The sequence below is a fragment of the Rhinolophus sinicus genome, linkage group LG01 (assembly GCF_036562045.2).
Source record: "Rhinolophus sinicus isolate RSC01 linkage group LG01, ASM3656204v1, whole genome shotgun sequence".
NCBI lineage: Eukaryota > Metazoa > Chordata > Mammalia > Chiroptera > Rhinolophidae > Rhinolophus > Rhinolophus sinicus.
In genome coordinates this window covers 86,263,925-86,336,013 of record NC_133751.1, presented here as the reverse complement: position 1 = coordinate 86,336,013, position 72,089 = coordinate 86,263,925, and the positions used below count along the sequence as shown (strand labels likewise).

The following is a 72,089-nucleotide window of genomic DNA, read 5'->3' as shown; positions in this document are numbered from 1 at the left end:
TTTGACTTTGAAATAGAAAAATAGAGGATAAAAGTATATTATTTAATTTTCATAATCTAAATGTTTATGCTCGCTAAGAAATGTGCTTAAGAAATGTGAATTTAACCATCAGTGCAACAAATAATTCTTCTAGTTTTTATCTGTAGAATAATTAAATCCAAAAGATACTTTGAATTTATATTTTGATAAAGCAAAATTTTATTACTAAAATTATATCAGCCTCCAAGTGAAACAAACAGCAAAATGAAATTAGAAATAGAAGGACTTTTAGTTATACAGATGGTGAAAGTATTTACAAACACCGTTTAAAGTTCTTATCTATTCTTGAAATGTTCAAGTAAATTATTTAGATAATCTGTGTTCCTCCCCTGGATATCTTTTTATTATCCCTATTTCAGACATTTGAGATGGTTTTACATTGATCAAATTGTGATAATAATCCCCAAAAGACAATTACAGAAATAAGTTCTTCTTAGTATCTTCCTTAGATACAAGAAGGATCAGAGATAATTCAAGGCAATCCTATTAAAGTTTAGTTTGAGTCTCCCTTATTTCAAATACTTGATTTTTTTTTTTCTTTTAGAGTTTGTAAGTTTACCTTTTCTAATTGAGAAAAAAAATATGGTCTTCACAACACTGTTTGAAAATTGCACAGGATTTTTTTGGCTTTTACAGAGATCGAGATAGAGATACTCTAGTCTATAACGTACATGAAAACTAGAATTTAGCCTCATCCAACTAACTGACAGCCAAATGTTGAAAAATTATATAAATAGATGATTGGAGTTTGAGTTTTCTCTTAATGGCTTAAGTATTTGTACTAAAGCAAATGATAAATAAATATGAACATATTAATTTCTCATAGATTTTAAAATTATTTCCAAGATTTCCATTGCAGAAAATGTTGACACCGACATACAATAAAATTAACCTCTGATTTAATAATGACTTCAAAAGCTCAAGAATTTAATAGGAATACATCACACATATAATTTTATGGTTCTTAAAAAAAAAACCAAAAAAACACCTTGTGTTAAAACATGATACAGAGTCAGTTTCCATTTCATTAGAAACTCTCACTTTCCAAAGACATTTTATTAAAACATAAGTTTGATAATGTTGAGTATAAACATAAGTTTGATTACGTCAAGTATAGTTTCACAGCATCAAAGGAAAGTTCTGTAAAGATATTTTTAACGGAAATAGGAGATGACAAATGTCTGTGATTTGCATTCTATAGTAATTTGGATTACTTCAAAAATGCTTCATGGGATTGAAATTTAGATGTTCAGGGTCAGAGACGTTGATGGAATTCCCCCACTGTCATTCACCAATCAAGAAACTTTAAGTAGTTTTCTCAAGGTCACACAGAAAAAGCCTGGAAATGCTGAGAACAGAGCCTGAATTTTCTGGCTTACAATCAGCTGTCCTTTTTTTAACACATACATTATCTTAATTAACCTACACAGTTTACTGGCGAGACAACTCATAGTGATGTGGTAAATGTAATACAAATCATAGCATTAGAACTAAAATTAACCAGCACTCTGTGGTCAGAGGTCTTAAGAGGTAGAGAAAATCCAAGTGTTCTCTGGGATCCAGAAGGCAAGAGAGATTAAACTTTGAGACAGTGGATCTAGAGGAGACTCATTGTCAAGTTTTTCTTTCTGAAAAGGGAAAAAAAGTAGAGCTGGCATTAAGAAATGTTTTAAAGTAAGTATAAGTCATCTCGTAAGATCATTCCTTACCTCACATAATTTGTTCTCATATTCTGTGATCTCTTACCAATGACACTTTTGCTACCTTCTCTAAATGTCTGCCTGCCCCTCTTTATTAAACCTCGCATTTTTCCATTGTTTTTTTTGTTGTTTTTTTTCCCACAAGAAAATCAACATAGCTTATCCTAACCATAAAGATATCAGCTTCTCTTAAAATATTTGGGACTTTTTTGTCCCAATGAATCGCTACATGATGGTGTCTAAAGCAGTTCTGGGGACAAAGAATAAGACAGCGTACCTTTACTCAAATCATAATACATGGTATGTAAAATGTATTTTTAAAAATATATGTATGTATGTGTGTTATAATTGAAAAATATGGTGAATGTTTAAATTTAAAAAACTTTATTACAGTAAAAGACACATTGCCATTAATCCCCCTCAAAATATTCCCCCTTGCTTCGAATACATTCATTCCATCATTCTTGTCATTTTCTGAAGCAGTTCTGGAAGTACTCTTTTGTGAGTATCTTTAGTTGTGCCTCCACATCCTGAATCGATTCAAAGTGTTTTCCTTTCATAGTCATTTTGACGTTAGGAAAGAGCCAAAGGTCACATGGTGCCAGATCCAGTGAATAAGGTGGATGGGGACACACTGTAATTTGACAGAAATTACCGTATACTAGAAGTGATGTGTGCCACGAAGCATTGTCATGATGGAGGATGAAGTAAACACACTCATGAAAGAGGACTTCCAGAACTTCTTCAGAAAGTGGCAAGAAGATGGAATAAGTGTGTTCGAAGTGAGGAGTATTTTGAGGGGGATTAATGACAATGTGTCTTTTACTGTAATAAATTTTTTAAATATGAATATTCACTGTATTTTTATTATACCTCGTGTGTGTATAATTTACAGATGTTTTTAAGAATTATTTATCATACATAATTGCCATGAACCATAAAACTTCTAAGCATATTCCTTACTTTCTCATTTATTTATTTAGAAAATATTTATTGAATGCCAACAAACGGCAGGAATTCTGCTACATACTCAAATTAATGTCTGAAGAGAAGACTGACAAGACTTGACTTAAATAATTAACACTAAATCAAAATAATTATGTTTTTTAAATACAAAATTAAATTTTATTCATATATATACTGGTGTCTCCATGATTTTTGTTCTCTGATATCCCATGGTCACATTTATAAAATTAAAATTAAAATGCTATCTTGCACGTATTGCCTCTCTCCCAACTTAAGGACTTTACATTTTTTAAATGTTCTCCAAAAATAATTGATTAAAATGTCTAGCTATGTAGAAACTCATTAGGAAAGTATTTGATACGAGGGGGAATCTTTTGTCACCTAAGGCCCTGCTCCTTAAAGTGCGGTTTGTGAACCAGCAACAATAGCATCATTTGGCAGCTTGTTAGAAATTCAGAATTTCATCCCAGACTTAGTCAGAATCAGGATTTTATCTAGATTCTACAGGTGATTGGTGGCATATTCAAGTTTAAGAAGCACTCACTGATCTAAGACAAGAACTGGAGTGGCCACACCTGGTGTCATTCCATGGAGCAAATGTTTCCATCCATGGTGCAAAACACAGGAAATCAGAATTCTACTTTATTTTACCACAATGTTAATTTAAAAAAAAAAAATGTGCCCTTAATTTTTACTAACTGGGTAGACCATGTCCAAGAAGGAATTTCAGGGAACATGCAGATTATTCTGGGAATTTGGAATCTATGACAGCCATCTAGGGACTTGCACAGGATTTCATATCCATTCTTGACGCAATTTAATGTACCACTTATGTGTTTCAGTTTCAGAAGTAAACCCTGATCTAGCCTAGATCTCTCAGGGCTACATCCCTAAGAATTTCCTTACAATATTCCTTACCATTTTTTCTTTTTTAAAAAATTCAATACAGATTAGTTTAGCATTTCTTTAGTTACTCCTATGTTTGGGGGATATTTTTGTGTTTTAATCACCATGACCTCAAAGAGAATAAAAGAGAACTTTGGCAACGTTCTTCCCAGTTGCTTGCTCATAAGGCCTGCCTGAGTTTAAATATACAGATTCCTACACACACTTCCCCAGACCACTCTTTGCCCCCCCGCCCCATACTAGAATATGACTCTCCAGGGACAGACCTTTCTTTCCTTCCTCTGCCTTTTATCCTCTTTCCATTTTTATCTTTTCTTTATTGTTGGCCAGGAAAAAACAACAAAAAAGGAATGATGTTGCTCATCTAGTCTGGCCATGTTTAGGCCAGCAGTCACTTACCTTTGGAGTAGGATGATGTAGTCACAGCATTAACACAATAAATTATCTTAATAGAGAACATTCAAACCAGAACGTGTTCTGTCATGTCTGCTTTTCCTAGACAGCATCCTTTTCCATCTGCTCTGAGTTTAGAGCCAATATGTGCTCTAGATAAATTTAATATCTGTGGGAATGGATGTGTAGAAGTTCAAAGACCGGCCTCCTGGATGGGTTGTCAAAAACTAGGACATATAAAAAAAGCTCTTTCTTTTACATACTAGAAGGGAAGACAAAAACAGAACCAAAAAAACCTATCTGTGGAAACCCCATATGTGGTATTATAGAATATTATACCACTTCAAGAGCCCCTCTTCTTATCTTCTTTATATCCTAGAGTAAGCACCACCCCTAACCCCCAACTAAGCCTCTTTTTATTTATTCTCAACAGGTGAGATTATCCATTTCCCCCAAACCCTGCTTGGGAAAAATGACTATACTTTCCAAAGCACTGTCATCATCACAATCCAACTCCTTTTGTTGCTGTTCCTATAGAAAAAGACACAGACTTTTTTGTTTGTTTGTTTTGTTTTGTTTTGTTTTGTTTTATGATTCCGCTACAAATCTGTATAGGGAAATAGGTTCCAAATAAAAAATACATATATAAGAATGCTGCACATTTTGTATGGCTTTTGGTCTGGAACTTCTTTCTGTCCCCAAAACAGAAAATGGAAGCCCTGGAGTCTTTCACACCACTGTTATCCTCCTGAAGTAAATTCTTATTAAATGTTCTTTTTCCCTGTGTCTTTACTCCATGGCACTCTCTTCCCATTCTAAGAATGCTATTAAAACAGGAGATTTTTCTTTGTATTATTCCCAATAAGTAATTAATTTTGTTCTATATAAACTAATTGGATTAATGTTAATTAATTCTTCAAATCTTCCCTATCCCTGCTAGTCTTTTTTTTGTCTGCCTATCTATCAAATACTGAGAGACTTACATTGAAATATGCACAACTATGCTAAACAAGACACTCATATAACAGTTCAATGTGAGTTATTGGAGATAGATTTTTATGATAAGTCCTACTTGGATAAAGTCAAAAACATTAAGAAAAATGCTAACTCACTGGAGAAAAAATACATATATAACCAACCTTTTACATCAAGTCTATAACCTGTCAACAAAATATATTTGAAATCCACTGTATACAAGGCATTGTACTGTGTAATGTAGGGATTTGGAAATAAATAAGCCAAGACTTCTATAAAATATAGTATGAAAGAGGAAATAAGGCACACATCAATTTTGATAGAAGATGGCATTTGATAAAAGTTCTAATAGAGGTCAACAAACAAAATATTAATGGAACCTAAGGGAAGGGATCACTTCTAGCTAGATTGATTTAAACGCCCCTAGGAGATGCAGTGGAGTCTTGAAGGATGAGAAAAATTATGACAGAGAAAAATAGAGAATATATTTTACAAAAATGAGAAGGCAATAAAATATTGGCTTGATCAGGAAAAGAGAGATTTTCTAATTTGGTTAGAGTATAGGGATCATAATATGTCTCGGTGATGATTATATTTCAAGTAAGGGGATTGTTATGGGATGAACTGTGTCCCCCTAAGATTCTTATGTTGAAGTCTAAACCCTAGTACCTCAGAATATGACAATTTTGGGTGATATAGCCTTGAAGCGGTGAGTTAAAATCAAACCTTTAAGCCTGATCCTAAAATCGAATCCATTTTACTAGTGTTTTTTGTAAAAAGAGGAATTTAAGACACTCAAAAGAGACAAGAGGGGGACTGGAGCACAGAGAAGAGACTATGCGAGGCCACTGGGAGACACCTGTAAACCAATGAGAGGAGCCTCAGGAGAAAATAAACTGCCCACATCTTATCTTGGACTTGCAGCCTCCAAACTGTCAAAAAATACATTTCTCTTGTGTAAGCCACCCAGTCAGTGGTGTTTTGTTACGGAATCCCCAGAGGACAAATATGGGGATGTAATATAAAAATAAAGAACGACACCTGTTTGCTTTTGACTAGCTTTTGAAAGCCATCACACTTGTATACACTTTCTTTTAAAGCATTTACTTCTCCTCTTAATCTCAGTTGACTATTAATATGAAGATTATTAATAATACTCGCTCCTTGTTATAGCTGTTATCCTGCCTCTCCATTTTCACCCATAACAGTACTCCAAATGTGAAAGCCGTCTGTAGCTAATGTCACTCCACCAGATTGGATCTTCCACAAAAATCTTCTAGCTCAAGGAAAGCTAACAAATATCTATACATAACAAAGATGAGTTAATGGGACATCTATGAAAATATGAATATAAACAATGTATTTATAGAACTATTGCAAAATGCTTAATTCTAAAAGGTAAAGTATGAGGTTATTAGAATTCTTTGTAATGTATTTGTTTGAAGGGGATTCAGTCTTGTTCTTGTTCAGGCTCCCCTACCTGCTACACCAGTTAGGGTCTCTAGAGTGATCCATGCCACTTAATCATACCTGGGGATAAGTGAGCAGCATGGTGTTCATTCCGCCTTCAGCTGCTGGTTTGGGTTTATGTGCCATCTTAAAAAAGACATCATGCTTAAATACAGATAGTAGAGCAGGCATGACTTACACAAGTTGATGTAGCCTTGGTTTCAAATTATTCATCCGCTAATTAAATATTCTTCTACGCTTTTAGCAGTTCTAATTTGTGAAAACAATAACTACCAGAAATTCTATACTAACATTTTTTATTACACATTTCTGTTTAATGATATGTCCTTTCTCTATAAAGACACTGAGTCGTTTACTGAAAGACTAAAGCTAGACCTCCTGCTTCTGCTTCGTCTCCCACAGTAGCTTGATATTCTTCCAAGAGTGCTGATTTTATAAATATGGAACACACAAACTACAGCCAGAAATTGTCAGAGATGTCTGTTATATTATCATAGAAACAAAGGTATAAGGAATAATTAAATGAAGGCTGAATATGAACCAATGATGAGAACACATCATAACTAAGGGTTTTGATCAATTCAATTATGTGCACTTGTGGTGTAAAGTGGAAAAAAAATGTCAGGAAGATGTTTCAAGCTTTCTCATACACCAATAAAACTTAAACTTCTTATGATTCTAATAAAACAGGAAAGAATACAATTTAAGCAGTTTGATTTACGAGGACATCAAGATGACTAATGTTATATTAAAATATTGATTTTGTTAGATGATCTTGGACGTTATATGAAAAAAAGGAAAGGTTTAAACAGTAAATATGTTTTTCTTTTGTTTTGTTTTTAATGTAGATAATACAAAATTGAAGACAAAGAATACTGGAGCACTGAATTGATTAAAAAAAACATTTTTATACTTCATGTTACTTTATTGTCCTCCATTTTACTGTGCAATGATTTGTGGAAATCCATAAATTTTGCTTTCCAAAGTGAAAAAACTGACATGTATTTGGCTGCAGAAATGTTTATGAACTGGTTCCAAGAGAGATATAGAAAAGAAAATGTTTGGCTTATACATATATTCATTCTTACAGAGGTTTCAGAAAACACATTTCTTGGCATAGCAAAGTTAGGTTTTTAAATCAGAAATTAAAAAAGAAAGAAAGAAAGAAAGAAATCCTTATAATGCATGCATCTTCTTTCATAACAAGAAGGAGATCTATTTAAATACACAGTATGTACATTATTGATAAAAATAAAAAACACAAGTTTTAAACAAAATAAAGCCTATTAAATTATATTTTGGCGAGTGCTTATTATCTTTATCATCAACAAATGTTTTTCAAGGATTCACCATGAGTGAAGCTAAAACAGATTTCTGAGTATATGAAGGCATCAGATATATTTCTAAATAAGACATAGTTTCTTATTTGCATAGTTTCTAAATAAGACATAGTTTCTATTCTATCTAGTTTATGCACCAATAGATTTATTAAAGGATGTTTGATACCTCACAGTATTGCAGGAAGACTATAGGATATGCTTCCAGGAATAAATCCCCAAACATCATTGTACAGTGGGTCTGCTAAGCCACACTGCTGCTGCTGCAGAGAACAGCCTTTGCTTCCACCCACGCCAGCAGCAATAAACGAGGTCCCTCTCATTCTCCATGAAGCTCATCTCCAATTCAAACTGTTGCATGGCTATGTCTATTTTGTGAGACATTAGTTACATATCCGCACACTGGCAGAGGGGAAATTTTTATTTTATTTTTATTTCATTTTATTTTATTTTGAGAAAGGTAATTAATAATGTGAGAATGTAATGAATTATCAAACTATGAAAAAAATTGTATTTAAAAAGTTTGGGGTAACCACAAATGGCCAATGTCAATTTCTATACAAAACCAATTTATATGAGTATTTCATTAGCACTGCCAGATATTCTTTTTCTAAGTACTTTCACTATTTATAGGATATAAATAGCTACCAAAATTCTATAATAATTACCCAGTCTGGTTTTAAGAAAGTATGATATATGCTGGTGATGGGGAATGACTGACAGGGGTCCCTCCTCTAGGGAAGGTCATAAAACACCTTTTCCGTTGTTAACTCTTGAGTAGTGTTATCATTAAGTTTAGCTACAATGTATTTTACACTTTCTACCACCAACTAAAGTGTTAATGATGCTTCTAAATATTTAAACCAAATAAGAAAATAAGTTAGTGAGTACTTTTAAAATAACCACTTTTATAATTTCCAGTCCAGTAAGAAAATATCCATATAAATATTGCCAGGGGTTGCTTTTCTTGTGAAAGAAATAAAGGGACCATTATCTTTCCTTGATAAACTCCAAAATGCCTGTATCACCCTTCTTCTCCTGTTAACTTGTAACAATATTTGTTTCAAGTGAGTCAGCTGCGATACAAATATTAATTTATTTTGGCAGAGAAATAATTCGGAACGACACTACAAAACAACATGCACTTGGTAATGAAAAACCATGTCCAATCGTTCTCTCTCTGAATCATCCTGGATGGTGCTCTCTTAACAGAATTGTTAGAGAATCATGAGAGTGTTTAAAAGACAAACACGTGTGGAAACAGAGGACAGGGACTCCGGTAATGTTCCGTAGCTGCTTCTCCCTTCAGCTCTTCCCCTACTCAGTCCAATTCAGAGAACAGTTATTGTGTGCTCTCTACCTGCTGGGTGTTTGCTGAGCACCATGGTGAGTAACCTCTAGTCACGGCCTTACAGTCTTTTATGGACAGTACAGTATAGTAAACATTTGTTTCTAAAACAAACTGTATGAGCCATGAGAGGACATATACGTACAGAAGTCCACATACCAAAGAAGGAAGTAATCAGTGCTTTGCCTTCATGGAGGAGATGGTGCATCAGTGATGTCTTGAAAGATAAGTAGGAGTTCAACAATCCAGGAACCTATGCCGTATGGATAAAATAACGTCTGCTAATGTGTTCTCCTTTCTAGGTAACAAAATGGAGGAGACTTGGTAAAACAGACAGCTTGTCAACTATTGGTGTAAATATAGATTTGGACACCTCCAGCTCCTTTCAATCATATCACTTTGAGGAGCAGAAACATAATAAGTTAAGTACTCTTAAACTTCCTCAATGGCAGTGAAAAATCCTGATTTTATTGTTTAATGTGGAAGAGAATAAAACTCATATTGAAGAGATAACCACACAGGGAGAAGTGGCGTTCCTACCACTCCTAGTGGTAAGTAAACAATAAGCGCACGTTGAAAGTATATATCTCTTTATGCACTTTTTGTGATAATAGATCTTCTATGTTTAATGTGATTAAACTATGGGATTGAGCACAAGGATAGCTTGAAGGAGGTTCAGCCATTAGGGTGTAAGAAGGGAAAGGTAAAAATTATTTCAAGGAAACTGCAAAAGGAATATGGCACAGAAACCTAGAGACGGCAGGAAAAATATGTATGAAAGAAATAGTTTTGTTTTGTTTTTTCATTAAGAGAATGGGAACTAGAGATCAATTCTGATGGCAAAATCACAGTATAAACATACAGTGGAAAAAGCTTAGTTGATAGGACAAAGAGCACAGCAAACTTTGGAAGCTGGTAGCAGAAATTTCTTTAAACTCAAAGTGTCTCACCACTCCGAAATTTCCAGTATTCTTTGTTCACCCTTCCTGTTATTATCCAAACTGAATACTTTGGGTCCTCATCTCTAATGACATTATGTAATCTCATAATCTCATAAATATTTTGAGGAATTTCTAGAAGTGCTTTTTGTCACTTGTCATGCCTAGTATCACCATCTGTGGTTAAGAGGTTTGTACACTGCACAACTCCAAGGGTACTACATGCAAAACTCCACCCTGGGCAGCGTTCACGGTGCATGACTATACACAGTGGCCCTGCAATTCCCATCTGAAACCTCCTCTGCCAGCCGTAGTGTGGTCCCCTCTATTCATATTGCCATGCAGAACTCATGCAGCTTCAAGTTTGCCTGGCTCACTTTGCACCCAAATGTGTACATGTCACCTGCTTTCAGTCCTCTAGGTGCCACTAACCATTGATTGGTGCCTTTAAGAATCTTGAACTTGATAATATAAAAAAGGATCTCTCTCTCTCTCTCTCTCTCTCTCTCTCTCTCTCTCTCTCTCTCTAACACATATGTACAAATAAACCTTAAAACTCCCTATCAACAGCATGTCCAACGTTTCTAAACAATGGTTACTATTTTTGTTTCCTTTCCAAATTAGACTATAAGTCTACCTTTTAAATTCATAGATGAGAAAAAACAAAGAAACAAATAAAATTGTAATAACAAATATTATCCATAATATAATCATTTATGGTGGGCATTGTTTCCAGAAGGTACTTGGGAAACTAAAAAGTTATAAATTCAAAGGTTAAAATCCATCATGATTCCAAAAGTTGTTAATAATATTTATTATCCATTATTCTAAGCTTCTTGTCAAGTCTAAATTGAGGCATCAGACCTGGAAGTGATGAGATTGAGTTTCTTATAAGAAACCCAGCCATCTTGGCTAATCTCAATTTACCTTGTATAAACTTCTGACATATGGAACAAGACAGGGCAGCAGCTTCACTAGTCCCACTAGGCTTAACAGAAACTTAGAATTCTGACTAAATAAATATTATTAGGTAATTGTTGCCGACTCTACTTCTTGCAACTGGACAAAACAGAGAAAACAAACACATAGCCACAGACAAGCTGGAGGGGCAAGCTGTGAAGGTCTCAATATTGTTTGTACCTCCAATGTGTCTGTGGTTATGTCCAGATTTTGGGGATGGCAGCCAAGTAGTCTGTGGTTCCAGGGTCCAGACTCAGTAGGGTGTCTGGAGGATCGATCTAGTTGAGGTTACATTATGGACTAGACTAGAGTAATATATTTATCAATGTATAAAAAATATAAAATACTTCATGTAACTCCATGTACTGCCCCTAAAATATTTACTGCCTCCATCAGATTTAACTAAGGAAACGCAGGTTGAAGGAATAAATGTCTACAGAAGAGGGAAGATTACAAAGATGGGTTAGCACAGTCATGTTTTGATAATGACAACTCTGGGATGCTAGGAAACCAACTCCCTAGTAATTGCTAGCTGCAAATGGGATGCCTTTGAAATCAGCCACCCCAACTACGAAGGGGTCTGCTTCCCCCTGCTGGAAAAATCCAATAGCTGCACTTACTTCAGGGATTCTTTCGAATCACATCATCACCAATGGTAGGAAAGCTACCATTCATTATGTGCTTGCTCCATAAATGGATTTGGTATATGAAAGGGACAATACAATGCCATTTTCCTCCTGTGAATGACTAAATCTTGCCCATGACTCCTGCAGATGTGGCTGTGATTGTGTCTGGGCTCCTCCTTGACGGGAGCACATGTATTATGAACACACTCAAGCCCGTGGAACAACATGGTTGGATACGCTCCTATTTGAAAGGTATTATTCTGCAGGCCTCTGGCCAGTCTCAAATATGTGCCTATATGTTCCACTTACTATTAAAATCCATACCACTTGCACAGTCTTTGATTACTCAAAAAGGACAAATCTTTATATTCTTTCTCTAAATATCATATACTTTCCTTCTTTTCACACCATTTCTTTAATATTTCTTTTTTTCAAGACATTCAGGGTCCTATGGAAGCCTTTCTTCTTTAACCAATTATATGCTTATTTCCCTAGAATACATTCGATAATTGAAATGCAATAGCTTGACTCCTTCTGTATCTCTGTGTATATACAGCTTATGTATACATTAGTTATTCACACAGATTGAAGGTCAATTGAAAGACAAATTTTCCAAAACAGCTTCATATGAATAACCAAATAAATGTATCCATTTTAACATATGTACTATATACTCTGATATTTTATGGACAAGGCTAAAAAAATGTAACAATTTGAAACTGACGTTAATAAACTCTCATTGAATATGAATAGCTAGTGAAGCTTCTGAATAAGTAACATATCATAATTATGGCTCATAGGCATTTGGATGTTTTCCAGTTGTCATCAGGAAATGAGGTGTAGCCTCAGGAAGATAATTAAAAGAAAATTGTAATATAATTTTCTAGGACAGTAATAAACACTCACAGATAATGAATATCAAAGATAAATTGATACTTTACATTAAGTTTGTTTTCCAAACAGAGTTTGTGTATCATAGAAGAGGGTTCATTTTGGAAAGTGAAATTTCTAAGATGGAACTGATTTCTGATTATTTATGGTAGATAGCAAAAACAAGACCATTCTCAGTTTTGAGATTTTGAGAGACGAATGGAAAATAGTTGATTAAAACTACAAGTTTCAAATTTGGGCGGCCTAAGATGAATATATATATATATATATATATATATATATATATATATATATATATATTCTTTATAAACTCTGCTCAAATTTACAGAAAAGTGGTGAGAACAACGTTTTGTCTCATTTGACTATTCCTTGGTCAGAACAAGCTAAATTACTATTTTCTGTAACAATGCCTAGTATTGACCTTAAATTGACTTGATAAATTTCATTTCACAGTACGGACACCAGGATTCAAAATAGGCAAAGATCTAATACTGGGAGGTCAGAATACAAAGTTAAAAAAATGTCTGAAATTACTCTGACAGTCTCATGCAAAAGATTTGTGTTCTCCCTGTGAGATTTTCATTTTTGCTATTTTTATAAGTTATAATCCTATTATAACTGAAGTCCAAGCCTGATGTAAATGAGCAGAACTTATTTGCAGGTTTTATTTTGAAATAACCTGGCAATCAAAATTAGTCAGTGGATATTGATACAAGTAATTCTTAATGTCTAGGGTTTACTAAATTCTCTGAGCCCGTTTTGCTTGTTTGTTTGTTTTAATTCTGGTACCATTTTATTGTTTTCTCTTTTTACTATACTCAAAGACTATAATTCCCATATTAGGAAAACATTCAGAATTGCTTTTTTCATTTTTGGCTTTTTAACTTTCAATAAACTGGATTAATGACAATTGGGAATGGTTTCAAAACAGCCAATAAATAACGAAGAGCTAAGATATGTAATATACATAATTAAGGAAATAGTTATTTGGTATCGCTATTATCTGGAAAGGTGTGTGACTTTTTTCTTTGGCTGTTTAAAGTAAAATTAGGTATACTAAGGGATTTTATATTTTCCTACCAAGTCAAAATTTCTTTCTTTCTTTTTGTTTTTAAACTCAGGCTTTATATGAATATTCCATCAACTTAAACTATCAAAACTTTTTATAAAAGAATGATAGATGTAACAAATTATACACATTGTTAATGCTGAAGAAATACCTGTGTCCATAATTATCAGTGTTAAAGAAAAATACTAAGCAGATTTAAATTAATATACAGTGCCTTATTTTCCAATTTAAGGTATTTTGAAAAGGCTGTGATTAATTATGACTAGAACTATATATGTCAGCTTGTTTGGTAAAGAGTAATACATATGACTGAAAGAAAATTGTACACTTTTATTCTTATATTTGAGAATAAGTATTAATTAAATATTTGGCTGATATGTTTCTTAAAACAATTGCAATTATTTGCTGCTCCTATTGCACTACCCCTCACACGCAATTAAATATGGGTTTCTTAAATATTTAGAAAATTTGATCCTAGTAAAATTTGACCATGTTTTCTATCTACCCATCTTGGGCAAATCCAGTACAAGTGAAATTATGTTAGAAAATTATGAAATATTGCAAACTTACAAAGTGTTCAGAGACTCCTTACCACCAAGATTTAATGTATGTTTCTGTTTTGTCATTCTTTGCTCTAAATAAAAAAAAATATATTATAGTAAAAGACACATTGTCATTAATCCCCCTCACTTCGAACACACTTATCCCATCATTCTTGCCACTTTCTGAAGCAGTTCTGGAAGTCCTCTTTCATGAGTGTCTTTAGTTGCACTCTCATGGCTGCTTCAATGTCCTGAATCGATTCAAGACATTTACTTTTCATGGTCATTTTGACTTTGGGAAAGAGCCAGAAATCTCATGTGCCAGATCTGGTGAATAAGGTGGATGAGGACACACCGTAATGTTTTTATTTGACAGAAATTGCCATATACTAGAAGCAATGTGTGACACAGAGCATTGTCATGATGGAGGATGATTTACGGCACACTTTAATACACACCTTTGCACACCATAGCTCACACCCAACTGACTGCACTGAACAAGTTGAAACTTGTCACACACTGTTACTAAGTTTCGTCGTGCCACTTCCTGTATTGAAGATCCCTGCCATTTCCTTGGATGAAACTCGGCAGCAGCATTCACCATATATTTTGATCACATGTCATATTTTGGTAAAAATAAGTTAAATTTTACCAGTGCAGTAAAATCCACACCTAAACCACCCACTATTGTCAATATCGTTATAGAAGAAATTAATATCTTAAACTTGATATGTAAACTTCCAATCTTTTTTTTTAACTTCTTGTATATATTTGTATGTATATATACCGGGGCACCAAAAAAGTGTATACAAGTGGACACTTTGGTCAACATTGTTCGAGCAGTAGTTTGCCATAATCAAAAGTGTCTGCATCAACAAGACAAATAGTAACAAGTGTTGGAGAGGCTGTGGAGAAGAAAAAACCCTCATACACTGTTGGTGGGAATGCAGACTGGTGCAGCCTCTATGGAAGGCAGTGTGGAGGTTTCTCAAAAAATTACGAATAGAATTACCATATGACCCAGCAATCCCTCTCCTGGGTATCTACCCCAAAAATCTGAAAACATCTATCCGTAAAGGTATATGTGCTCCGATGTTCATTGCAGCTTTGTTTACGGTGGCCAGGACATGGAAACAACCAAAATGTCCTTCGATAGATGAATGGATAAAGAAGTTGTGGTATATATACACAATGGAATACTATTCGGTGGTAAGAAAAGATGATATAGGAACATTTGTGACAACATGGATGGATCTTGAGAGTGTAATGCTGAGCGAAATAAGTCAGACAGAAAAAGCAGAGAACCATATGATTTCACTGATATGTGGTATATAAACCAAAAACAGGAAAAGAACAAGACAAACAAAAGAGAAACAAAAACTCATAGACACAGACAATAGTTTAGTGGTTACCAGAGGGTAAGGGGGTTGGGGGGTGGGAGATGAGGGTAAGGGGGACCGAATATATGGTGATGGAAGGAGAACTGACTCTGGGTGGTGAACACACAATGGGATTTATAGATGATGTAATACAGAATTGTACACCTGAAATCTATGTAATTTTACTAACAATTGTCACCCCAATAAATTTAAAAAATAAATTAAAAAAAAAAAGTGTCTGGCTGCTGATGGTAATCACTTTGAGCACCTCTTGTAATTGCAGAAGTCAAATGTGACTTGTAGTCATCTTTTGTTATTGGTATATATTGAGTATTGCAATTTTAATAGTTTTCCTTTCTTAAAATGCGTATACATTTCTTTGGCACCCTTTGTGTGTGTGTGTGTATGTGTGTGCATGTGTGTGTGCACATGCATCTTTGTGTCTGTGCGTAAAACAGCATGCAATATTAATTATATTTTCTGTATTTTAAAATTCTGTATGAACAGCATCTTACTGTACCAGTCACTTTTTACCTTTAATATTATGTTTCCTACTTAATACATGCAGGTCATACATTTTAAAAGTTTCATTATAATCTATTTCCTGTATATGACGTAAATTATTCATGTTTTTCCTTAAAATGCTCTCACAACATGATGTTGTTACTATATCTTTTCACATTCCTCGATCTTAACTGCTTTACTCTCATCATCTTAAGAAAGTGTCAACCACTTCCTCTTTCTTGAAACACTCTTCTCTCTTCACTTTCTTGATACCACTATCTACGTGATTTTCTCCTGAACTTCACACCTGTAACTTGACATCTCCATTCAGATATCCCACTGGCAGCCCATATATATCTTGCTTAAAATTGGATGTTTCTTGTCCAAACTGACCATTACTTGTGCTACTTGTGTCAGCATCAACATGTTCCTTGACTCCCTTCATCACCCCCATACCTGATCTATCATAAAGTCCTAGGTAATTACTTCCTGTGTAAAACTTTAACCAAACCACTTTCCCTGTGTCTAGTCATCACCCATTTTTCACAATGAATCCTATATGATCTTTCCAAAACCAAATAAGATCATGCAATGTCCTTGCCTACCAAACTTAAGTGGGTCAATATGATTCCTTGAACTAAGTAACCAAATCTTAATGTAACTCATCACGCCTAGCATTTCAATTTCTTTACACATCTATCATATTCATATTAATACAACCATTCTCTTTTCTTCAAAGCATTGAAAGAGGTAGTAATTTGAAAATTGAAATTAAATATGTTTCCTTAGATCTCTTAAATGTCTTTAGCTAGGTCTGGACACATACCACACACACAACAGAAAATCTTGAAATTAAATAACCAAATTGAATCCAACAATCATTTAGAATGATGATGAAAAGAAATGCTGAGTCAAGATGAGTAAACACAGTTCTTATTTTAAAAACACATTTTGTAAATTACCAGGTAAATAGTTTCCTTAGAAACCCAAGATAGACAAGAAACACAGCAGTGTCTTAAAACTTGCAAAAACAGTTTGCAATTAAAAGAAGTTAACATGTTCCACTGAACCAAATGAAAATGAGTCTATTTGATTTATTTTGGTCAGTTTAATTGCATATCAGAGATGCAAATAATATAGGATATCTGAATTAAAAACATTTGACATCATTTCTTCATCAATTATACCATTTCTTATGGTTAGTTTGGTTGACAGACAAATATGGACTGATAAATGGCACACTTATGTAGATAAAGAACAGGTCAAATGACCACACAGAAAAAGCAAAATATAAGTAAGTCATGCTAAACCAAGGGAAATTTCAAGGAGTATAAAATAAAAATGGGATTTGTTGTGGGCCTCCATATGATTAATGTCTTTATCAATAATTTGGATAAATTCATTAACAGCCTACTCATTAAATAGGTTTGTGAATATCTGCGAGGAACAGTGATTTTATATTATTAGAGAGAAAATTAGTGAACTGGGAGATAAAGCAGTAGAAAGCATACAGAATGCAAGAAAAAAAAAAAGAAAAAAGAAAAACAGAGAAAGAATATATGAAAGAGTGAAAGCTGTTCAGAGACCTGAAGGATATGAGAATTCCAGAGCACACGTAACTGAAGTTCTAGAATGAGAATTAAAACAAACAAACAAACAAAAAACAGGTGTAGAAAAAAATATTGAGTATTTTATGGAATTGAAAAAGATAAAAGTTAAGCTTGGAAAAACAATTTCAAGGAGGAAAATAAAAACAAATCCATATTAGACGAATTGTAGTTGTAGAAGACCACAGACAAAGAAAAAAAACCTTAAAATCTATTGGGGATTACCAAATCAAAGCAAACTAATAACATTTATAACTAGTGGTAGACAATGGAATAATACCTTTAAAGTGTAGAGGAAAAATAGATCAGTAAACTAGTCTATATTCAGCTTATATGTGATTAGAGAATAATGGAATAGAAGGAAATTTCTGACAAAGTTTAAATGCATTGATCTTTACGCAAAGAACTACTAAGGGATATACTCATATGTCAGCATGGAATAAATTCCCAGAAGGGAAGAGTCATACTTCAGAAACAATGATGAATATATATATATATATATTTATATTTATATATATATATATATATATTTATATTTATATATATATTTATATACATATATATGTGTGTGTATGTGTATATATATATAAAATTAAATAAGCATTGACAATGAAAGTAATAATAATAATATTAAAATGAGGATGATCATAATACAATACTAATGACTAATTCAGGAGTCGATTAAAAATTAAGGTGAAAGAAAAATAGTAAAACAATAAGGAAGATGGCACAATCATAAAATATGAAAGCATTATAAAAGAGGGTTATAAAGCTTTTTCAGAGGAATATAAAGACTGACAAATTTGACCACATTTAAATTTAAAATTGCTCAAAACTCAGTTCTTCAATAAATAATTATATATAAGATACTAAATAAAATGAATATAGTAGCAATTTAGCGTCATTTAAATGTCATCACTCAATAGAAGTTAAGCAGCTTGAAATTTTACTTAGATGAATTTCAAAATAAATGATATTGCATATAGATGATAGGAAATTTTCAATTTTCTTAAATATTATTAGAACACTGCCCAGCACATAGCAGATACTCAGTTTGTTTGTTTTTTTAAATGAACAAATGAATTATTTGAGAGTGGCTGAAACAATTCAAGTTAAATAGCAAAAAATAAAAAAGTCATAGCTCAAAATGCAACTAATAGTACCATTTTGGTTTTTTCTTCTTTTTTTCTTAATCTTTCTAACACTAATTCTGTTATATTACTTTTGGGAGCGTATATTACCCAAAATTTGCAAATTTTTTATTTTATTTTTGATTGAAAGCTGAGATCTCTAAGTTTTATATCAATGTATTCTAATTATTTTAAATTCCAGTGATAATTTCTCGTACTGGTTAAAACCAATAAATATTGATAAAAGAGATTTTGGTGAAATTAAAGTAACAAATTATATTATGATTTTTAAAAGCAGTGAAATAAATCTGAAGATACAATTCAAAAAATCTTAAGACATAAAGCACATAAAATGAAAAATGCATGAATAAAATAATGACAGTATTATTACTCAGAACTGTTCTGTTTTCTAAAAATGTCAAGCTAGTTACCAAGTAATTAAACTTTAACATTTTTTTTTAGAATCTAATAACTCTTACTCATCTAAAGCACAGAATTCTTACCTATAAGTTCATTATTTTTATTGGCTCAATGAATTATGAAATAACTTTTATGCAATAATAGTTATTCTATCTCATCAGCATTTCTATCTTGAACATAAAATTAAACAGCTGGTTCTAGTATAGGGATGTGGCTTTATAGATATTTTGGTTTTTAATTTAGTAAAATTTCTTTTATTTTAAATTTATTGCTATATTTTAATATGCTTTCTTATTTTTTTTTTATTTTTAAAGAGAAAATAGGAATAAAATACTGTTAAATTTTTTGTGGATTTCTCAGGTCTATAAAAATAAGATAGGCAATGATCTGATTAGAATGTATTCTTTTCTTGTTTATGTTTTATATTCCTTCACCTTTTTGTTCTATTAAGACGCTCAATGGGCTGGATGATGCCCACCTGCAAGAGGGTGGTCTTATTTACTCAGTCCCCTGATTCAAGTGTTAATCTCTTCTGGAGACACTCTCAGAGACACACCCAGAAATGATGTTTACCAGCTATCTGGTCATGCCTTAGCCCCATCAAGTTGACACATATAATTAACCATCACATTGGGAAAATTAATATAAAATTGTGTATTACAGAGACAGACATGACTTCATAACAAAACATAGCTCGTTCTTTGTCCATATACGATGTTTCTGGAGAGTTGTAATAGAGCCACAGCCTGTCTTAGAACTTCAGGAATACATTTATCTAGTCAAGATGGCAGAATAAGTAAGCACTGTGCTCACCTCCTCTCACAACCACATAGTAATTACAACTAAACTACAGAACAACCATCATTGAGAATCGCCTAAAGTCTCACTGAACTAAAGTCCTGCAACTAAAGAAATACAGAAGACGCCGTCTCAAGACTGGTAGGACGGGCAGAGACGTGGAGCAGGCTGGTCTCACACCTGTGTGTGACCATTAAAAATCAGGGGATATATCTTGACTGCGAAGGTCCCCTTTGAGAAGTGAGGGGTCCCAGCCCCACACCAACTTCCCCAGCCCAGGGTTCCACTTCCGGGGAAAGAAGTCTCCATATTTTCTGACTGTGAAAACCAGTAGTGATTGTGGCTGAGTGAGCCAGAGGGAGACTGCACTCCCAGATGCTCCTCTTAAAGGGAACTTGCACAGATTTACTTACCAACAGAATCACTCACTCTGAGCTCCAGCACTGTGGGAGCATTGTGGAAGCCATTGTTTCTTTGTTGAGTACTTTGTTGAGTCCTTCCCAGTCCTAGCATGCAGACACAGGTAGCCACCATATTTGAATCTCCATCAATCACCCTGCCCCGGTGATTCCCTGAGGCCCCACCCAACCTAACTTTCCAGCACACCCAAGCCACTTCCAGTGGCTTTTTTATACAAACTGCTTGTCTTGGTTCATGCTTCAGACTTTCCTAAAATCTCTCAAATTCCACAAAACCCAAGTAAACAGCATTTAGCTTCAACATGTCCCGTACCTCTGGCTGAGCAGCCCTAAGCCCAGCACTAGCAACAGCTAGTTTGAGGCTCTGCCTCTGAAGGCACCTCCAAACCCAGTGCAGGTGGAGGCCATGTGAGGATTGCCTTGTGGCTCACTCCAGGTGGCCCCTGATAGGGCACTGGCTATGGCTGAACTTGGCCTGTTTTGGGGTCCCTCCCAGGAGTTTCCAGAACTGGTAGTGGCTAGCTTCAGACCGAATGGAGCATCACCGAGGTGCCTCCACAAATGACACACCCAAAGGGCAGATTGGGCAGGCACCAGAGTCCCGCTAAAGCAAATCCTGCTTTGTAAGGTCAGACACTGCACAGCAACTCCTCCACTGTAGTCATTGCCAGTCCTCACAACAAATCAGACTGAGGGTCAATCCCCCTCATTGAAGTGCAGACAGCAAATAAGGCTTAACTACAACACGAGGGTATATACAATACACACACAGGAATACACCTGGAGCATTCAACTCTGGTGATCAAGGAGACTGTGCCACTCAGTCCCACAGGACACATAGAAGGTCACTGTGGGGACAGAGCCCCAGAGAGTAGTTTACAGGCTCTCGGCCTCACGTGGAGGAGTGCTGACTCGGGTAGTAGATTGCCATTGGTTGTGGTTAGTTGGCTGTCAGCTGTAGCCAGTTAGCCATTGGCCACTAATATAACTGCCGCGGCTGCATTGGGGAGTGGAGTTGGGAAGAGTCGAGGGAAGTCAGAGAGTTGGTCGGTTGGCAGAAAAGCAGACAGCAGATCACATGTCATGTGAATCCAGCCTCCAGTGAGACTACAGTGGTATGACACCCCTACCTATGGCTCCGTGGGTGTTCCTTTTTGGCCTAGCCACATCCTGCATTCTTATGTGGGGAGTGGGAGCAGAGACCCCGCAGGCCGCCCCGCACGACAAGCTCCTTAGACCAGGCACACATAAGCTGTGAGCATGTTCTCTTTCTAGATCACCCAGGCCCTTGTACTGAGTCCATGTGCTTGGAATTTCCCTTCTCATGGAGCTGGTGGAGCAGGTGGATGGGTTGTGATGAATCAGTTAGGGCTACACCAAAGCATCAGAAGCGTTCCAGTTTTAGAATATGTCAAAGGAAAATGAATAAAGCCTTACTATTTGTGCCTCCTCCTTCCTAGATGTCCTCACACACGTGTAAGTTTGCATTTTTTTCTTCCCATCAACAACTAAAACACAAAATGGAGTGAAAATGGGGCGAAGCTCTTACTGAGCCAAAACTTGTTCTGTTGTAGGTAACTTTTCCACATTACAATGAGTGCATATGTGGGGACAGAGCCCCAGAGAGCAGTTTCCAGGCTCTTGGCCTCATGTGGAGGGGTGCTGGCTCGGGTAGTGGATGGCCATCAGCTGTGGCTGGTTGACCGTCAGCTGTAGTTGGTTAGCCAATTGGTCACTGATATAACTGCCGCGGCTGCGCTGGGGAGAGGATTAGGTCGGTTGGCAGAAAAGCAGACAGCAGGTCGCACATCATGTGAATCCAGCCTCCAGTGAGACCTTAGTGGTACGACTCCCCTACCTACCTATGGCTCCGTGAGTTTTCCTTTTTGGCCTAGCCACATCCTGCACTCTTATGTGGGGAGCGGGAGCTGAGAGCACACTTGCTAGAAGCCAACAATTTTAACCTTGCCTACAACTTGGCTAACAAACTTCTGTCCTATGAATGCCCTGAGCTCCTTGCTAAAAGAAATACACACTTTGAACTTTTTATAGCAATTAATGTAATATTATGACTAGAAAAATAAACAGAAACTCAAGTCAGAGCCGCTAAAACATCACAATGGAACATTTATTACATATTCTTAAAGCAGCCTGACTGAAGAATCAGGTTCTATTGATAGCATTTGGAAATGTGACAATGGATCATAGCATAGCTTTATAACATTTTGGAATAATTTTCTTCTTTTGTCTTTTTTTCTTCTTTTTTTTGTCACAAGCAAGTAGCCTATCCATTATTTTAGTGTCTTGGGGAACTTGTAGCAACATAGACTATAGGAGTAGCCTTATGTTTTTGTTTTTACACATCGTAAGCCCTTAGAAGAATTTAGAGGGGAAAAAAAATAGGAAAGAAAGTGATCTCTCAGTAAAGATTGTGTTGTGGCAAAGTAGGAGAGAAAATAAGATCTCTGTCCCAATGATTAAAAGGGAACACTTCAAGGCTAGGAGCTGAGAGATGTCCTTAGGCCATAAGGACAAAAGAGCTGTGTCCTGCTAGCAGAGGAATGTTTGCATTGCGTAGTAATAGGTGAAAACAAAGGTTAGGGGCCTCACTGGTGATTTCTGCTGCTGAAAGAGATCAAAAGAAATGTGTTGGTTGAAGAGGCATGCATACCTGAATCAGACATCTGTGTCAACTTGCGTGGACCTGATAATTACTAAAGAACAAGATAAACTTTGGTACATCAGCATTGAGTTATATTGTGGAGATACCATTTTACAGAGGACGTCTGATTTCAGGAAGAACTGAGGGGAATTTTTCCACTGGCCAAGTAATGGCAATTAGAGTTAGAAATTAATTTGATTTATGGAAAATAAAGTAATGTTTACTGTTTATGCAGTCTGTTAATGGAGATTTTTACAACTTGTATTTCATAGAAACAATCAACAAAATGTGAAGTTGACAACATCTTAAATTGCTCATGGCAAAATTGTAACTGCCAAAAAACTGAGTAAAAATCTAACATTTTGACATATATCAATTTTACCAGATGGACCCAAGATTATTAGACTTGGTGATTTTGTGTACTTTTCTATTTCATTTAAGTTTATAGCATTTAGTTAAAGTAGGTTAGAATTTCAAAAATGCTAATTCTCAGAAAGAACAAAAGATAAATCAAGCGTTTACTTTTTAGCATAATTCTGGAAAATTGTGTGATACTGTGATTCAACAGCTTTCACTTTATATTTTATTTTATAGCATGAATTTAAGGAGAAACTTTTTGGACATTTTTTCAATCCCTTCATCTATTTTCTCTTCTTTGAATCATTTGATCTTCAAATAAGCCGTAATTTATGTCATAATTCTTGCCAATTTTCTCTTCTTCAATTTGTGGAATTATTTATTATAGACTTTAATGTGGTTGAGCTCTGTTATATAATGCAAATTTTATTTGTTTTTATTAAAAATCCTGGTGGACATAAGTACATGGAGAATTTAAATGTTATATGAAATCACCATTCTTATTATAGTCATGTGTCACTTAATGACTGAGATATTTTCTAAGAAATGTACCATTAGACAATTTTGTCACAGTGCAAACATCACAGTGTATACCTACATACACCTAGTGGTATAGCCTACTACACTCTGAGGCTATGTGGTAGAGCCTACTCAAACATGTGCAGCATGTTACTGTATTGAGTACTGTAGGCAATTGTAACACAGTGGTATTTGTGTATCTAACACAGAAAAGTAGAGTAAAAATACAGTATAAAAGATAAAAAATGGTACATCTGTATAAGGCATTTACCACACATGCAGCTTGCAGGACTGGACATTGCTCTGGGTGAGTCAGGAGTGAGTGGTGAGTGAATGTGAAGGCCTAGGACCTATATTATACAGCAGTGCAGACTACAGCACTGCACACTTAGGCTATACTAAATGTGTAAAAAAAAAATTTCCTTTCTTTATATCCTTATTATATAAGCTTTTCTTCCATTTAAATTTTTTAAACAGTTTTTAAGCTTTTTTATTAAAAACTAAGACACAAACACACACATTACCCTAGGCTTGCACAGGAGCAAGGTCTTCCACCTCCACATGTTGTCCCACTGAAAGGTCTTCAGGGGCAATAACATACATTGAGCTGTTATCTCCTATGATAACAATGCCTTCTTCTGGAATACCTCCTGAAGGATCTTCCTGAGACTTCTTGAAGAGGTCTCACCATTTTCAGAAATGTGTCCATAGTGCTCTACTGGTTTCCTTTTTCAGCGTAGATTTGCTTGCAAGCAGATAATGTGCCATGAACATTCCTCTCTATTAATGAAGACATTTTGGTGTTGGGGGTCCATGTTTTCAAACTTTTGAGGAGCTTGTTGAGGTCTGTAAAATCTTTTGCTAAACACTTCACTTTGAAGTTTCTTGAGGGTTCTAACAACTCTTCATTAGTCAATTGCTTGGAAACCATCTCTAGGAACTCCTATATGTCACCCTTATTCACACCCAGGTTAAAGCTGTTTGCCATCTCAACCACAGCCTTGTTGAGTTTTGCAAACTCCTTATCCTTGGCAAATTGTTTGAAATCATCATGAACCTCTTGAGTTTCTTCTTTCAGATGCCATTAATACATTCTTTGGCGATATCACCCTCAACCTGAGACAGGTTTTTGATGCAGTTACAGATGTTGCAATTCATCCAGAATTACATCAGAGTCTTCTCAGTATCTTCCTCAGTTATAGCAATAGCCAGAGCAAAGGTCCTCCTCAGACAGTAGGCCTTCAAAGCTGCTGTAACTCCTTGATCCATTGGTTGTCTCAAAGACATGGTGCTCAGATGGAGAAACACCACTTTGATGTTGGGATGAAGATCGATGACAAAAGAAGGCTACCTGGAAGCATTATCAACCATAAACAAAATCTTGAAAACTACATGATTCTCTAAACAATACTACTCCACTTCGCTGGCACACAAATTCAGGAGGGCATCTTGAAAGAGGAGCTGGGTAATTCATGACTTCTTATTGTTCCTGTAATATCCTACTGTGTGTGCTTATTGATATGCATGAAGGCCCTTGGATTCTCACAGTGAGAGATCACAAAGGGTTTTAATCTGTAGCCCTGCAACATTGCCCCCAAGTAAGACTGTTATTCTGCCCTTAAAAGACATGAAACCTGGCACTGACTTGGCCTCCTTATGGATGAATATCCTTTTAGGCATCTGTTTCCAGAATAGAGAACTTTCTTCCATATTGAATATTTGCTCTGGCAAGTAATTTTCCTTCACATTCGCCTTATCTAGAGTTTCCAAAAATTCTTCAGCTGCCTTCACATCAGCACTTCCAGACTCACAACTCACTCTCACATCATGCAGTGAATAATAATTCTTGAATCATTTAAACCACCCAGAGTTAGCAGTAAATTAAATATTATGGTTGGGTTCAGCCTTTTCTTTCAACATAGCAAACACATTTTTGCCTTGGCCATGGTCATCATAGTGCTGAGAAAAATACTTTTGTGTCTGGTCTTCAATCCAGGTCATTAAAATTTTCTCCACGTCTGGTGTAGACACTTCTTGAATTTTTGTTAGTTTCATTGCCTTCAATAAAGCAGATCTTTAACAGCTTCCCTTGCTTTGTTCTTGTTCTTCAAAATCATAGCTATTGTGGAATGGGACATGCCTGACAGATGAGCAATAACCATCACTGATTTTCCACCTTCATAGTCCTTAATCACTTTTAATTTTGTTTCCAGGTCAATCACTCCACATGGCTCTTACTGGCAACATTAGCAGTGGTCACGATAAACAAAACAACACAAGATTAAATCAAGACCAGACAAAATGATGCGATGAAGAAACAGGATAAATACAAGATCTATGAGTCTGCTGCCAGTGTAATGGCATACAGTTTTACAGCAAACAATTTTTTTATAAGGCAGGAAAAATACACTTTAAAATAACTATAAAAAGTATAGTATAGTAAATATATATATCAGTAATATTCATTTATTTTCAAGTATTATGGATTGTACATAATTGTATGTGCTATAGTTTATACAACCGGCAGCACAGTAAGTTTACCCCAGCGTCACCACAAACAGGTGAGTAATGTGTTGCACTACAATATTACCATGGCTACAACATCACTAGGAGATAGGAATTTTTCAGCTCCTTATAATTATAATCTTATGGAACTACTGTCCTATATGTGGTTCATTGTTGACCAAAATGTCATTATGCATTGTGTTATGTTTTTTAACCACAAACTTCTGATAACTTAACCACATGGGTTGTAAAATATATGTGTTATAGAAAATTTTATTTTATTTTAAGTTATAAGGAGCAGAAATTTGCCAGCTTATTTAATGTTCTCAACTGACCGATAATGCTTAATGTTTTTTTGAGAGAATTTTAGCAGGCTCTTTCGTTTAGCTGTAGAGATTGGTGTTACGTCCAACATGTGACTCAAACACAATGTGAAGATTAATTTCTAGGACAAAACATTTATTTCTTCCAGTCATTTATCCATGACATTAAATGTGATTTAAAGAGTTCTAAAACATCTTGTACATGACTTTGTGAAATTCTTTATCCTTTACAAGATTTCAGTTTCATTTTATAATCGTTTTGAATTATATTTGCACAATGTGATTATACCTGAATAAACCCATATTTTTAAAATAGCCAATGATCTGAGAGTTTATGTTATGATCAGGAATAGACATTATTGTTAAGTGAAGAGAAGGGCTTAGAAGTGATTAATGATAAATTTCAGACCCTTAAGCAGATGCATAACTTTGGGATCTCAGATTATGAATACTCAAATAATAAAGTTTCTCCTGGGTTTTTTCTCTTTGCAATAATCAAGTTCATTGGTTTCAAGTATTTATGTATCAGTGCATATAATGTATTCTTTCTTTTTTTTTTTTTTTATGGGGAACAAGACTTTATTGGGGAACAGTGTGTACTTCCGGGAGTTTTTCCAAGTCAAGTTGTTGTCCTTTCAATCTTAGTTGTGGAAGGTGCAGCTCAGCTTCAGGTCCAGTAGCCCTTATTAGTTTCAGGGGGCAAAGCCCACCATCCCATACAGGAGTTGAACCAGCAACCTTGTGGTTGAGAGGATGCGCTCCAACCAACTGAGCCATCCGGGAGCTCAGCTGCAGCTCAGCTCAAGGTGCCGTGCTCAATCTTAGTTGCAGGGGGCGGAGCCCACCATCCCTTGCTGGAGTCGAGGAATCGAACTGGCAACCTTGTGGTTGAGAGCCCACTGGTCCATGTGGGAATCAAACCGGCAGCCTTTGGCGTTAGGAGCACAGAGCTCCAACTGCCTGAGCCACCGGGCCGGCCCTAATGTATTCTTTCTGTTGGCCTATGATACAATTTTAATCCAAAACTGCAAGTCCCACCTTATTTTTTTAAATTGTCTTGTTTTCTTCTAAATAATCTTTAACTAAAGGTCCCAAGTCATGAATAAAATTTCCTTTGAGAGGTCTCCTAATTTCTAATGTAATTTGAGAAGAACTGCCATGTTTACAAATTTGAGCCTACTCATCAAGAACAGTTCAATTGCCAACAAAAGATATGAAGGCAATCAGAACCGGGCATAATTTGTCTTTGGATTTTATTTTGTTTCTGTAAAAATAAATAGTATAATATGATGGAGTCAATATAATGTAATGAAGTCAATATAATGTAATGGTTAAGAGCAGACTTTGGACTCTGGAGCCAGACTTAGTTCAAACCTGTGCCCGATAATAAATATATGCATGATTTTGGACAAACTACTTAATATCTTTCAGCCTCAGTTTCCCAATCTACAAAATGAGGATAATAACAGTACCAGCTTGATATGTTTGTGAGAACTAAATGAGTTTATAACGTAAAATACTTTGATTGGTGTTGTTATATAATATACCTTATATAAATTTTTAATATTTTTCTTCTTAGGGTGAATTGTTGTACTTTGGGGAGAGCAAGAAGAAGCACCACGTTTTGTTGGGGTTCTTTTGTTTTGTTGTATCATACACGCGTATATACGCGTATGCCATTGAATGCGACCCTTACTACTTTCTGCAAGTTTGTGCTCTTCCCCAAAAGACTGAAAGCAATATACAATGTGACAAAGACCTAAATGCCCTAAAATCTAGGACATACTAGAGATTGTGAAGCCAGTTCTGCCAGCCCATGAGTCATCTCTAAGTTACATAAGTGAAGAAAACAAATTCACTGGAAGTTTGGGACTGAAGAAGCTAATAAAGAAAATTTTATTTGGATAAAGCTGTTAGAGTAGAATTTTGGCTTCTCTTCACTCCAGGTCAAGTGAGAGGAACCAGCCTAGGATGGGATAAAACTGTTGCCAGTATAAGTCTAAAAGGAAAAACTGACTGAGGTCTGGACATAAAAAGAGTGCTGATTTAAGAATTTCCTACATGTTTATTGATATCAAAAATGTTTGTTGCCATGAGAGGAGGCATGAACTCATCAAGTGAGCCAGCGTTGGGTCATCTTAAACAATAGTCTATCTAAGATAATTACGTACAGGTGTAAAGGGCCCCCAGTAGACTGGGGTTGACTGGAAGAATCCCAGAGGCTGAGGTTGAAGTTAAAAGCAACTAAGTAACAAAAGCCTGGCCTCCATCAAGGAAGCTGCACTCAAATGTTCCCAGTAGGAAGATCCCCAGGGAAACCCAGGAAAATATCCTACAAGTGAGAATCAGCAATTGGCCTTGTCATATCTACAGACCTCAAGAATAGATTCATGTGGCACAATTAAAGTAAGATTTTCCTGGTCTTTGCTTCTCCTGCGTCTCTATTCCAATCCCAGAACAGCCACATGCAATTCAGAGTGAGGGAAAGGAATGAAAAACAAAGTAAGAAGCTCTTCAATCTCCAGCAGATCCTGGAGGATAAAATAGGAAGGATAGGATAGGAAGAATAAAATTTTAAATTGAATTATATTTGGAGTTGTGGTTGTATATTTGCATGTAGTTTAGGGAAAAGAAGTACAAATGACCCTTAAATATAGGAAAAGAAGCTCAATCTCACTCAGAGTAACACACATGCAAATTAAAACCAAGTAAGATTTTATTTTTTTACTCATTAAGTTCATGAAGAGGGGATATGTAATAAGAGATATAGTAACATATTAATGGTGGGTGGGTAATTGGAACTGTTGCATGTGTAAACTAGTGCAAAAATATTTTCATTGCAATGTGTTTTGTTGCAGAAAATATTGGAAATTGCCTTAATGTCCAACTGTAAAGAACTGAGTAAAAATACTTAACATGCCTCTTACAAAGGTATAGTATCATACCATCATCAGAAATATTGAAGAAACTCTATAGAAATAAGTATGGGAAATAACCCAAGATACATCATTAAATGAAGTAAGATAAGGTACGAATATGCTATGCAACTACCGGTGGAAAAAATACATCTATATCCATCTTGTATGCATCAATTTATTTATGTACAAATGTTTATAATATCTTTAGAAACTACGGAAAATAATGGCTATGTGCTGGAATTTGAGTGGCTAGGCACATGGGAAAGAGAGACTGTTATATTCAGCATGTATACTATAAAATTCTCTAAGGTATTTACTACCTGTTTATACATAGTAAATTATCACTAATAAAATTAATAACAAAAATTGTTTTAAAAAAACAAGATGTCCTCAAATGGAAAAAGTGAAAATTGGAACATTCTTAAAATATTAGGTAAATTATCAACTGCAATAACAAATTGGATTTGTGTGGTACTTTTAATGACTCACGAGATTTAAATAATGACAGACAATATATTTTTATTTGAAAGAAGAATACATCCACAATAATAACTGTCAGAGACTTTAAAAAGTATATGTTATTTGGATAGGAAAGACATATGGATGTTTCAAAGCAGCAAAAAAAAAACACCACAAGATTGTAGGTAATCAATTCAAAAGGCTATCTGGGGACAACATCTGGGGTTGTCAAGTAGATACCTTTCGAACCTCTAAAATTAATCAGCTATGACCATAGCTGATATATTTTGTCCAAAAAAAGTGACATTATAACAGAAATAAAACTGTGGCATTCTTTTACTTTGTGCTTTTTATAGATTTTTCAGTTTATTGACAGCCTGGTAGACCAGCTCATTATGATAATCTCAGAGTAGATAAAGAATAAATTAACTCTTTTCTTTATGAGAGAAACATCTGATTACAGGGAGGAAACCATTGCTTTTACATCTTTGAAGCAGCCTCGTGATAATCTAATCTGGAGTCAGTCATGGGCTGATTAAAAAATCATCAAACTGAGAGCTTTAAATGAAGCAGAAATGCAGGCCAGATACAAGGGGGATAATAAAGATCAACAAATAAAGTGGAACAAAATAGGGAAAAATACATTAAATCAATTCCAAATTCAGAGTTGGGGACTTGAAATAATAGTTGATGCAAAACTCTTCAGCATCTTCAAATTTGAAATAATTTGTGCATTTTGTATTTGATAGAAGTTGCACCAACAATTTCTTTTGTTTATAATAGACAGCGGTCAGATATGGAATTTCTTCAGGCTATTTCTCATCATTCAGGAATCACTTAAACATTATTTAAACATTTCAGAGTCTTTTTTTTTTTAATCTTTTCAAAAAGTCCTATCTCATTCAAGATTGATAAAAACGTGTTTGTCTAAATATGTTGTCTTCCATATGAAGCCTATGTTATGGAGAGGTTTGGTATGGATTCCTTTGAAAATGTTTATGTATTAACCTTTTAAAAAAAATACTAATTGCAAAATATTGAAAACAATTATCTGAAAATTGAATGGTGGGAGACAAGATGAAAATCCTCTATCACCAAGAAGCACCACGAAAAAAAAAAAAAAAAAAAGAAAAAAAGGTCTCAAACTTGTTAACCTGATAATAGTTTACAGTGAGACATCTCCCCAGCTCGCTCTCTCGCAAATGGACAATGGCTACACTCTACTCTAGAAAACATGCACCTCGCTACTCTCCACCCACCTGAGCGACTTCTCTCAGGCACCACTGGAACTACAACTACCCTGCTCAGGAGCACTGAGATATTTTATTTTCGCTGAAACGATTTTCTCTCTTTTTGTTCCATATATTGTTGCTGATATTTCATTATTACCATTTGCATGTCAGGGAAGTTGGCATATTTACTACTGTTTTCAAATGACTAAAGAACATAAAAGTCTTTTCTTACTCATATTTTTAAAGGATGCTGTTTAGATTCAAATAATTGGAATATTTCACATTGATGTTTTAAAATCATTTGTCACACCAAATAGTGGACTTTTCAACCTGTGTAATTTAGAGAGTAAATAAGTCAGATACAGTATGAAAATAAATATTAAAATATATAAGTAAAACAATTTGATTTCGCAATTTACATAGAAATTCAAAGGGCTAGGAATATCCAAGACAATCTGAAGAATAAAATTGGAGGATTTATACTACGAGATGCCAAGACTTTGTATAAAACTGTAGTAATTTTTAAAAAGTTACACAGAAAACTGAAACAGAATTGAGAGTCCAGAATGACCCACAGAAATATGTTTAGCTGATTCAGGGTACAAATATGTTAGCTCACTCACATGAGAAAAGAATGATCTGAATAATAAAGTCTGTTTGCTCTAGTGGACTCCTATATATGGTTAAAAAAAAAAATGAATCTTGATGCCTAAATGACAGAGAAAGCAATTCTAGATGGATTGTAGACAAAATGTGAAAGTAAAACAATAAAACTTTTGGAAAAATAACATAGAAGGACATCTTAATCTTGGGTTAGGCAGAAATTTCTTAAACAGATCACAAAAAGCACTAAACACAAAGGAGACAAGTGATAAATTAGACTTCATTAAAATTAAGAACGATACAATTAAGGCAGTGAAAAATCAAACTACAAAGTGAGGAAAAATATTTAAAGTTTACATATCCAATGAAGGATTTACATCCATAATACAAAAAGAATTTCTACAAAGCAGTCAGAGAGAGACAACACAAACACAAAATGGAATAGGCACTTCAAAAAAGTAGATATCCCTACATATATGGTGAATAGACTTTCGCCAAAAGTGCCTAGATAAATGAATAGGGAAAGGATAATCATTTCAATAACAGTGCTAAAACAAATGAACATTTATATGCAAAAAAAGAACCTCAATTTTTACCTCGTGTTATATATTAAAAGAAAATTAACCCCAAATGGATAACAGACTTAATTAAAATCTAAACCAAAAATCCTCTAGAATAAAACGGGGTGGGGGTGGGGATCCTTTGTAATCTTGTACTAGGCAAAAATGCCTTAGATAGATCTCAAAAAGCATTTCAAAAATCATAAAAGATAAACTTCATGAAATGGACTTCCTAAAAATGTAAAACTTTTGCTCTTCAAAAAACACTGTTACAAACATGAAGACAAAGCACAAAATGGCAGAAAGTATTTACAAAATACATACCCTTATCCAGTATATTTAAAGAACTCTTATATGAGGTCTGAAAATTAAATTGGTGAACTTGTTGCAACAATGTTGCTAACTTTTTTGATATCAAGGGGATTATTCATTATGAATTTGTACCAACTGGACAAACAGTTAACCAAGTTTACTATTTGGAAGTGCTAAAAAGGCTGCGTGAAAAAGTTCAACGAACTGAACTTTACACCAACAATTCATGGCTTTTGCATTGTGACAATGCAGCAGATCAAACAGCACTGTCTGTGAGGGAGTTTTTAGCCAGTAAACAAATAACTGGATTGGAACACCCTCCCTACGCACATGATCTGGCCCCCAATGACTTCTTTCTTTACCCGAAGATAAAGAAAATATTGAAAGGAAGACATTTTGATGACATTCAGGACATCAATTGTAATTCAACGACAGCTCTGATGGCCGTTCCAGAAAGAGTTCCAAAATTGCTTTGAAAGGTGGACTAAGTGCTGGTGTTGGTGCATAGCTTCCCAAGGGGAGTACTTTGAAGGTGACCGTAGTGATATTCAGCAATGAGGTATGTAGTACTTTTTCTAGGATGAGTTCGCAAACTTAATTGTCCTCACTTCAGTGTCACTCAATCCCTGTTGTAGACAACATCATGTTACTTTCTTTATACAAATCAGACAGAATTCCCACTGCAATGAATATCTAACAGAAAATAATAGAAATACATCGCACTGCTTTATTTTTTTCTTCAGGAAATTAATCAAGCATTTATTGAAATACTGCAATCAAGAAACAAGATCAACAAATATTTATTGAGCCTAGTATCCTTTAAGAAGGATCTTACCATTTCGTGCCCACTTAATACTAAAATCAATGCATTGGGAAGTTCAGAAGACATGTGAAATGTAATCCTGTTTTTTAAATGCAAATTATCGAGTTAAAAGTATCAAAAGGATCGAACCAACACACATGGAACTATTATCAAGAAAAATAAGCTGGGCACTATGTTGCTTTGGTACATTCTGAAGTGGACTATTACTGTTGCTGAGTTGTAAAAAAAAAACTAGAAACAGGATGTGGTGCTGGATTACAGATTATCTTGAAAGTTACAAAGAGATGTTTATTAGCAGTAGGGAGCCACTGTGGGCTCCTGAATAGGGATTGACACAGTGAAATAGCAGGTCAGGAAGATTTTTCGTTGTCATCTGAGATAACTAATGGACTGTGAAATGTAAAACACAGTTTCTGCTCCCTGTCATCAAGTAGTGCAGGATTCTAAACCATAGATTCATTTACAGATGATGAAGTCAATAGCTCACGGGTTTAAAGTCCTCCTAAAAAGGCCTGAGATGATTTTAGACCTCAGCCAGATGAGCTTTCATCTACAGAATGCCTGCAATTAGTAACAGTAGGAAAAAAAAAAAAGAAAAAAAAAAAAAATCCTGCGTGTTTCTGTAATCAATTCGTCCTTTAAAAAAGGTTGATAAATATATAAATGTGTGCCAGTCCTCCTCACTCTCCTGCCTTGGCAGCATCACTAATTGATCACAGTTTTCTTTTTAACAAGCTTTTATTCTGATCACAAAAGCAACACATACACTTAAAATAATTCAAACAATACATAAATATAAGTAAAGGTAAGTTTCCTCCCCAGGAGCACACTCCTCATGCTATTAATAATATGGCTAATAAAAAGAAAATGAAGGAAAAAGAACACAAAAAAGTGACTTATACTCATCTGTCTTTTCTTTCTCATTATTTGCATACAGAATATGACTTTACTTCTATAATCAGACTTTACTTCTACTAAAATTCTTTTTTCTTTTTTTAATTGAAAAAATTTTAATTACAGTTGACATACATTATTGTTAGTTTCAGATGTACAACACACTGATTAGATATTTACATAATGTACAAAGTGATTACCTTGATAACTCTAGTACCCAGCTGACACCATACATCGTTTTTACAATATCACTGACTATATTCCTATTCTACACTTTGCATCCCCATGACTATTTTGTAACTACCAATTGTATTTCTTAGTCCCTTCACTTTTTTCACCCATTCCTTCCCATCTGGCAATCATCAAAATGTTCTCTGTATCTGTGAGTTTGTTTCTGGTTTGTTTGTTCATTTATATTGTTTTTCAGATTCACATACAAGTGAAATCATATGGTATTTCTCTTTCCCTGTCTGACTTATTTCATTTAGCATAATACCCTCTAGGTCTATCCATAACGTTGCAGATGCAAAAAAGTATTAAAAAAATACTTTTTTATAGCTGAGTAGTATTCCATTGTATATATGCACCACATCTTCTTTATCCATTTGTCATTCAGGGTGTCATGCAGGGTCTCAGCTCCCACTCCCCACATAAGAACGCAGGATATCGTGAGGCCAAAAAGGAACACCCATAGAGCCATAGATAGGGGTGTCATACCACTATAGTCTCACTGGCACCTGGGTTGGAGACACAGGAAGCAGGAGACACACTATTCGCAACCTGCTGTCCACTTCTCACTGCCAACCAACCTCACTTTCTAACTGCAATCTGCTCTTGCTAGCTCAGCCACCATCTTCTTGCTGGCCCCCATCTGCTGCTAGCATAGCCACGGCAGTTATATTAGTGGCCAATGGCTCACTGGTTACAGTTGACAGCCAACTAGCCACAGTTGATGGCCATCTAATCACAGTTGATGGTCATTTATTACCTGAGCCAGCACCTTTCCACGTGAGGCTGAGAGCCTGGAAACTTTGGTTGCTTCCATATCTGGGCTATTGTAAATAATGCTGCAATAAACATATGGATGCCCATGTCCCTTCAAATTAGTGTTTTGGGTTTCTTCAGATAAATACCCAGAAGTGGAATTACTGGGTATCACTGGAATTAATTTTGTCTCCTGTTATATATATAGCCTTTGTTTTAAATCTATTTTGTCTGGTGTAAGTTTTGCCACCTCAGCTTTTGAAGTGTTTTGTTGTTTCCATTTTCATGAAACATCTTTTTCTATCCAGCATTTCTGTCTGGAGAAAGCTGCCACTACACTCACCCTGCAGCCAGACAATTCAGTTCCTCCCCGTATGTCCCTGGTGCTTTTAGAGCTGCTGCCCCAGTGCTGGAGCTCAGAGCAAGTGAGTCCATAAGCAACTAAGTGCACACACGGGCCCTTTAAGAGGGACACCTGGGACCACAGCCATCCTCCGTCTCACTCAGCCACAATCTCTGCTAGTTTCCACAGCCAGAAGTTGTGGGGACTTCTCTTCCTGGCACTGGAATCCCAGACCAGGGAGCCTAGTGTGGGGCTGTTACCACTTGCTCCTCAAAGGGACCCTCCACAGCCAAGACACCTGTCATGCAAGGTGTCAGGCGGGGTCTCTGGTCCCGCTCCCCACATAAGAATGCAGGACATGGTGAGGCCAAAAAGGAACACCCACGGAGCCATAGGTAGGGGAGTCATACCACTATAGCCTTGTTGGCAGCTGGGTTGGAGACACAGGAAGCAGGAGCCACATTGTCCGCAACCCGCCGTCCTAACTGCAATCCGTGCTTGCCAGCCACCATCTTCTTGCTAGCCCCCATTTTCTGCTAGCGTAGCCACAGCAGTTATATGAGTGGCCAATGGCTCACTGGTTACAGCTGATGGCCAACTAGCCATAGCTGATGGCCATTTGCTACCCGAGTGAGCACCTTTCCACGTGAGGCCGAGAGCCTGGAAACTGCACTCCTGGCTCTGTCCCCACAATACCTCTCCCAATTTTTAACTGCCACATGTGGGTGAGGGACCAGTCTGTTATGCATCTCTGCCCGTCCTACCAATCTCGAGGTGGCTTCTTCTTTACGCCCTTATTTATAGGACTTCTGTTCAGCTAAACTTTAGGTAATTCTCAATGATGGTGGCTCTTTAGTTTAGTTGTATTTTTTGTGTGGTTATGAGAGGAAGCAAGCACAGCATTTACCTACTCCATCATCGTGACTAGAACCTGTAAAGAGTATTTATTGCTAAAAAATTTAAAAAGTGAAGTAGAGAATCATTGTTTAGTAAATAATGTCCTAGTTTTCCATTGAAAGTGTCATGTGATTTATAAATTGAGATTTTTTTAATATGCAAATTACTAGCTCTCATATTTTGCAGAGCTGACACAACATCACTGATGTGGCAGAAATCAGAGGAAATTGAGCCAGATTAGCAAGGCAGTTTATAAAACCACCTGGGTTGCAATCCCAGCTCTCCCACTGCCTGTTCAGAACCTTAGGCAAGTCATCTGACCTTTTTAAACTTCATACTCACAGCTTGTAACATGTCAGTTCCTCTCTTGTAAGATAGTTGTGAAGATTTAATGAAGGTAATCCATGGAAAACCCTAAACCCAGTACTTTTTTTCAGCACTACTATTAATATAATCAGTGTGATTTTTCAACAACCCTTGGTTAACTTGTTTCCTCTAAGGATTCATCAATCAGTATTATCAATTCACCCACTACTTGGATAATGATTAAAATTTCCACTCTAAACAGGCGACAGTGTTAATCTGAGTTTATGTGATTGTTTCATGGCATCATAGAGTGTCTCTTGTTCTTTAGATTTTAGCAGAATATCACTATTCCAGAAAAGGACCTTCTGTGTTTTTTGCTTGTTTATTTGTTTGTTTGCTTTTCTATTAAGGACCCCTGACTTAATTTGTTCTGTGGTTTAGTTGTAATTTTGATGTGGTCATGGGAGGAGGGGAGCACAACATTTACCTACTCTATCATTCTAACCAGATGCCACCAACACCCTTTAAATAACCATTTTTTGAGAAATGTAGCAATATGCTACTAATCAGAGACAATATAGGACATAAACTACATAGAACAGTCAGTGTGGGGACAGAGCAAGAAGTGCAGTTTCCAGGCTCTCGGCCTCACGTGGAAAGGTGCGGGCTCAGGTAGTAAATGGCCATCAACTATGTTTGGATGGCCATCAGCTGTGGCTAGTTGGCCATCAGCTGCAACCAGTGAGCCATTGGCCACTAATATAACTGCTGTGGCTATGCTAACAGTGGATGGTAGCTGAGCTAGCAAGCGCGGTTTGCAGTTAGCACTGCGGATTGCAGTTAGCAAGTGGGGTTGGTTGGTTGGCAGAGAAGTGGACAGCAGGTTGCAGATCGTGTGGTTCCTGTTTCCTGTGTCTCCAACCAGCCTCCAGTGAGACTATAGTGGTATGACTCCCCTATCTATGGCTCTGTGAGTGTTCCTTTTTGGCCTCACCATATCCTGCGTTCTTATGTGAGGAGCGGGACTAGCGATCCCACCAGACGCCCTGTGTGACAGTCAGGAACCAACATATGAAGACCTCTGAAGCAAATACAATTGGTTTTAGAGATTTTGTGGAACACAAAGCACAGGTTTACATGGTCAAAAACCAACTTTCTTAACATATTATCCTACTATGTTTACCTACTTAGCCATCCGAGCTATTGAAAAGTCAAGGGATCAAATACGCAAAAATGGACACAATAAAAAACTGTGGAATTATAAAATGTAGAATCATCTAGTAAGATTTAATAGAATATGTCATTAGGAAGACATTGTGAACAGGGAAATACTTTGTCATCAAAATGATGACACTCCGTTCTCAGGGGTGCGAGGCGGGGTGGGGAATGGGGCAGTCAACTCAATTCAATATAGTCTTTGAGAATTCAGAAACATAGGATTATATATCAGAAGGCATTGTATTATTTGTATAATATTGAAACATTTTAAAGTTTGAAAAACGTGATTAGGTTCCATTTGAAGCATTGTATTTTTTGGTAATCCAACTGAGGTCAATTAAACTTAAAAAAAAAAAGTTGAACTCTTACTACCGTGTTTCCCAAAAAATAAGACCTAATCGGAAAATAAAACCTAGCATGATTTTTCAGGATGACATCCCCTCAACATAAACCCTAAACGTCTTTTGGAGCAAAAATTAATATAAGACCCAGTCTTATTTTTGGAGATACATGGAACATGCCAGGAATTGCTTATGAAGTACAACTATAACGGGAAAGTTTAATAAATCCTAAAATACATTAAATGGAAAAGCACCTTCAATAAAGCCTATTTTGTGAAGTTATCTCAACAAGTGCACTACTCAAATATACAAGTCAATTGAGATATAAAATAAAAATTTCATTGAATGTATTTAAAGGAAATGAAAAGACTGGAGAGCTATATGGGGCCTGTTCTTCAAAGGGAGAAAGATTATAGCAAGTTTTCACTAAAAATACATTTTATTCAAAAGCAATATAAGCCTCTTTCCAGAAGGACCTGAAACAAAGACTCTGATATTAATGTCATACTATAGAGCCCCAGCATCAGTTTTTAATCAAATGAGCATGATATAATCTGGCAAGAATTATTTTCCTCTAATTTAAGAAAGGGAAAGAAAAATCTCTGTTTCATAACATGAACTGCAATGACAGGCAGAGTCATGATGATTGAAAAAGCCTAAGAAAACGATACATAAAATGACTACAAATATTTGTAAATCTTTAAAGGTCTTTGAACTTTATTTAGTTCAAACCTGTTATTTTTTCAGTTGAAAAAATAAAATTTGCTGATGATTATTCAGCTTTACATATAAGCTTGGAACCAAGAGCTTCTGATTGCCAATCCACTGACAGAATGCATTGCAAAACTTAAAATGCATCATATAAATTAAATAAAAACATTTTTCTTGCATTAATGATGTAATGTTTATAATTTTTTATAAATGATTGTGAGGGAAAAAAATCCAAACAACTTATGCCATCAGTTTGGTGTATATCTATGCTTTTAAAAAAAGTAAATTTCCTAAGCTACAATTGTTTCTATAGGCCCAGTGAGCATTGTAGCAAGACAAATCAATTTAGTATAATAATAGGAAGAAATTTCTTTTAAATGCTTTATTATTCTTTCAAAGGCACTAGAGAAGATTTCTAAAATCATAAAGCACAAGACACCCACAGGAAACTGAGCAATTATCCTGATGTCTATAATATATTTTATTGACAACCAAACTGGAATAAAAATATATGTGAAATGTCCTTTCAATTTAGAAATATCAAAAAAGAATTAAATTATTCTTATAAAAAGATGCAAGGGTTGCTATAGCCAAATTCATTGCATTTCAAATAATAGTTTTAGAATATAATATTACATTTATATAAGGATCTGATTTTAAGAGTAAAACTATATTCTAATACATATTTAATACACTGTCATAAACATGATTTATTTAAATCCTGAAATTACGGTATCTTGCTTTGTAAATAATTGAATTCATGTTTTAAATATATGTTTATTGTTTATAGAGAGATAGAAGAGAAGGCTTTGGATCTGTAGCCAGAAAAGCTAGATTTAAGTTCCACATATGTTATTAAATTGCTATGAACTTAAGCAACTGAAATCTCTATAAAATCTGGTTTCCTCTTTTTCTCTTCTGCCAAAAGAAAATATTGTCATCTTCATGGGCATTGTTAAGTTTAAGTAAAATTTGTATATAAAATTTTTTTGAAAAACTATATATATATATATTTAAATCCCTATTCTGTTTTTAATACACATTATTAGTTTATATTACCTATAAGAGAGGAGATTAACTTACATGCCTTTTAAGAATCTTTTAATAAAACAGTCCAGTCTGGCACATCAACAAGGGCAAGAGTCATCAACTATTGTATTACCATATTACTGAAAAACCACTGCCCTATGTTTTCATAAACAGAAATGATTATAATTACAGATGCAAAAAGAGGAAACAGCACAATTTAAATATGACAGAATATTTGAAGTATATTTACTGTTACTTTTACCTAAAAAAGACTTGATTCATGCTTTATTCATCAAGTCTTGAATTTCTTCAGGCAGTACATATTTGGCAGTTCAAAACCCAATGGCTGAGCTTGTTGTGTGGATATATGGGCAATTAGCCCAACTATAACTCTTTTACATTTTTGTCAGGAATTGAAATAGATTCAACCACTTTGGGAAACTATCTCTGAGCATCTACTCAAATCAAACATACGCCTACCGATGATTCAGCAATTCCAGTCCTAAGTATATGTAACCAAGAGCAATGAGGGCATGATTTCACCAAAAGACAAGTCAAAAACAGTCTTCATAGAAACAATTATAATTATAACCCAAAAATAGAAACACACTGACTGTTCATCATAAGAATAAATAATTGAAGTTACATGATGGAATACTACGCTGCAGTAAAAGAGCAAAATACTGGTACATGTAAAAAAAGTACGTGAATCTGAAATATTATGTTGAGCAAAGAAGTCAGTCATTATAGAATCCATACTGCATCATTCCATGTATAGGAAGTTAAAAAGAAAAAAAAAAAGACACTCTGGTGATTGAAATCAAAATTATTGCCGCAAGTAGAATGTTGATGTGTATGTAAGAAAACTCAGACATGTGTCACTGGTTTTGACACTGGGGAAACAGACAAAAAAGTCAGAAGGATTTTGAGGGCCGGCCTGGTGGCTCAGGCGGTTAGAGCTCCGTGCTCCTAACTCCGAAGGCTGCCGGTTCGATTCCCACATGGGCCAGTGGGCTCTCAATCACAAGGTTGCCAGTTCAATTCCTCGGGTCCCGCAAGGGATGGTGGGCTCTGCCCCCTGCAACTAAGATTGAACACGGCACCTTGAGCTGAGCTGCCTCCCGGATGGCTCAGTTGTTGGTTGGAGCGCGGGCTCTCAACCACAAGGTTGCCAGTTCAATTCCTTGAGTCCCGCAAGGGATGGTGGGCAGCGCCCCCTGCAACTAAGATTGAACACGGCACCTTGAGCTGAGCTGCCGCTGAGCTCCCAGATGGCTCAGTTGGTTGGAGCTTGTCCTCTCAACCACAAGGTTGCCGGTTCAATTCCTCGAGGCCCGCAAGGGATGGTGGGCTGTGCCCCCTGCAACTAGCAACGGCGACTGGACCTGGAGCTGAGCTGCGCCCTCCACAACTAAGACTGAAAGAACAACAACTTGAAGCTGAACAGAACCCTCCACAACTAAGATTGAAAGGACAACAATTTGACCATTGTTCCCCAATAAAGTCCTGTTCCCCTTCCCCAATAAAATCTTTAAAAAAAAAAAAAAAAAAAAAAAAAGGATTTTGAAGAGAGTGTTAGTGAAAGCTAGAAAGAATGGGGGAAATTTTATTGGAAATTGGAACTAAGTTGATTCCATTGATGTACCGGTAGATTAATTAGCAAAACTCTGGCCTGAAATAACATGAGGAAGTGGTTGTCTTGGCAGGGGTAAGGCAGGATTCACTGCAAAGGGGCATGAAAAGCTTTCTAGGATGAACAAATGTTCCATATCTTCGTTAGGGCTATGGCTACTGTGGTGAAAACATTTGTTAAACTCTACACTTATGATTAGTATTTTTTTGTTGTAGATAAATTGAACCTCATTTCTTTTAATGGAAAAAGATAACCTAAAAATCAATCAAAGAGTACATTTAAAAAGGTTTAAATTTTTTCTAATACATAACACCAGTGCATATTATGTGTTAAAAGTTGTGAACAATTCAAAACACTTATGGATTTATAGTATGTGATGGTTTTCAAACAGCATAAGGCACACAACAGCTTTAATTTATAAAAATGACCCTGAGATTTTTCACTCACCTTATTGCTGTCATTAATCTTCTTGAATTATCCAGGTTTTCCTATAGTTTCTAATTTCAAAATGCTAAGAAAGTTTGCATGTGTGTCTGCAACACACATATGTGAATCATGTTAAGAAAAAACAGTTATAAAAAAAGTCTTAGTCAAAATGTGTCTTTTTTTTAAGTTTGAGCTAGTATTGAGTTAGAACTGTTGAGCTTTTTGCATAGAATGAAAGAAGCAATTGCAGTCAAAAACATCCAAAGAAAAATCTTCAAGTGTCTGTGTGTAGTCTGTGTGTAATGGATTGACAGAAAATTATGTATTTTAGTCAGGGAAATTAAGATAATTGAACAACATCACATTAGACTTGAAACTTTTATGTTGATACACATTTGTGTGAGGGCTGCTGTTAATGAAAATAGCATATTTTACATTAATAAGTCCCATAAACTTGAATGGTTTCTCCTTTTTTTGTGACCAGTCTGTGATAAAAAAAATGCATCCCAGATGTAGCTAATAACAGCGTTCTCTCTATGTTTTTAAACAACAAACTTTTGAGGAGCCTGAATAGTGTTCTTTCTACATGTTATGGGCTGAATTGTATCCTCTTTCCAAAATTCCTATGTTGAAGTCCTAACCTCCAGTACCTCAGAAATGCAACTGTATTCGGAGAGTCTTCAAAGAAGAAATTAAGTAATGATGTTGTTATTAGGGTGGGCCCCAAAACTGACTAGTGTCCTTGTAAGAACTAGGGATACATACATGTACGAGAACAGAGGGAAGACCAGGTGAAAACACAGGGAAAATGTATCCAACTACAAGCCAAAGACAAAGGTCTCAGAAGAAAACAACCCTGCCAACACCTTGACCTCATGCTTCCATCTTCCAGGACTGTGAGAGAATAAATTTCTTTCGTTTAGGTTCCAGGCTGTTGTATTTTGTTATGGCAGCCCTAGAAAACTAATGCACCACATTACAAAATAATACATTTGGAAGTAAATAATTATCTTCATTCATTCATTGTAAATTTGTCTTTTCATACATGTAATTTGGGATGACCACATCACTATGATAGGAATATGAGATAGATGATTGAACCAGCAGATGACTTTGCATAGTGTGGTGTTAGAGCAAGTTTACAGAGATATCCTTGTGGGGACAGAGCCAGGAGTGCAGTTTCCAGGCTCTCGCCCCCATGTGGAAAGGTGCTCATTCGGGTTGTAAATGGCTATCAACTGTGATTGGATGGCCATCAGCTGTAACCAGTGAGCCATTGGCCACTAATATAACTGCTGTGGCTACCCTAACAGTGGATGGTGGCTGAGCTAGCAAGCGCGGTTTGCAGTTAGCACTGCGGATTGCAGTTAGCAAGTGGGGTTGGTTGGTTGGCATAGAAGCAGATGGCAGGTTGCAGATCATGTGGATCCTGTTTCCTGTGTCTCCAACCCAGCCACCAGTGAGACTACAGTGATATGACTGCCCTATCTATGGCTCCGTTGGTGTTCCTTTTTGCCCTCACCATATTCTGCGTGCTTATGTGGGGAGCAGGACCAAATACCCTGCATGATAATCGTCTTCTGATTCCATTCATTTGACAAGCATTTGAGTCACCCTCATGTAATTTTTTTCACACTCTGAGTTTTTTTCTTGTTTGTTTTTTTGTCAGAAGTTGAGTATATACTCTTGAGTTTCCTACTCTAAAAATGTTGGCACCAGATATTTTAGAATATTGATAGAACTCAGAAACTATGTAAGACAGAACAGTGGAAGGGGAAGAACATTGGACCCAGAAATCAAACTTACTACTTCTCCTTGAGGCTATCTAGCTGTGTAAGGTTGAACAATTTGCTTGTTTTGGGTAGAAATTCTTTATATTAGTGATCCACAAACTTGACCTCAATTTGTATGCTCTGGAGAGCTTCTTAAACAGACAAGTGTCTGGGACCTACTTCTACATCTGATTCTTAGACTTGTCTGGACATTAGAATCATGTGACAGACTTTAAAAAGTGTGGTATCTAGACTCCATCCTCCAGAGGTTTGATTTAATTGGTTTAAAATGTGGTCTTGCTTGGCATTGGGATATTTAAAAGCTCCCTCATTCCAGGATATTCCCTGGCCTTGATAGTGTGATTTAAGTGGTCTGGGGAACAGCTTGAGCAGTGGTACTTTTTAATTCACCAGGTGACTCCACTGCACCTGAATTTCCTAGGTGATATACCCACGCACAACCATATGAGGCAAAGGTAAAATAACGCTCCTTTCAGCTCTAACATTTTGTAATGTTTTGACGTTTTGTGATAGATAGAGTATTGATAAAACATTTCCAAGCACACATTTTTTAATACTTAAAAAAGTTTACTTACTGATAGTCTCATTAACTAATTGTGTAATTAGAGGCCATATTTTGTTTCGTTCTCCTGTAAGTTAAATAACTTTCAAGTGTTTTCCCCGTGTGCCTAAGCAGGAGAGAGGCTCTGTATGAATTCCGGTTAACATCCCAATCCCAGCTGTGTGATGGATGCAGTGTTTTCAGGAAGAAACACATGCATCAAAGATTAAGGCACAAAACACTATGGCTTCTATGATAGTAATTTAGTTTTCTAGGGTAAAGATTCAAACCAGCAGCTCCCTTTAGTCTAACAACAATTATATAGTTTCATCCATTTCTTTCAGGCTTTTCTTATATTTGAAGCTTTCTAAAGGGTATTTGAGTGATCATTAACCACCCACATGCTATATTTACCACTATTATTAGAACGCTGAATGATCTTCATAACTTAGTGAAGCTCTAAAAAGTATTATTACTGATTTTCCTTAAAATTGCCTCTAAATTATTTGCCACTTCTTCCAATTTATATCCCAGGAAGAATTATTTTCAAGTGACCTTGTAGTGTCTTCTATCGTAAGTCTCAAAATGACTACAGCTAGGGATACCATGTAAATGCATCTTGCACTTTGAAGTGTTACATTTCAGTTTACATAATTTCGGGAAGAGTAGAAGACATATGGTGAAAAGGGGAAATAGAATCGTGGAATAAGGTCCTACTTTTAGGTCCCCCGAACAAGTACATAAGTATCTGATGGGAATAAGGCAGAAGAAAGGAGAGAGGGCTGGTTTATAACCATTAATAAGAAAATTTGCTAGTTTTTGCTTGAATGAAAGATACATAAAAGTCCATTTACAACCTCTTTAAGAGTTGTGAGAGCTAAAAAAGTTATTACTTTTACTCCCAGCTTCTAAATTCTTCTAGCTTGGCTAATAATCAAAATAACAGAGACAGATTAACAAGAGAAGATCTAATTTTTAATACATGTGCAGGGGAACTCACATAAGCATGAAGATTCCAAAGACAGTGAGACAACAGTAGGTGTATATGACATTTTGGGACAAAGGAGAAGGGAGGTAAGAATGGGGTCTTAGATTTTAGAAGTGAAAATGGGTGATTTATAGGTAGTTGAGGAAAAGTAGAACATACAAGACAAGAAAATTCTTGCTTGGCAACTAAGAAAAAAATGAGACCCAAGGGTTATCTAGCTAACAGGCTTGGAGTCTTCCTAACTAATGCGTTTCTCTGTCTGAATCTCTTGGGCAGAAAAAGGGAGAGTTAAAAGTTCTTTCTGAGTCTTGTTTCTTAATGTAGAGGTTAAAATCAATATCCGAAAAAGCAACTTCAGGGTGGCAAAATTTTGGTTCCCTTCAAAGTGAATTCAATTTTAGTATTATTAATGGTAGTGTCCAGAATTGAGGTGATTATTCTGTTCAAACACTTCTTACCAAGTCAAACTTATAATAGTGTGTTAAGTTCCGAAAAACGCTTCATTGTCTTAATAAACACACATCATTGTGTTAGATAATAGAAACTAAACTAAATTTATCCAGAGGGAAGTAACTAACCACACCATACGTGGAAAAGTGGAAAGAGAATTACACTGTGTGATAAAAATGTCACAAAAAGACCTGAATGTAAGGCATGCTGTGAAGTAAAATAGAGGAAAACTTCTAAGAATCTGTATTTGAGAATTCAATGAGGCCCCAATCTAACCCTGGGAGTTACTTATGCATAGGCTGAAAAACACTTGATAGGAAAACTACAGAGGGGTTTCATATAGAGAATTAGGCCGGTGACGAGGCACATTATCACACTTCCACTTCTATAATCTGATGAAATAGCAGTTGTGTTTTGAAATTATTGGGCTGTAAAGATCACCTGTTACCTTAATATTCCCTTCTGAGTGTCCACCCACCAAATGCTCAAATATAAAAGCTTAACTTTTCTTAATAACATTAAAACATCTGCTCTCATTTTCATTTTCACTAAGTGCTTTGAAAATTGTTACTGACCAAGTGATTTTTTTGAGAAAGGAATCATTTGTAATGCCAAACCTTCCATTAGTAGCAAATAGAGTGTTGCTAAAATAACTGGTTCTTAGTTAAAAAAACACACACAAAAAAACACACCTCATTTCAAAGACAATGAATGTTTCCCGTTAATCTTCATACAACCAATATTAAGAGAGTGAAAAATTATTCAGTTTATTCTAACACATTTTATGAAATAGACAATGGGGAAATGTTAAATTTTCACATACCAATCCCTTAGATATATTTTAGCACCTTTGGGTACACAAAAGATTGGAATCCCTTCTTGTTTTCTCCAAACCTGCAGACTTGGGAAGAGAAAATTGAAACAACAGATTTATAAAGGAAGAATTAGTCCTAAACTCTATTCTTCTTTTACTTTAAAAAAAAATCATGACTTTGTTAAGTTTCTGGTGTTCTGTATTCCAATACCAGTGACTTTATCATACTGGTCTTCCCTCTATGGGAAGGTATTTTGCTGCAGTTATCTCTTGGGAAAAAATCTGCAATCTTCCTGTGCCAATCTAGGTGTCTAAAGGAAAAGACTAGGAAAAATTAAAAGTCTGTTCTTATCTTGCCTTCCTCAAATAATCGATTTTTCTCTGGGGTTTCTTGACTTGTTTAGACACATTGGATAAAAAAAATAAAAGTTGTTGGGACAAATTTCCTTCTATGATTAAAGCTTAGGTAGGTTAGGGGAAAGATGAAGAAGCACAAAGTAAAAAGATAAGCTAAATAAAATATGTCACCTATCTCAATCCCACTTACTCCAATTATTAATATATTTAAATTACCTTTTGAAGATTTTCATTGAAATTATTTTAGTATGCATAAATATTTTACTAAATGGAGCACATTTTCCAATTATATACCAAATTTCAAATATGCAGTTTAATAGAATTGTTGAGAAAATAGTTTTATTACATTTGAGGATTACAGATTATAGAATCTCAAGGTAGATGAGAACCAATCCAGTATTATACATTATTATTTTAGAAAAGCATAAGTAACTTACCTAATATAAATCCCTTATATGTATAGCTGATACCAAAGCTGCTTGTTTAAAGAAGTCACATGGCAATATTAAACTGCCTGAGTCTTTAACATTTGGAAGGTAGACACTGCATGGCTTAACCATTTACATAGAATAGGATAGAATAAATTCAAGAATAGACTGATGTCAAGAATATGATCAAGTTATGACCATTGTAATGTATGTGATAATTTGCTTTTCAATGACCAGCACTGCAAAACTAATTCCCTGCACACCCTTTTCACACCCCCAAGTCTCTGTACTACTCTTCTGCCTTCCTTTTCCCCTTATAGAACCACTGCCGCCACAATAACTTTTCTAAAATATTTATCATGCCATTACCCTGGGGATAAAGGGAAAACAGGTTGGCACAAAATGAAGTAAGATTTTTTCATCATCAAAATCTGTTTCTCATCTATATCTATATATTTCTACTCTTTTCAACTTGCACCTGAGCCAAACAAGTTACTAGTTATTTTCGGGGTATACTTCATTCATATTGCTTTCAAGTCATTGGATAGCTTAACTATCTCTAATCTTCCTTGTTCCAGTCCCTGAGGACAACAAAGGTTCATTCCTACTGTGTTCTCAGAGGACTTTTTACATGTCTGTAAGAACTTATATTTTATCATAGAACACTGCAGCCTAATTCCAAGTAATGGGGTATTTTTTTATTTTTTAAGATTTTATTGGGTAAGGGGAACAGGACTTTATGGGGAAGAGTGTGTACTTCCAGGACTTTTTTCCAAGTCAGATTGTTGTCCTTTCAATCTTAGTTGTGGAAGGTGTCATTCAGCTTCAAGTTGTTGTCCTTTCAGTCTTAGTTGTGGAGGGCGCAGCTCAGCTCCAGGTCCAGTTGCCGTTGCTAGTTGCAGGGGGCGCAGCCCACCATCCCTTGGAACTGGCAACCTTGTGGTTGAGAGGACACGCTCCAACCGAGTCATCCGGGAGCTCAGCGGCAGCTCAGCTCAAGGTGCCATATTCAAGCTTAGTTGCAGGGGCCGCTGCATGGGGTAATTATTTTGCAGGGTATCACCACCCTTCCTGAACTACATCCATCCCCTTAACCCCAACACTATTATTTCCCCAAAGCCTCTTTATTCCTATGGTTTAGTTGAGTACCTATTATATATTAGCTAATTGTTGAATGTTAATGTAAATTATAACTTATTTTGATGCTAATAAGGCCTTATGAGTGGCATAATTTCTATATTTTTATTAAAACTAAGTGTTATAAAATGTTTGACTTGGAAATGTCCTTAGAGATTAATTTATCCAATTTTTATATTTTACATAGAAGATCAGAAAAGTTCAATAGATTAATTCAACAAAAATTTATCGCATCTGTACTCTATGTCAAGGCCTAGTCTATGTGACAGAGATAAGTGATTTGGTTTAAAACTTTTAAAATTAATTCTGTGCAGTTTATGTTCTGGGAGAGAAACTGACAATAAACCCACAAACAAATAAGTGCTCAGGATATTATTTGTCAGTGATAAATGTCAAGAATAAGATAAACTGCGCGCCCTTTACGTCGGAGATCCAGGAGTAGGCGTTTCCGGCCATTCATACTCCAGTCCGTGGGGCCTTCGTTGTTGGGTTTTGTGCACGCTTCGGACCGAGAGCGTGAGGGCGCCGCTAGGATGAAGCTCGTGAGATTTTTGATGAAATTGAGTCACGAAACCGTAACCATTGAATTAAAGAATGGAACACAGGTCCATGGAACAATCACAGGTGTAGACGTCAGCATGAATACACATCTTAAAGCTGTGAAAATGACCCTGAAGAACCGAGAACCTGTACAACTGGAAACACTGAGTATTCGAGGAAATAACATTCGATATTTTATTCTGCCAGACAGCTTCCCTCTGGATACACTACTGGTGGATGTTGAGCCAAAGGTGAAATCTAAGAAAAGGGAAGCTGTTGCAGGAAGAGGCCGAGGCCGAGGAAGAGGAAGAGGGGGTCCTAGGCGATAATATCTCTCAAGATTACTGTTTGAAAGTGACATATAATTTGGGGTATTTTTTTGTACAGCTTTTGTTTGTTTATGTCAGTTTTTTAAAAAGTTAAACGTAGGACAGTTGTCTGTTGACTATATCAAGTTAAGTTTTAATAGTTCATATATTCATGATAGTGACACAGCTGAAATTATTGCTAAGCAGTCTCAGAAGAATTCCAATCTTAGATCAGGCTTTTAATTTTTGAACTAAAGTATTTCTTTTATGACTACATGTAGAATATACACCTTTTTACTTCACATGCACTGAGTTTGTTTTACTTTGACTCAGTGGAACCTATTTTCTGTGGAACCTACCTACAAGTGAAATAATGTTATAGTTTTGGGACTTCAGAAGGTAAAGTCCTATGGAATGGGTCTAAAATTGACTCTCCTTTTCTGAGTTTTATTCCATGGAGACTAAGTACTTAGTAAAAGGTAATTGAGATCTTCTGATTCAGGATTCATTGATTTTGTTGTGGTTAATTTTTTGTTTTGTTTTGTTTTCAGTAGGTTCTCGATAGAATATAGTTTTACATTCTTCTGGGTTGAAACTGCAGATAACGTTCACTAGATTATGAGTTCTAAGTAGTGTTGAAACGTGTTAATGTGGAATGTACCTGTCAGTGGTTCTTTGATCAAGTACTTTTACAAGGAATCTCTTAAGAACAAAAGGAAAAATACCTACTTTAATAGCAAAACTGGATTCTTTCCAGTAGTTAATAAGGATTTTTTTTTTAAACTGGTTAAGCTTAGAGAAAAATTCTCAGTATGTGCAATTCCTTGTAAAGCTTACCACCATTTGTTTATATGCTAATGGGGAGAAAACCTAACTTTGAGGATTGGCGGCAACTAAATCTGTATTTTCACTTAAAAAAAAAAAAGAATAAGATAAACTAAATAATTAGCTCAAGTTCACACTGGTTTCAGAACTGAACTTGGGTCTTAGTCTCCTGTATCTCAGTCCAGTATTATGTTAGCTAATCATTACATACTATCTCCAAATCAAGTACTGAAGTTATTCAAAGTAGCAATTGGGCAACAGACTATACAGGTGAAGGTGAATTGTAAGTTGCTATAACAAACATACCCCCCAATACAATTGCTTTCTTAAGATAGAAATTTATTTATTCTTCACAAATAGTCGCAAGGCTGGGTCCATGCTCTTGGGGACACTCTCTTTATTGCTGTCATTCAGAAACTCAGATTCCTTCATTTTATACTTTGCCATGCCAGGTATGACCTTACTTGAAGTGTGGATGCTGCCCCATCTTTATTCTGACCTGCACAAAGAGGAAAGAGGTGGAAGAACACATACCAGTATCTTAAGGCTAAAACCTAGAAATGGTCACCTTGCTTTTGGTTCAGCCAAAAGCTATTGATCTGTGGCTGAATCCGGTCAAGCACGCCTGGATGCAAGACAGCCTGGAAAACAATCTGAGCTGAGTGGCCACCTGCTCAGCCGAAACTGGCTGGGTACGGGGTAGTTCTAGCAGTTCAGGAAGAAGGGGTTTATGACCTAAGAAGGAAGCAATTAGTCATCTGCATCACTCAGACACTAATATTTACTTTTGCTTGGTCTTAGGCAAGAAACCAGGAACATAGGTAACTAATGCGGTCAAAACAGTTATCGCAAGGACAAAGTTATCAAAAGTAATGAGGCATTTGCTGCAAAGAGTCTGGTGATATTATTCTGGTAAGTAGCAGCCCAGTTACCACTAGCTGAGAAACTCAATACTAAGCTTAAAGAATACCTTTGCTTAATTCCCTAAGAAAGCTGTAGGGCTGAAAAGTTAAAAGAAAACGTATACATCATAAATGGTATCTGTTTAGGGAGCTAAATTGATTTAATTGAGTACTAGAGCGCACTTTAATGAACCATAACTGTAATTTAAACTCACCATTGTATGCAATCTAACTCGCTGTATAGAGACCCAGAATATTGTTTGCAGTAACTGAGGTTACACATTGCCTTTCTGGGAAGTAGTAGGGAGGGTATCTGCATAAAACTGGTCATTTAGCACTCCCTTAGCAATTCAAACCTAGTTGTTCAATCACAGACATGTGGATGGTAATAGTCTGGGGGTACTGGGGACAATTGTTGCAACTTTCCCTCTTTGTCAGAAGGAAATGCATTTAGTGCTTTGAGCAGAAATTTCTTGGTGTTATATAGAACTTCCTGAGACAGCTCTTTACCTTTGAGTCACATGGGGAAGGCATTTAACTTAGGTGGTATCTCTTCAAATAGACAATGATATTGATAACATCAGACCTCTTTGTCTTCCCATTTTCTCCATTAGTAAATTCATTCTTAGATAAAAGGATCAGTTAGTCAAGTCCTGTCTCCTCTGATAGGGAAAGATCATTACAAGGCTAATAATAGATCTGACGACATTAGAACAGAGGCTGGAAGTTCAAGCCAATCATGAGCCGCCTTAAGAAAGACAAAAAGCTCTTACTCTAGAAAAAAAAAAAGCAAGGTAGAGAATGCTCAAGGTTAAGAAAAATATTTCAAGGCTACAAGGAAAGCATGTAGCTGGCAAACAGTGTGAATATTTTAGAATAGATACTCAGAATTAAGAGAAGGGTATTCAAGAACACTTCTGTTAATTCTCCTGTATTGCAATAGAACTAGGGAATACAATACTTTTATTTATGGACATATGTTGGTTGCCTTGCAACACGACAGCTTGTGAGGGTTAATAATTTATCATAACAATGGGAAATGGAGACAATAAGGATGTCTCAGAACACTGGGCTAATGGTATGGCTGAAGAGGACAGGAAAGACAGGTCATTTATCTTGAATAGTAGCTATAAAGAATCAAACAAGTGAGTTTTCTCATGCAGGTAGGTTATAGAGAAGCATCTGTAGCTCTACATTTATATCTCATATTCCGTGTTTCATACAAAAATGCTAATAAATAAAACAAAACAATGCAAAACTTTGCTCTTATGAGTGTAATTCTAACGCCTGTTTCTGTACTCATTTAAACCTTACAATTTTCTAAGGTAGGTTCCATTAATATTCACACCAACAGATAAGGAAGATATGTCAATAAGAGATTCAATGACTTGCCCAGGGTCATACAGAGTAATGTAGCTGACATGAGTATTCCATAAACCTCTTCTATTTGTTCAGGTAAAAATCCTATAATCTTCAAAGATCAATAAAACAATTTCCAATGTTTCTTTGGTTTCTTACTAATAAATTAAGAATCTTTTAGTTTTACTAGTTTTTAGCTTTGTTTAATGAAATGGTATAGCTAGAGAAGATAATTAAACTTTCAAAATGAAAGTTACTCTGGAATTAAACCAGATCTATCTTGAAATAAAACATAATCCTTCCTGAAAAATGGTTTTTCTTCACTTCAAACTTATCCCTTTTAAAATCAAAGTGAAGGCAGATCATTTCACATAATCAATAGGGTACATTATGGACAGTTATTTTATATAAACCAGTATCTTTTAAAATATTGTCTTTTTTCTTTTGTATCTTACTCTTTACCACCTCTGTCCACCCATTGTATTACTTTTCTGTTGCTATATAATGATAAAATTATGACAGAGACTTTAACCTGGACATAATTATAAGAGGGTCTGGGGGAGGAGCTAAGGCTTATGGGAAAAGTTCTCCCACTCTGTGTCATTAAGACAGCCCTACAGGAAGAACTCTGTTGTATTTACAACAAAGCTCTATGATTGTAACAGCCCATCCCCTTAACTTCCTCTTCCCCTCCATAAATTCCTCCTCCATCTTTGTCCAGGTTCAATGTACACACAGGCTCCCCATGTCTGCAATAATAAGATTATAATCCTTTCTTTTTCCTGAATAAATCTTTTTGGTGATACAATACCTAGTCAATTCTGTTTTTCCAGTCAACAATAACAAATTGCCACAAACTTAGCAGCTTAAATCAACACTCATGTATTATCTCACAATTCTGTACATCAGAAATCTAAGTATAATGTAATTTAACTGTCTTCCGTTTAAAGTCTCACAGGGCCCAAATCAAGGTGTCAGCATGGCGGCATTACTTGCTGAAGGCTCTGAGGATATATCCACCTCTAAGCTCATTCAAAGTGTTCTCTGGATTCAGTTATTTCTGTTTATGTGACTGAGGCCTTGTGTCCTTGCCAGCTGTGAGCCCGGGATGGTGGGGTGGGTGAGTGGGCAGTCTTGTTCTGAGAGTTTGCCCACATTCCTTCCCTTGCTTTCTGTGTGGTCACCCAACCAGCAATGGTGAGTTGAGTTCCTCTCATGCTTCAAATCACTCTGAATTCTGCCGCGTATCTCTGACTCCAATCAAAGAGAATATGGCACTTTGTAGTTTCTGCCTTTTCTTAAAAACAGATTTTCTATTTAAATTGAGGAAACTTAGTTAAGTTTGTTTGTTTGTTTGTTTTTAATGGTGGACAGGGAGGGTATTTTTTTAAATTTTTCTAATAATGAAAAAGCTCACAAGAGGTGATAATTGTACTGAAGGCAAAAAGAATAGGGCCACAGGGAACAAGGGGGAAGGAAGGGAAGGAGGAGGTGAGGAGAGACAAAGGAGAAAGAAGATGAGATCATTCTTAAGAAAAGTGCAGCTACTGGTCCAGCCAGAACTGGATTTCGGTGGCCGAGAGCAGATGTCATCTTGCCCCTCAAGGTGAACTTTAGCTAATTATAATAGATTATAATATTATTAGCATTGTGGCTTAGCAAAATCTCCACCCCCTGTGTCACCAGGACAGTTCTGACTAGAGCCAAATAAAGACAAGAGAATCCCACCTCCCAATGGGAAAGAATGGTCAGCAAGGCACTGCCTGGGAACATCTAGAAGGCTGCCCCTAAAACTTAAATATTCCAGGGCCCTCATTTTAGAAATAATAAATTCTTGGCTTCTTTGTTCTTCGGAACAGCTGCTCTTCTCCCAGCCTGCCACAGACCTTGGGAGTGTACTATGTCCTCTTTCTTTCAATAAAGTTACCGGTCGCTTGGCTTATTCGATGCATCCTTGAATTCTTTCCTGCAGCGACACCAAGAACCATTTTCTGGCAACAATAAAGCATTATCAAATAGTAGGCTGACAGGTTTTATAATAATCTCTAAAATACAATACTATAAAGTTATATTTTGCCTCACATTTTTCACCACACTTAGAACAATTTTTCACATGTTGCACAGATAACTAAGGCAAATATTTCGAACAGGGTAGATAAACAAAACTATCATTTATCCTCTTCATTTTTCAAGAGGAGACAGAAATGTTGTCTAGAATGCCAATAAATAAAGATGCATTCACTGAAGAAAGTCACTGAAACTAGTAAGACAAGTCATCAAACCAAACATTTCAATGGTTTCTTAGAATACAGAGTTTCTGCATTAAAATGTTAATTTCATAATACTGTGGTTAGTTACTTCTTGTTTCATTTTGGACTTTTGTTGTTTCTGTTTGCACATTGCTATATCCTTAATTTACAGTCTACAGTTTATCCTATTTAGTCAAGAAAGAAAACATGAGTCCATCTCTTAGTTTGCTTAGACAGAAAGACAGAACTGTAAGGTCATTATCATTTTTCTCTTTAGCTCACACCTGTTATCTGATTAATACTATTGCATTTAAATGAAAGATATATTCCAGACCCCTGAGTTTTCTAGCATCTTCCATGTAAAATCCTAGTTGACATCAGCTTCAGCCGCCATGGAAACTATTTCAATAATCTGATTGCTCTACTGGCTTTAACCCTTGCTCTCTTAAACCCATCCCCCACATTGTAGCCAGAAAGATCTTAGTAAAATGTAAACCAGGTCATGTCACTTTCTTGCTTAAAACTTGCCACTGTCTTCAATTAAGAGATCAAACAATTCCAAATTCCTTATCTATGGTGTCCAATATTTTCTATGTCACATTCCTGCCTATCGGTCTCCATATAACTTTCATGATTCCTTCATCTTCCACAGAACTCTGCTCTACGTAACTGGCGTTCTTTCTGGCTCTTGAAGACAATAAGCTTATTAGCATCTTACTTTATATACACTGTTGCTTCTCTTTACAATGTTCAATTAAAATGTCACCTCTTAAGACAGACCTTACAACCTTAAGACAGTCCGTTTCTACTTCTGTACCCAATTGTATTTTTTTATAACATAAATTATTTTACTTCATTTCATATTAGTTTATGTGTTTATTGTCTATTTCCTTATACCCAGTACCCTCATATCCACTAATACATAGCAAATTCCCTGAAGGCAGGGATTCTGTCTGCCTTGCTTACCACTTTCTCTCAAACACCTATAACAATGCCTGGCCCACGACAAAGATTTATGGAGTAAAACACAGAGGACATTTATATCTTTAGAATAACTTATTTTCCAGTTTCGGATTGGTAATAATAGCTAATTAATTGAACATTTAGTAAGTACCAGGCACTAGGCTAAATAATTTACATGCATTACTAAATTTAAACATAACAAATGTCTTGAAACAAATATAGATTTTGTTCCCATTTTAAAGATGAATTAACTCAGGTTTAGGAAGGTTGAATGATTTGTTCAAGGTCACAGAACAAGTAAGTGGCAGAGGCTGGATTGTATTTCATTTCAAAAACCTGAGATTACACTGCATGTCGTTTCAAAACACTATACTCTTTTCCATCTCAGTCTACTCACTCAACCTAAAATTTCTAATTTTGGCAATATAAAATCAAATTCCTAGTTATATATATTAACCAAGTTTGCTTTAGCATGCCTCCGTGCTTCAATATTCAATAGCTCAAGCAAGTAAATCCTTAGGCAAATATATATATATATATATGGCTTCCTATTTCACTAATTTTCATGAATTCTTATTTACTGTAGGTAATATAGTTAATTTTCTGTTTAAAACTACAACCAACTCACCTAGAAGTCACATTCAATCTTTTAGCCTCCGAAGACATCCCATTCTCATCAAAAGTGTATCCAGTTCTTTAGAAAGTCTGCTATCAATGAAGTAGGAATACTTTTCTGTGAGTCCCCAAATGATGTAAATGATGTTGGATCTGCCGACAGTTTCTGGGTGTGGGCCGGGATCGCGTGAAGCTGAAGAATGGACACACGGACCAGGGAGAGGCAAAGAGTTGTAAAGGAGGATAGTTTATTAGAGGCAGGAGAAGAGGTTGCAGCTCCCAAGCGGGAGGGTGTCCCGAATGGGGTTGCCCACTGACTGAGGCAAAAGCTCTTACTTTTATACCTTCCCCTGCCCGCTTGGGGAAGGGGGCTGGGGCCTTCTAATTGAATTCATCTATTAGGTTTGTCCTATTTGCCTGTCCTGAAGGGATTAACGAAATGACCCCTTTCTATCTATCAGATTTGTTCCTTTGTCTGGCCAGAAGTGACTTGAGATAATTGATTAACCTCAAGGCGTGTTCTCATGTCCCTGTTCTGGAGTGAAGGAGACATTCCAGGACCTGGAGTTTCAGGATATGGCTGTTTTTTGGTTTATTTCACCAGGGACCTCCTGTCTACCTAGCAACATGCTGACTAACCTATCTCATCAATAGTTTTTGAGGCCTCCAGCCGCTATTCTAGACAATATAGAATCAGAAAACTTGATGGAACTCTCTTCTAAACTAAAGGCAGTATTCCAAATGTCTTCATACCTTTTCTTTAGGTAATTTTTAGTTTTCCAAAGAAAGTACCCATTCAAGAAAGGAGTCTTTCATTGTCTCTGAGTTTATCCCATGTTGTTTTAGTGTTGTAACGTATTTTATCCTCGCTCCTCTTTTTCTTAAAAGTAGTGCCAAAACTGTTAGTGGTTTGGAAGCAGGGCGTGGTTGGGACCCCTCGCAATGGCCCCAGCCTCACCTTTCCTGGACCTATAGCTTAACCGTAGATCATCCCCTTATGGCTTGGGCTTGGAATGTCTTCTGTCCCACCCAGTTCCCTGTTTTAGAAAAGTACCCTGAAACTTATGATTACCACCCCTTAGGCTTATTGATAACAATCTCTGTGGTCTAACATTTTTTCCAGGATACTCCCATCAGTGTTCCTGGTTTGCTGACTCTACTAGAAATCACATTGCCAGAGGGAAGGCTCCATGCGGACCTCCAAAACCTCTGGAGGAATGCGCAGACTTTCCCTTAAAAACCCCAAGCCAGTCTGAGAATGTTAAGGCAGCTTTTAGAGGTGTTAACCCGCTGCCTTCTCAGACCACCGGTGCTCTGATAATAAACACTTATTCTATGACCCAACTCCTGTGTCGGTCTATTGGCTGAGCCGTGCAGGCAGCGTGAGCCCCAGATTCGTTTGGCCTCCGGTTTCAGTTTGGATCCTGAGATGGTTGTGTTATCCTGGCCTGCTATAGAAGACTATTTATTAAAGATTTGCTCTTCATCTAAAACATTGCAACATTTCAAACATGCATTAAAAATAACAAACAAACAAAAATAGATTCCCTCGTGAAACCAGAATCTAAAGCACTGGCACTTAATATTCAAAAGAAAAAAAACATATACTTGCCTCTTGAGAGAGTTATGAAAAAAATATGTAGAGTTGGTAACAGAGGGCAGTATGAAACAAAAAAATGAAACTAAATTTACTAAAATATGTTAGAAGGTAACTGCTTAACAGGATAACATAGGGAAGTATACAAAGGATGAAAAAGAATATTCAGAACACCTAGGTTTTCACCCAAGAAAATGGTATTTTAGTTTTTGAATATTAAAAACCTAATTGATCTCATTTTTATTCTAAGAAATCTCCCTACAAAGTAGTATTTATAGAACATACATGGTAAAAAACATAGTAAGTTTTTTAATTGATATTTATTTATATTATCCTGAGCAAGATAAGGTAGATTTTTATTATTTACTTACAGCAATAACATTGGTGTCCCATGCCCTAATTCTTCCCTTTTATAGAACAATGCAATTTAAATACATACACAAAAGCAGAGTTCTTGTGTTACAGAGAAGGAACCCTGAACCTATGAATCTCGGAGTTTATTACATATACACACTACTATTTCTCTCTTTTCCTGAGAAAGAGAAACACTTGTCTCCTAGTGGTTCACCATCCTTGGAATATAAATGATTGCCCCAGGGTTTCATCCCCTTCGAAATGCAAACACAATAGGGAAGTTTCTATATCTCTTGGGAGAGCTTCCAATTATCTATTCAATTTTCCATGAACTTCCTAGGCTCCTCCTTTAACCCCAATTCTGTTTTGTTTTGTTTTTTCTTAGAAAACGCTAACTTTAGAAAAACAAAAATATGCACTTTCTGACAATTCATCAAAACAATTGAAAAATCATGAACTTTTCTAGATCAAACAACAGAAATTTAAAGTATATAAATAAACAGATTTTCAAAAAGAAATTGCAAATAAAAAAATTCAATCAATACTAAAAAAGAATTTGTATGCATACTACATTTATTGATTGTGAAAACATGATTTGTGGATCACAAAAGCAATGGCAAAAAACAAAGGACAAGAAAAAAATTCCTATTGGAAATTAAAGAATATTCTTCTAAACAACTTAGAGTTAAAAATTGTTATGCCCCCTCATTCATAAGCTGTAGTCCTAAACTCCCAGAACGTGACCCTATTTGGAAATAAGGTCATTGTAGATATAATTATTTAAGCTAAGGTGAGGTCATACTGAGACAGGTTAGTTAGTATATTGCTAGGTAGACGGGGGCTTCCCTGGTGAAATAAACAAAAAGCAGCCATATCCTGAAACTCCAGGTCCTGGAATGTCTCCTTCACTCCAGGACAGACTTGAGAATACGCCTTGAGGTTAATAGATAATCTCAAGTCCCTTTTGGCTGGACAAAGGAACAGATCTGATAGATAGGAAAGGGTTACTTAGTTAATCCCTTCAGGATGGGCAAACATGACAAACCTGATAGATGAATTCCATTAGAAGGCTCCAGCCCCCTTCCCCAAGCAGGCAAAGGAAGGTATAAAAGTAAGAACTTTTGCCTCAGTCACTGGGCACCCCCATTCAGGACGCCCTCCCTCTCGGGAGCTCTGACCCTTTGTTTTCAATGACCTATCCTCCTTTACAACTCTTTGCCTCTCCCTGGTCTGTGTGTCCATTCTTTGGTCTCACGAGACAGGCTCCTAGCCCACACCCAGAAACTTCTGGCAGATCCAACATAATTTACATCAATGCTACAATAGAGTAGGCCTTAAACCAGGGGTGTCCAAACTTTTTTAAACGTTTTTTACCAAGGGCCATATGCGGTAAAATACACAAACAACTGGGCCACTCACTCGAGGTGAAGTACGTATTGCCTCACCTGGTTTATTTAGGTAAACTAAATATATTTTTGGAATTTGCTGCGGGCCAATTAAAAATGGATTGCGGGCTGCAGTTGGCCCTCGGGCCGCAGTTTGGACACCCCTGCCTTAAACCAATGTAACAGAAACCATTACAAAAAGGAGAAATTTGAAGACAGAAATGCATAGAAGACAATGTAGAGACACAGAGAGAAGATGGTCATCTACAAGCCGAGGAGAGGCCTGAAACATGTCCTTTGCTCAGAATCAGTTGGACGGAATCAATTTTCACAACACCTTGATTTTGAATTTCGAGCCTCCAGAACTGTGAGACAATAAATGTATGTTGTTTAAACCATGTGGTCTGCGGTACTTTGTTATGACAGCCCAGAAAACAATTACAACTATTATCTAGAAATTAATAATAATGAGTACACTATAAATTAAACCCTAGTAGAACGCTACTAAAGAAACATTAAGAGGAGAATGCTGTCTATAGTTGTTGCAGAAAAATGCATCTTTCAGGTCCAGGCAGGTGAACCATCCAGACTCCGGGGGCAGCTGACTGAGGAGAGTATACGGATTTGGGACTACGGGGTGTAGGGAGACTGTGGCTGGGTTTACTGCTCTTAAATCTTGTACTGGCCAGTATTCTCCATTAGGCTTCCTTACCGTCAGGAGGGGCGTATTCCATGGCACTGGCACTCTACGAGTATCCCTGTTGCTCTGAGATGGGAGAGGTGTTTTTGAATCCCTGCCCGAGCTTCCCTGGAGATGGGGTATTGACGTAGCCATTGGGGTTGAGCACCAGGTCTCAGTTCCACCAAAACTGGGGCCTTATGTTTTGCTAGCCCAGGTGGGTTATCTTCAGCCCAAACCTCTGGGAAATCAGCCCTGTATGCTTCCAGGTTCTGTTCTACACTGCAGGTCCCGTAAAGCCTCCATTATTCTTCCCTCAGGGTGGTGATAGACAGAATAAACCCTTCCACTGGAGGCTGCAGAGACATGGTGGCTTGGCCTGATGGTTCGAAGGAGATTCGGGCCCCTAATTTGGTAAGGAGGTCATGCCCCAAGAAGGGACTTGGACAGTCCGGTAAGTAAAGGAACTCATGTGACACAGTGTGTACTCCCAATTTACAAGTCCGAGCCTGGCAGAACGGTCGGCTCTTAGCTTGATCCCCACTGGCTCCCATTATGGTGACTCTGCAGTCCCTGAGCAGTGCCACTGGCGTGGTGACTACCGAGTGTTCTGCTCCAGTATCTACCATAAAAGTCACTGTTTGGCCCCCTACATCTAAGTCAACCGTGGGCTCTTTGGGGCTGAGTTCGAACGAGCCCGGTCCTCTTTAGTCCAACTCAATTCCCACTAATCCTATAAAGTCGGGCTCCGGGCTGATTGGGTCGGGACCACGGAGAGGCAGAGGCTGGAAGCAGTGTCTGGAAGCAGCGGGGCCGCACCAGATGTTGGCCGTGTTGCGTAAGGAGGCGGTGGCAGCTCTTCGTCGGGGTCACCCTGGTAAATGGCCTTATAGCCATGTCTCTCTGGGCATGGCCTCGTGGGTTCCATGCAACGTAGATCCTGGACTTTCCCTTACTATTGGAGCAGAACCGTACCCAAGGAGGAAGGGTTCGGGCTATTTCCAACCACGAGTCAACTTAAGGAACTGGTCTGGATATCCTAGGGTCCCAGTGACAACTACATAGACTCGGCAAATTGTGGAGAGGTCAAGAGTACCTTCTGGGGGCCATCCCACATCAAAACCTGGCCACTCCAGCTCACATAAAGTGTGGAGATGTCCGGGGGTCATTTTGACCCCGCAATCGCCTCGGAAACCTTTCCTGAAATTCTTTAACATGCAATCTAGAACCGTGGGCTTCCCGTTTCCTTCCCATGATGTTCGTTGTTGCACGGACAAGGGAAGGGTTTCAATCAGGCACCCACCTGGCCATTTCCCTCACGGGAACTTAGGGTGCTTCTTGGTTAAGGTGTGCCGTATAAAGTCCGGGCCAGGTCGCACCCCAAGAGTGCGAATCACCGTTATGCCTTACAACGCTACCACAGAAACACAGGTTGGGGCTCACTCGGGTTCGGTAGCCGACAGGCCATGGACCCACACAGAATCCCATTCAGGACCAAGCACACACACACTCATTCAGAGAGGAAAGACGCCCTCCCCCAGAATGGCCCTAACTGGAGTCCAAAGTGATCAGGCTGCCCTTCTGTCACGTGGGACAGGACTGACTTGGACAGTGGCCCTGGGCTTACTTGGTCCAACGGGAGGATCCGGCTGGTTGTCCCTGGTCCCTCTCAGTGGGTCCAGCTGGGGAGGCACGGGCCGCTGTCGCCCGGGGAAGGTCCAGTTCGGGGTCCGCCGAAATCAGCGGGGCGCGCCTACACCCTTCTCGGGTTCCCTGTCACTCTGCGGCTGGCCTCTCACCCTACACCGGTGGCGCAAGGGGCCAGCGCGGTTGGGTTTCCCCGTCAGGGAACCAAATGTTGCAGAAAAACGGCAAGGCCCGAGAACTCACACAGCGATCAGGGAGAACACATCTTTATTACCTCGGCGGGCTCAGCGGGATCCTTCCCAAAAGACTAAGCCCCCAGCAAGGTTTTGAGCAGGTTTTTATGGGTTGGGGACTTCCTTGAGTCCGGAAGGGGTAGGTGTCATCTGGTGATTGGCTCAAGGTGTGGCTTGGAGGGGATTATGCGGAAGTGGGCTGGGGCTTAGACTGGGGACATCTTTCTCCACTGGGGCCACCATTTTAGGTCGGTTCCATGTGGGAACAATTTTAAGGTCAGTTTCCCCATCATAGTTCATATATGGAAAGATAAGGATTTTCTAGTGAGTACATCTATTAGAAAAATTGGGGGGGGAAATAGTCTTTAATATCCACAGGGGGGGAAAAAGCAACAAAAAAGTTTTTTAAAAAGTATAAAGCTAAAAAAGCTAAAGTTAATAAAAATGATACGGGCCATGGGATTAGCACTCTCACCCTTCACCGACCCCCCTGCCCCTGTACCCCCCAAACAACTTTTAAGTTTTTTTTCCTATAGGAATTTTAAGTTTCCCTTTCCTTAATTTTCCTTTCCCCCAGTTTCTGATCTTAATCACCTTTCAAATCAGCTTTTTCCTAGCCTGAATCATAGGACATCCTCTGTCCCCTACTCGAGGCCATTCCAGGCCCAGCTCCTGGGTGAACACTGCCACCTGAATAACCGGATTAACCACAGAAGACCACACGCTCCACGAAGCTAAACAGAATTTCTACCATACAGCCACCTTGTGTCAATGGCTTTGGGTCCTGCTTCTTTGGCCAACACTTTTAACTCTGTTTAACCAAAATCTGTTTTTTTCTCATTTAGGGGCTTTGGAGATACAGAAGATACCCCAGCAAGATTACCAGTCCCAACCAAAGAAGCCAACACGGTGTTCCAAGCAGATCTCAGTCTTCTAGGCAGATCTCGAGACCCGTTCCTCTCATCTAAGATCAGATAGGGCAAGAGTTCTGTGAATCCCCAGTAGGTAGGGACAGCTCTACACCCCTGCCCAGAAGGAAGCAGATAAAGGAAAAAGCTCTCCTGTCCCTCAACTTCCCAAAGAGACTTTTTGAGGTTCACATCTCTCAAGGGGAACATAAGGCAGGCAGTTAGAGGTAGGTATCAGGTCTCTGCATTCCTACACAACCCACAGAATGCGACCCCCCCGCCAAAAGACCTCCCTTCTCCACCCCAAACTTCTCCTTTTTATTGTAATTATCTACCCCTATGAGGAACAAATGGGTACAAAATACCCGACTAGATTAGACCATTCACTCACAGCTGTGCAGCAAAGGCCACAGTGACTTTCATTTCACCTGGGCCTCATTATGTCATCATTATAATGTCATACATGTGCCAGAAGTCATTAATATCATTACAACAGACTGAATTCTGAGAAGGAACATGTGCAGTTTAAAAAGATGAGGTAATAGCCTCTTGTCAATCACAGGTGTCAATCAAGTGGGCTCACTCCTGAAAAGGAACAGCCCATTCTAGAGGAAAAAAGGGATAAAAACTCCAAGTCCTCGCCAGTCAGTGCCTTTGAGCCTCTTGAGCCTTGCCTTTCCTCGGGGTCTTCTCCAAACTCTTTGGAGTGTACTTTTTCTCCTAATAATGTCACCTTGAGCCACTACTTTCTGCTCGGGCCTGCTTCTATTTCTTTGAAGTGTACTTTTTCTTCTAGTAAACTGCTTTTTCACTACTTGACCTCGGTATCTTATTCAATTCTTTGCTGGAGATGCCAAGAACCTGGACAGCACACCGAGAAGGGCCTACTCTCTGGTAACAAAAATAGCAATTTAAAATGTAAATTTTACTATCTGGATCTTTAAAAAGATGAATAATATGAAAAATCTTTGCCAAGTCTAATCAACATAAAGAGGAAACATTTGAGCAGCACTAGGAAGGGAAAGGAGTGCTTGACGATGGAGAGGTAAATGCTATAGAATAAAATATCAAATCTTGATGCAAAAGATGATATTTCTATTGTAATAAATGTTGCCCAAATTGACTCAAGCAATGATGAAAAGCCTGAAGAACTCAATAAATAGAAAAGAAATGTACAAAAACAATCAAGAAAACAGGTATGTGTAGATTTAACAAAGAATTTTACTAAATCTCCAATTAACAGAAGTATTATTTTTGAATTTTGTAAGAGCATTGCAAAATGGTAGAAAGCTTTTCAGTTTACCAGACAACTGTATTGTAACTTTGATTTCCAAATGGACTGGAAAAAGTTAGAAAGCTTTATGTTTAGTTCAATAATCATTATTGTAATACCGATCTCAAAATTGGAAATGGAAAACACAGGAGAGCAGCAATAGCTTCGTTTTGAACACAGGTATAAATATTTGTATACATTACACACAAAAATGACTGCACACAAAAGTTTTGATGGTTGATTTGGTTTATTCTCACTAAAATAATGGTTCTATGAAGTAGGCAAAGTTCTCTTGATAAAGTTGTGGAGACAGTATATGAAAGTGACAGACAGTCGCCATGTGCCCAGGAGAACTGAGTGGACAGAATTGCCATACATACAACAGACAGGAAAACATATACAAATGCCAATTCAAAGTTTACAGTAGTATCACCCATAGATTTAGTTACCTACTATTAATATACACTTATTGACACCCAAATCCACCATGTCTCTAAACATGGCAATCTCATGAAGTCCAAACCAAGTGTTAAATTCCTGCTTAATCTCTATACCTGTGTTTCATAAGCACTTCAAACTCAACATGTCCAATAGGGAACACAGTATATATATTATATGTGATATATATATAATAGGTATAATATACATATACAATATAAATATATATGATATATATATATATATATATATATATATATATATATATATCACATTGTGTTTATATAGAGAGAGGGTGACAAAAAAAATGTATACACATTTTAAGAAAAGAAAAAAACTGTATCAATATATACCAATAACTAAAGATGAATACAAGTCTTGTGTATACATTTTTTTGGCACCCCCAGTATATTTAAATGTGCACATATGTACATACACATGTGTACATATAGATCTGTATATATAAATATATACAGGGATCTGTGGAATAACTTATGGAAAAGAATCCCTTGATTTAGAATTTTAAAAAGGGAGAACCAAACTCTACTAGAAAAGTAAACAAAAATAGAAACTATAGACTTTTCATGTGCTAATTTCTTGGATATTTAAGAAAAAAAAAAAAAAAAAATATATATATATATATATATATATATATATATATATATATATATATATATATATTAAGTAAAGCTAATGTATAATATTGCCTCCAGAATGTAGGTATACAGGTATAAGAAATTATCAGGGGTGCTACATGTTGGTGTTTGAGGGGTCCTAGTAAGTGAAGCCCTGACATCTGCCAAGAGTTTAGCATCTACTGAGAGACAGAGAGACAGAAACAGAGAGAGAGAGAGAGAGAGAGAGAGAGAGATAAAAATTAAAATATCACTTTCTTTTCTATTAAAGGTCTTCTACTAGGTCCATGGTCTCCCTTCCAAAGTGTAGACTCTGGAATGACCATACCAAGGAAAAGTTTGTCTCTGGAGAGTAGAATACTTACTGAAGATCACAGCATTGTATTGGTTCTGGGGGGAGAAGAACAGAAATATATTGAAATTTATGTTTACAGATTTGAATAGATTACTTACACTGATTGAAAAAAACTGGACAAATGGCAGTTAACCATCCTTCAAGTATATTATTCCACATCTGTAGAAGTTGTATAAAGAGAGACATTTAGGGAAAATGTCTTCTGCTATAAACTGAGTGATGGGAAATAAACTTTCTTCTATAAAATGTATAGCAAGCAAGCCCAAGCTCCAGGATTTTTAATATGGACAAAAATAAAAAAATGAAAAATACAACAAACCAAAACTGTGGGGGGAGGGGGCAGGGGGATTCCTATGACAATTAACTTTACAGGGTAATCTGATCAAAATTCCTAACTGGGCAGCTCATGGTGGGTAGTCATGCCCCAGGCATATAATGTTTTAGTTAAAAGCTTATCTTCTCTGTAAGCTCTGTCCATTGTTTCTGTGTATCTAGTTTAACACACCTTTGAAATAAGCCCACAAGAGAGCACATAATCTTGTTAACTACCCTGTAGTCCAATCTCTGCTTTGCTTTCCTCCACCTCCGTGTAATCTTCCTTATTTCCCTCCTTAATTTTCATCCATAAAAGAAATTGCAAAACTGCTATTCTTGGGACCATTTGAGACCTTGCTCCCCAGCATATGTCATTAGTTTGGCTCAAATAAACTCTTTTAAAAATTCTCTGTAGGTTTGGATAGTCTCATGTAGACATTCCTTAACTGCCTTTTGCAAAAGCCCTTATATTACGGATTTTACAAAACTTAATAAGTTGTCTCGGCAGAAAAGAGCATTCTTGTTTAAATTCACTTGCGTCCTTCGCTTAAAGATTTTTAAAAGCCTACTAGTAAATTATGCAAAGTGAAGCTTTCTGAAGACTAAATCCAACACTATTATGATAACTTTTCTAAGAAATACTAGAGAAATATGAAGGAGAATAAAAGCGAGATGTGCTCTTATTTTTAAAAGTTAACGGTAATTTTAAACTACTAGTTACTTTTAAAGGCCCAAAAGAAAAACTGATAGATGGAAACAAAGTAAATAACAACTGAACTTTGAAGTTGTGGAGGAAGGGAAGGTTTCCCCTTTTCTATCTTAGTTCTTCTGGTTGGTTGATTAATTTCAATGACATAAAGCAGACTAATAGGGGAAGATAACCAAATTTAATTTTGTATGTACATATGGGGATTCCCTAAAAATAGGGGGCCCTTGAGGACAATGCAGGTAGTTAAGGCTTATTTGTCATCCTGAGCTAAGGAGAAAACGGGTAGTTGTTTGGAACTTCAAAGGAGGGAAAGGCAATTCACAGAGAAATAAAAAAGCAAGTGTTTGGTAAACAAATATATGCTGGGCTGTCTTTAACAATGAGACACAGAGAGGACTGATCAAACAGATCTTCCTTACTAAGTTCCTCCCTGTCTAATTGAGACAGGTTAGTTAGTATGGTTGCTAGGTAGATAGGGAGGTCCCTGATGGAATAAACAAAAAGCAGCCATATCCTGAAACTCCAGGCCCTGGAATGTCTTCTTCACTCCAGGACAGAGACATGAGAATATGCCTTAAGGTTAATAGATAATCTCAAATCCCATCTGGCTGGACAAAGGAGCAGATCTGATAGATAGGAATGGGTTGGTTTGTTAATCCCTTCAGGATGAGCAAACAAGACAAACCTGATAGATGAATCCAATTAGAAGCCTCCAACCCCTCTCCCCAAGCAGGCAAAGGAAGGTATAAAAGAAAGAGCTTTTGCCTCAGTCATGGGGGCACCCCCATTCAGGACCCCCTCCAGTTCGGGAGCTGCAACCTCTTCTTCTGCCTTTAATAAACTATCCTGTTTTTAAACCTTTTTGCCTCTCCCTGTTCCCTGTGTCCATTCTTCGGCTTCACGAGACAAGATCCCGGCCCACACTCAGAAACTGCCGGCAGATCCAATATCTTTTGGGGAGTCACAGGAAAATATCCCCACATCATAATCACGCCTATTTTATATTAAACCATAGTTATCTGATGTTAGCTCCCCTCCAGGAGTAGGTCTTCTATCTAAATTCTTTAAGGTAGTAGGGGGGAAGATCAAAGTTTCTTCTTGAGTGTTTTGTTTCTTAAAAATAACCAGCTTAAAATAATCAATATCCCAAAGAGGCATATTTTGGGGTGGCAAACTTTGCTCCCCTTCAAAGGACACTCTGAAAAGAAAGAATGAAGAGGTAACATCTCTGCTAGTTTACTTACTCATGGATCTGCAAGAGAAATCTGTAATATTCTTTTCTTTGTCCCCTGAATTAGTAAATCACAAGACCCCATGATAGTTCAGAATCCCACTCAGAGTATCAGCACTGGTATGTGGTTTCTGTCCTCACAAGTCATTGTAAGTTTCTTATTCTGCATTTTAATGATGGAACCATGCATATTTCATGGTCATGGTGCTACTTACTGTTCATGAGTCATTAGGAGCTGGCTGCCAAAAGCAACTCAAAACTACAACGACAGCGGTATAATTTTTTAATTTAATCTTGATATGGAGGATATTATAAAACTGGCACACATACAAAAAAAAAGGAAATCTGCTCTATAACTGTCACTTCTCAAGGGCATGGTAGAATAAGGGCAATAAAAAAAACTCAACCAAGATAATAAGGAATTACTTAGAAAGTCTTACTGAGAAGCTCCCACATGGAAAATGGAAAAAGGAATAAAATTTAAAATATATTCCAAAGCTAATAAAATAAGAAACATGGGAAAAATTGGGAGTGACCTAAGAGGCTGGTATAGGGATTATGACTCCATGTGAAATTCCAGATCATACGTATGAGAGCACAGTTGTCTTTTCCTAAGAAGAGGTTAGAGGTAAATACTATACGTATTAAATATGATTCTATGTATGCTTGATGTAAATAACTTAATAAAATTACTGGGCTGCTATGACCAGCCAATATAAATTAGAAACTGATACAGGAGAGTTAGCATGTCCCTAGGTAGACAGGGAGTTCTCTGCTAGAATAAACAAAGACAACCGTATACTAAAACTCCAGGATTTGAAATCACTCCTCTGCTGCTGGACATAATGTTACAAGGCCTTGAGATTAATCATAAAATTCCTTTTGGCCTGTCAAACTGAGCAGATCTGATAGATAAGAATGGGTTACTTTGCTAGCAAGCAGAACAAACCTGGTAGATGAATTTCATTAGAAGGCGCCAGTTCCCTTCAAACAGTTCCCTTCAAACAGCTCCCCTTCCCCAAGCAGGCAAGGGAAGGTATAAAAGTAAGAGTTTTTGCCTCAGTCACTGAGCACCCCCATTCGGGAGCCCCTCCCACTCGGGAGCTCTGACTCTGCTTTCAATAAACTATCCTCTTTTTAAAACTATTTGCCTCTCCTGGGTCCGTATTTCCATTCTTCGGTCCCAAGAGACACGCTCCCGGCCTACGCCCAGAAACTGCCGTCAGATCCAACATCATCTATATCATTTGGGAACTCACAGGAAAAATATTCCTCCATCAAAACAAGTAGATTTGTATAAAATTTTAAGTGCCAGAACTGACATAATTAAAAAAAAAATCACTGCATGTAATTCTACTGATGACATATTCTTGCACTTCTTGAATGGTGAGAAAATCGGAAGCTGAGCTAGAACGGTAAAGCAACATTATTTATATCGATTGGGATCTAGGACCTAGAACATCAAAAGCTGGATGTCTGTGGAACACATTTTTAATCACACAATCAGAATGCAATAAATTATCAGACTAGAGCTAAAACTTAATAATGGAGAAGACTCTTGTCGACAGGCAATGCTGTGGTATTCTCGGACTCTCCTCAGTTAAGTCCTTTGGTAAGCATAATTCATACCACTTAGTGTATAACAGAGATTTGTCCTATGAGAATGTGAGGGAGGGGAACATTTTCCTCTTCTCTCCTCTAGTTTTTTGGCTGCTTGAATAATTAAATTGCATAAGACAGATGAACAGGGGAACATCAAGTTTAATTTTGGGCACAGGGGATCCCCACATACTAAGAGTCAGAGACCTTGCATACAGGAGAGGTTCAAAGACAGAAAAGTAAAATAGAGTACATAAGTCATCCTGAGCCAAGGAAAAGGGAGGAGGGCAATTCATAGGAGGTTAAGAAGAGCAGATGTCCAGTAATCAGATATTTGCCCTGCCATACAGAAAGGTCATAAACATTTATTTCTGGTAATAACTTCCATTCTGGGAAAGACCCCCAATTTTGACCCTTCCAGGTAGTCATGGGTGGGGCACAAGCCTCTCCTGAGCCAACAGTGTCTCCATTACCTTCAACTCAAAATACCATAGTGGCACATTTTGGGGTGACTCATAGTCAACCCCTACAGTTTGCTCCTCTGAAAGGTCCCTGAAAGTTTTACATATTAAAAGCTGAGCAGGTTACTGTGGAGAGAAGAAATGAGTGAGTAGCTGAGTGGCAAGGGATCTGGAAAGGTAGAGAAGAATGTAGATTAGAATGAGGATGAACAAACAGAAAAGAATAAATCAAAGCACATTTCCCCACATCACATTAAACCAGTTTCCCAATCGTGGAAATATGTCAATGCAACAAAATATCTTTGCTTCATTAAACCTTTCTTATAACAAGTTTAAGTTAAACTACTTGTCCCATTTGATTTACATGGAAGCAACATTTTCACCAATGACTGCACAAGCTCTTTCTTGTTGAGCCCTTAGTGTGTCCAGAGCACATTGATCTTGGGATACCACAGAGTTTTAGCAAGGGCTGCAAAAGCAGGACTCTTTTGGAGGCAACAGCCAGCTACCCCCTAGAAATTTACGTAACTGTTATTTCATTTGGGAGAGAGGGTTGGGCGAAAATTGACTCAGGGTATTTTAGGGTTAGCTTTTGAATGCCCTGAGATAGCTCACGTGCTAATAGTTAGCAGTCATTTGACGTTCATATCTGGAACCTTTATGGCCTTATTCAGCTAGTGCCTTTAGAATGAGAAAGTCTATAAGAGTTCCGTTCTTATCTTGAATACAAGTTAAAAAATCATCTACATACTAATCAAGCAGAGAGCCTTGGTAAAGACTACAGAATCTAAGTCTGTTTTAAGCATTGGGGAAAATATTGAAGGAGACATCTCTCACAATGTCCCAGGGGTACACGAGTCCATGTTGTCTCCCTTTAAATGTAAATGCAAAAAGGAATTGAGAGTCAGGGTGCAATGTGATTGAAAACAAAGCTGAGCACAGGTCAATTCATTGTAAACCAGGCTGCATCAGCAGGAATTGAAGTAAGAATAGTAACCAGATTAGGGATCATGCAGTGGGGAAGAATTACAAGAGTTTATGGCTCTTAGGTCCAGCACACATCTAGATCTGATTCCCTTCTGAGTCAAATTTACCTTCTGTTTTGTACCAGCAAGATTGGAATGTTAAGAGGGTGAGGAAGTCAAGACAAGTACACCCTGGTGCAAAAGGGAGTTCTAATTGATTCAATTTCTTGCTTTGCATCTCTGTGGAGCAGGTATTGGGCCACTAATTATTCTTTTTCCAAGTCATGTGCACAGGTTCTGTACTCGATAGCATTCCAACTTGACTTGTTTGTTTAGCCCAGAGACAAACCGTTACATCTTTTAAAGACTCATCCTCTTCAGGAGCAGTTAAATCAGGATGAGTTTCTAGTAAGGAAAGTAGGAGATTTGGGGCTTGGGCTGAGAGCAGGGAAATGAAAATGCCCTTCTCATTACATTTTATAATGGCATTACATTTGCCTAAGAAATCTCTGCCAAGAAAGTTTGCTGGTGAGCAGTTTGAAACTAGAAAGTCATGATGTGTGT

General features: G+C 36.9%; 1 protein-coding gene across 1 annotated transcript; it reads left to right on the top strand.

The window, feature by feature from the left end:
• Positions 1-49,397: 49,397 nt before the first annotated feature.
• LOC141571684 (small nuclear ribonucleoprotein Sm D1-like) lies at positions 49,398-50,605 on the top strand. Its single transcript, XM_074333295.1, has one exon. The coding sequence runs from the start codon at positions 49,514-49,516 to the stop codon at positions 49,847-49,849; it is 336 nt and encodes a 111-aa protein (XP_074189396.1). The 5' UTR covers positions 49,398-49,513; the 3' UTR covers positions 49,850-50,605.
• The last annotated feature ends 21,484 nt before the right edge of the window (positions 50,606-72,089 follow it).

Bases quoted from the DNA above. Each gene is read 5' to 3' on its own strand.
- LOC141571684 (XM_074333295.1), top strand. From the start codon at position 49,514: ATGAAGCTCGTGAGATTTTTGATGAAATTGAGTCACGAAACCGTAACC.